The sequence below is a fragment of the Mauremys reevesii genome, linkage group 2, assembly GCF_016161935.1.
Source record: "Mauremys reevesii isolate NIE-2019 linkage group 2, ASM1616193v1, whole genome shotgun sequence".
Lineage (NCBI taxonomy): Eukaryota > Metazoa > Chordata > Testudines > Geoemydidae > Mauremys > Mauremys reevesii.
In genome coordinates this window covers 236,897,583-236,969,671 of record NC_052624.1, presented here as the reverse complement: position 1 = coordinate 236,969,671, position 72,089 = coordinate 236,897,583, and the positions used below count along the sequence as shown (strand labels likewise).

The 72,089-nt window shown below is 44.7% G+C and overlaps 1 protein-coding gene across 2 annotated transcripts; it reads right to left on the bottom strand.

Moving 5' to 3' along the window:
* Positions 1-27,665: 27,665 nt before the first annotated feature.
* On the bottom strand, positions 27,666-68,494 carry ZBTB10 (zinc finger and BTB domain containing 10). 2 transcript variants are annotated; one of them, XM_039524615.1, is made up of 6 exons: positions 68,395-68,494; positions 67,536-67,725; positions 46,036-46,933; positions 35,595-35,732; positions 32,078-32,253; positions 27,666-29,778 (listed from the first exon to the last, which is right to left on the bottom strand). In XM_039524615.1, exons 2-6 carry the CDS (start codon positions 67,572-67,574, stop codon positions 29,473-29,475), a joined length of 1,557 nt encoding a protein of 518 aa, XP_039380549.1. In that variant the 5' UTR covers positions 67,575-67,725; positions 68,395-68,494; the 3' UTR covers positions 27,666-29,472. The 2 variants fall into 2 exon arrangements, with proteins under 2 accessions (XP_039380549.1, XP_039380548.1); XM_039524614.1 differs by lacking the exons at positions 67,536-67,725; positions 68,395-68,494 and adding an exon at positions 58,905-60,266.
* Between the last annotated feature and the right edge of the window lie 3,595 nt (positions 68,495-72,089).

Below are 72,089 nucleotides of genomic sequence, written 5' to 3'. Positions count from 1 at the left end.
TCAGGAATCCATATAATGGATTAGAGAAACAAGCTGGTCTTTTTACAAACATTACCAAAGCATCAAACCAACCCACGACGCACAAGTTAAGTCTTACAAAATTGTAGTTCTACACACACAGAAGAAAAAAGTCTATGAACTGCAAACTGCCTATCCTTTCCCACAGAAAATGGGATCACTGCAATTTAGATCAAACTTTAAAGTCAGTAAAAATACTACAGTAAAATTGCTTCTTATAAAAGGTCATCAGCAATATTGGATTTGGGGCTAAAGTTGGAACTATTTTTATTTAGTGAGGAAGCTGAAAAACTAAGACAGCAGCTCAAAGAAAAAGAACTTTCTGCTGATGAGGATAAATATTTACGCAACAAAATGGCAGAAGATTGTGGATATCTGACAAAAGAAAATGGCTTCTTACAGTCTCAGGTTCTGGAAGCCACCAGGCAACTAGATAGAGTAAGTTGGGGCTTGTGTTTTTTTTTTTAATGGTTTGTTTTAAATAAGGCCATGGGGGGGCATGGATCAGCATTCATGTTGCACTCCCTATCAGTACCCGGGCCAAACCGGGGAAAAGACGGTTACTCACCGTTGTAACTGTTGTTCTTCGAGATGTGTTGCTCATATCCATTCCAGTTAGGTGTGCGCGCGCCGCGTGCACGTTCGTCGGAAGACTTTTACCCTAGCAACACTCAGTGGGTCAGCTGGGCGCCCCCTGGAGTGGCACCACCATGGCCCCGGATATATACCCCAGCTGACCCACCCACTCCTCAGTTCCTTCTTGCCGGCTACTCCGACAGTGGGGTTGGGGGGGGAGGGATAGCTCAGTGGTTTGAGCATTGGCCTGCTAAACCCAGGGTTGTGAGTTCAATTCTTGAGGCCACTTAGGGATCTGGGGAAAAAATTGGTCCTGCTAGTGAAGGCAGGGGGCTGGACTCAATGACCTTTCAAGGTCCCTTCCAGTTCTAGGAGATGGGTATATCTCCAATTATTACCTTTTTTTTATTACCTATTCCCTTAATGGATATGAGCAACACATCTCGAAGAACAGTTACAACGGTGAGTAACTGTCTTTTCTTCTTCGAGTGATTGCTCATATCTATTCCAGTTAGGTGATTCCCAAGCCTTACCTAGGCAGTGGGGTCGGAGAGAGATGTGGCGGAATGCAAAACCGCCGAGCCGAAGGCCGCGTTGTCTCTAGATTGCTGGACTAGAGCATAGTGCGCAGCAAACGTGTGGACCGAAGACCAGGTCGCCGCACGGCATATCTCCTGGATCGGAACATGTGCCAGAAACGCGGCAGAGGAAGCCTGAGCCCTGGTAGAATGGGCAGTAAGGTGGCCCGCTGGGACATGGGCCAAGTCATAGCATGTGCGTACGCACGCTGTTAGCCAAGAGGAGATCCTCTGTGCTGAGACAGGGAGGCCTTTCATACGGTCCGCCACTGCCACGAAAAGCTGGGGGGATTTACGGAAGGGCCTTGTGCAGTCAATGTAAAATGCAAGCGCCCTGCGGACATCTAAGGAGTGTAACCGCTGATCCCGTGGGGAGGAATGAGGTTTAGGGAAGAAAACTGGGAGGAAGATGTCCTGATTAGTATGGAAGGCCGAAACCACCTTAGGGAGAAAGGCGGGATGTGGCCGCAACTGAACCTTGTCCTTATGAAAGACAGTGTAAGGGGGGTCTACAGTGAGAGCTCGAAGTTCGGAGACCTGCCTGGCCGAAGTGATGGCCACCAGAAAAAACTGTCTTCCATGATAGGTATAGTAGAGAGCAGGTTGCCAGCGGCTCGAAGGGGGGAACCCATAAGCTTGTTTAATACCAGGTTGAGGTCCCAGGTGGGGGCAGGATGACGAACTTGAGGGTAGAGGCGTTCCAGTCCCTTTCTAAACCTCGCGACCACCGGGTGAGAGAACACAGAGTGACCAGCCTCTCCAGGATGGAAAGCAGATATGGCCACCAAGTGAACTTTCAGGGAGGATATGGCAAGGCCCTGCTGCTTAAGCTGCCAGATGTAGTCCAGAATGACTGGAATGGGAGTCCCCGAAGGAGTAAGAGCCTGTGACGCACACCAGGCTGAGAAACGCTTCCATTTGGCCGAATATGTGGACCGAGTGGAAGGTTTCCTACTACTGAGCAGAACGTGCTGCACAGGGGCGGAACAGCGCAACTCCGAGGTGTCTAGCCACGCAGAAGCCACGCAGTGAGGTGGAGGGCTGGAAGGGCCGGGTGACGGAGACTGCCGTGCTCCTGGGTTATAAAGGTCTGGGCAGAGGGGGAGGGTGATCGGTGTGGCTACGGAAAGGTTGAGGAGCGTGGTATACCAGGGCTGCCTGGGCCACGCTGGGGCAATCAGTATTAGATGTGCCCTGTCCTGCTGTAGTTTTAACAGAACCTTGTGCACCAGCGGAAATGGAGGGAATGCATAAAACAGCTGGTGCTTCCACAGAATGAGGAATGCGTCCGAGATCGAGCCTGGTGAGTGACCCTGCAACAAGCAGAACACTTGGCACTTCCTGCTCGCGTGAGAGGCGAATAGGCCCACCTGGGGAAAGCCCTACTTGCGGAAGATTGCATGGATAATGTCCGGTCTTATGGACCACTCATGACACAGGAAGGATCTGCTCAGCCGATCCGCAAGAGTGTTCCGAACTCCCGGGAGAAAAGGATGCCACCAGGTCTATCGCATAAGCTATGCAAAATTCCCATAAATTGATGGCTTCGAGGCAAAGAGGGGAAGACCGGGTCCCTCCCTGCTTGTTTATGTAATACATGGCTGTTGTGTTGTCCGTAAACACGGAGACACAACGGCCGTACAGAAGCTTGCTGAATGCGTGGCATGCCAGGCGAACTGCTCTGAGCTCTCGGACATTTATGTGGAGGGAGAGCTCCTCTGATGACCACAGGCCTTGGGTGCGCAGGCGACTGAGGTGGGCTCCCCAGCCGAGGGACGACACATCTGTCGTCAGAGACAGGGTGGGCTGCGGTGGGTGGAACGGTAACCCCGCACACACCATGGAGGGGTTCATCCACCAGTTGAGGGAGCGCAGTGTACTCGGCGGGATGGTGACTAACGTGTCCATCACGTCCCTGCCCGGACGGTACACCGAATGGAGCCATGTTTGAAGCGGGCGGAGGCAGAGCCTGGCGAATTTGGTGACGTATGTACATGCCGCCATGTGGCCTAGGAGACCAAGCCAAGTGCGGACCGAGGTCGTGGGAAAGGCCTGCAGACTGTGGATGATCGCGGACATTGCCAGGAACCTTGGCTGAGGCAGACAGGCTTTGCCCAGAGTGGAATCCAAGGTAGCTCCTATAAAGTCCAGCCTCTGAGTGGGGACCAGGGTGGATTTGTCCACGCTGAGCATTAGGCCGAGACGTGTAAACAGGTCCTTTGCCACTCGTATATGTACCCTCACTTGCTCCTAGGAGGCTCCCTTGATGAGCCAGTCGTCCAGGTATGGGTACACGTGGAGCCCTTGACGACAGAGGTGGGCGGCAACCACCGCCATGCATTTTGTGAACACTCGAGGCGCTGTGGAGAGGCCGAAGGGAAGGACCGCAAATTGGAAATGCCGATGGTCCGCTACAAAGCGGAGGTATCTCCTGTGCGGAGAAAAAATGGCTGTGTGAAAGTAAGCGTCCTTCATATCGAGGGCAGCATACCAGTCTCCGGGATCCAAGGATGGGATAATGGTCCCCAGGGAGACCATCCGGAATTTCGACTTTATCAGGAATTTGTTGAGGCCCCGTAGGTCTAGGATAGGCCTGAGACCCCCTTTTGACTTGGGGATCAGGAAGTAACGGGAGTAAAACCCTTTGCCCCATTCCTCCTTTGGCACCTCCTCTATCGCTCCGATGGTGAGGAGCATCTGGACCTCTTGTAAGAGGAATTGCTCGTGAGAGGGGTCCCTGAAGAGGGACTGGGAGGGGGAGTGGTAAGGTGGGGTTGAAGCAAATTGGAGGTGGTATCCTTGCTTCACGGTGTGCAGGACCCAGATGTCCGAAGTCAGGTGGGACCACGCAGGGAAAAAAATAGGAAAGGCAATTGGAGAAGGGAGGGAAAGGATCCCGAACGGGGAGTGGTATGCTCAGGCGCATCTTCAAAAGGACGACTTCGGACCCGCCTGTGGCTTGGAGGGGCCGCGGCCTTGACCCGTTTGAGGACCAGAATATTGTCTGCTGCCACCACGCCCTCGGCGCCTACCAGAATCCTGCCTCTGCCGAGGCACAGAGTACGGACGGAAGGTCTGGGGGCGGAAAGTGCGACGCTGGGTCATGGGGGTATGCATGCCCAGGTTCCGCATAGTGACCCGGTTGTCCTTTAAGCTCTGGAGTCTAGGGTCAGTTTTCTCCAAAAATAAGCCCTTACCCTTTGAGGGTAAGTCCTGGATGGTACATTGGAGTTCCGGCGGAAAAGTAGAGGCCTGCAGCCAGGAAATACGCCTCATGGTGATACCGGACGCTAAGGTTCTGGCTGCGGAGTCCGCCGCATCTAGGGAGGCCTGCAGGGAGGTTCTGGCCACCTTTTTCCCTTCCTCCAGGAAGACCATGAATTCCTGGCGGGAGTCTTGGGGAAGCAACTCCCGGAACTTGCTCATCTCCGCCCAGGTATTATAGTCGTAGCGACTCAGCAAAGCTTGCTGATTCGCTACTCGGAGTTGCAAGGCACCTGCCGAATACACCTTCCGGCCTAGAAGGTCCATCCTTCTGGCTTCTTTGGATTTTGGGGCCGGGGCTTGTTGTCCATGACGCTCCCTTTCATTGACGGACTGGACCACTAGGGAGGAAGGAGGAGGATGTATATACAGGTACTCGTACCCCCGGGATGGTACCATATACTTACGTTCGACCCCCTTCGCCGTTGGCGGAATGGAGGCCGGCGACTGCCACAAGGTGTCTGCCTTGGCTTGTATAGTCTTAAAGGGCAGAGCCACCCTAGTGGGCGCGTCAGCTGTAAGGATGCTGATGACGGGATCCTCGACCTCTGGGACCACCTCCACCGGCAGATTTATATTGAGGGCAACTCTCCTGAGGAGGTCCTGGTGCGCCGTGAGGTCTATTGGAGGCAGGCTCGAGGCCGACATTCCTGCCACTGCCTCGTCTGGCGAGGACGACGACGAGACGCCGGGGACAAGGGGGTCCTGTACCTCCCCTTGGTCCTGTGGTGGTTCCTGCTCAAGCTGCGCCGGCGAGGTGGACGCTTGAGTCAACTGGTCGTCTGTGCCAGCTGGTGGGGGACGACTAGCCATGGCCTCTGGGGCCTGGTGCTCCGATGAGGCAGCACGTGAGGGAACCAAAGGAGCACCTTGGGTCTGATGGTACGCCCATGGTGTCCAGAAGGGCCACTGCTGAGCACCCTGCACTTGAGAATGGGCTTCTTGAGACAGGCCCTCAGGCACATCTGCATCGCGGTCTTGGGAGTAGTAACTGCCCGCTTGGGACGATACCGACTGATGCCTGGATGGCCATGGAGGAGCAGAGAAGCCTTGGGCGGATGTCCCCACAGACCTGGTGTTCTTACGGAAGGGGGACCAGTGCCGTGAAGAATCTCGGTGCCGAGATCGAGACCGGGACCTGCGACCGGCCCGGTGCTGGGAGGTCGACCGGGACCTGGAATAGCGGCGCCGTGAGCGGCTCCTAGGTGAGCGGTGTCGGGAGCGGTGCCTAGACCGTGAGAGGTGCCATGAGTAGTAGGACGGCGACCGGGATGTAGAATGGTGCCGCGAGTCAGACCGGTGCCATGTGGTGGAGCAGTGCCGGGACTGCGAGCAGCGCGGAGATCGAGAGCGGTGCCGGGATCTGGATCGCCTGCGGGACCACGATCGAGAGCGGTGCCGGTCAGGTGCGCTGATAGAAGCTGGACGAATCAGGGCCGGCTTCCCAATTGATTGAATCACCTGCACCGGCGGTGCCAGGTCCGTCAGCGCAATCAGGTCCTTAGCCACTTCACATACCTCTGGCATGGATGGTATGACAAGCTCAACCACAGCGGGTGCCGGGGAGACGGGTGCCGGACTCGACGGCCCTTGCCAGACCGGAGTTGACGGTGCCGGCTTAGCAGGTGCCGCGGAGGGAGCGGGCGCCGGGCGGTGCAGCTGAGCCGTGCCCTCGTGCCGCACACCGGGCAGTGCCGGAGCAGCAGGGGTCTTAGTCTTTTTTGCTCTCGGCGAGAGCGAGCACCTCAGGCCTGGTTTTGGCGACAGCGATGTCCGGTGCCGAGAGGGCTTAGGCGTACCGGTGCGACCTGGTGCCGACGAGGCGCTCCTCGAGTCCGATGGAGCCGCACTCGGTGCCGAGGACGGAGGGGTGAGAACCGCCTCCATAAGGAGCTGTTTAAGCCTAATGTCCCGCTCCTTTTTAGTGCGTGGCTTAAAGGACTTGCAAATTGGGCACTTAGCTGTTAAGTGTGATTCGCCGAGGCACTTCAGACAGGAGTCGTGTGGATCCCCTGTGGGCATCAGCCTGTGGCAAGCCGAGCACGGCTTGAACCCCGGGGAGCCGGGCATGTGCTCCGGTCCCGGTGCAGGGAGGGGCTAAGCCCCGAACCCGACTAAACTTACTAATTACTAACTTAACAATTAACTACACTTATCTAAATTTCAACTATATCTACAACTATATATACACAAACAGAACGAGAACTACGAGAATGCTAGGGAGGTGGAGGTCAGCTAAGCCACACTCCACTGTTCCAACGACCAACACAGGCGGTAAGAAGGAACTGAGGAGTGGGTGGGTTGGCTGGGGTATATATCCGGGGCCATGGTGGCACCACTCCAGAGGGCGCCCAGCCAACCCACTGAGTGTTGCTAGGGTAAAAGTCTTCCGACGAACGTGCACGCAGCGCACGCACACCTAACTGGAATGGATATGAGCAATCACTCGAAGAAGAAGCTAAAGAGCCAACCAGTGCACCAAATTCATGAAGCATCCTCATCACATGCCACCTGAGGCACATTACACATACACTAGAAGGAGGAGGGCATTCAGCAGCAAGTAGAAGAAAATGATTAACCTTACAGTGGGTAAGAACTATTTTTAAAAAGTCTGGTTTTTTTAAATCTTTGTGCATCTTGTGGCTTTTAAGTCAGCTGGACCCAGTAAGTCTACCACTCCTTCCTGGAGTTGCTACACTGCATGTGTACTTTCCCACTACAACGACACATTGTGCTACGCTGTACTATTCACACTAGTACTAAAGTTGAGCATATAGGCCTCATTTGGGACTGGGGTGTTGGGATTCCCTGCAAGGCCTCTTTCCACAAGGCTTCCCAAAAACTCAGTTCAACTCCAGCTTTCTTTACTTAGGTATCTTTAGGTGGAATACAGCAAAACTACACAGAGTTGATCAAACTAAACCGTAGGGAGTGGATATAGTGCGTACCACACATCCAAAGTTACACATAAAACCTCTTCCTTTGTATACATTTACACATTACATTGCATCACACATTTTGGGATTGGCTTGGTTACTTTATAGGAACCAATCCCTTTACAGCAGTGGTTCTCAACCTGCGGCCCAATCAGCACAGAGCTGCAGCCTATGTGAAATCCTCAGGGCCATACAGGTAGTATTGGATGCGGCCCACATAACACATTATGGGCCACATAATACAAATGCGGCCCACAACAGTAAATAGGTTAAGAAGGGAAAGTTACTCACCTCGTTCAGTAACTGAGGTTCTATCCACATGGGGAATTACTAGTGAAATTGGAAAAGATGGGGATCAATATGAAAATCGAAAGGTCGATAAGGAATTGGTTAAAGGGGAGACTACAACGGGTCGTACTGAAAGGTGAACTGTCAGGTTGGAAGGAGGTTACTAGTGGAGTTCCTCAGGGATCAGTTTTGGGACCAATCTTACTTAATCTTTTTATTACTGACCTTGGCACAAAAAGTGGGAATGTTTACTTTATTAATGTGTAATAAAGTTTGCGGATGACACAAAGCTGGGAGGTATTGCTAACACAGAGAAGGACCGGGATATCCTACAGGAAGATCGGGATGACCTTGTAAACTGCAGTAATAGTAATAGGATGAAATTTAATAGTGAAAAGTGCAAGTCATGCATTTAGGGATTAACAACAAGAATTTTAGTTATAAATTGGGGACACATCAGCTGGAAGTAACAGAGGAGAAGAAGGACCTCGGCGTATTGGTTGATCACAGAATGACTATGAGCCGCCAATGTGATATGGCTGTTAAAAAAGCTAATGGAGTTTTAGGATGCATCGGGCGAGGTATTTCCAGCAAAGATAAGGAGGTGTCAGTACTGTTATACAAGGCACTGGTGAGACCTCATCTGGAATACTGTGTGCAGTTCTGGTCTCCCATGTTCAAGAAGGATGAATTCAAACTGGAACAGGTTCAGAGACGGGCTACTAGGATGATCTGAGGAATGGAAAACCTGTCTTATGAAAGGAGACTCAAAGAGCTTGGCTTGTTTAGTCTAACCAAAAGAAGGTTGAGGCGGGATATGATTGCTTTTTATAACTATATCAAAGGGATAAATATTAGGGAGGGAGAGGAATTACTTGCACCAGTGTAAATCAGGAGTAATTCAGTTGAAGTCAGTGCAGTTACATGCGTGTCAGTGAGATCAGACCAGTGTTTTCTGTTTTGAACAAAGGATATTTTTAATTATAATTGTTACCTATATTTTCATAGACTGAGTTAATAGTTTTCAAGCATTATCATCTACAAGCACATCTGTAAAAATGGGTTTTGTGAGAGTAAGTTCTAACTTCTGCACAAGTCATCCAAGATAAATTAGGTATAAAAGACTTATGCATGATTTGCTATAGGAGAGGCAGCTGAGAGAGGAGGAAAGCACCTGCCGTACAAGGATTTCTGAGCTAGCCTGTGAAAAGGAGAAAGAACGACAACTTGAGATGGAGCTCACTTACCTGAAGAGACTATTGCAGGATGAAAGACAGAAGGCTCTTACTGCACAAGAGAAGGTATTACATATTTGTTTTGAGTTTTTCAAATTAATTGCACTAAATATAATACTCATCCAATTGCATCTGAACACCTTTAAAGAGCTGAAGTTCAAGTAAAAGATTAATTTCCTCCCTTGCTAGATTTCTGATTAATATTTTCAATAAAAATTCTGAGCTCAAAAAGGAGCTTAAAAAATCAAAACCTAACCTATGCAATTGAGGATAGGTTGCCAGTTTAGGCTTACATTGCATTAAAATAGCTCTTGTATGTTAGAATGGGTGGTGGAGTTGTATAGCGCTCACGTTTGAAATATCTAGACTCAAGCACAAAAGTTCAAATTCCAACAAGGCTGACTCAATCCCTTAGCCTTCCAAAGTAGATAATCTACGTGCACATTCTGCAAATACTTTGGGATCCTTTGATATGAAAGAAAGTTGTACAAGTTAAAGAAATACAAAATTTCATTTGCAATTATAGCATATGAAATTAGTGCAACTGTATTACAAAAATATACGAATGTATGGAAAAATACTATAGTCCCACTGTTTGAGAGAGCTGTTCCAAAACAGAATTCAATCCAAAAATTCTATCAAGGTAGGTATTTTTTGGGTTGCCATTCTGAGCTCTGAATTAATTTGACACTCAAAAGTATTTGCGGAATAATTTGCAAAACAACCTGCAACTTGTTCCCTGAAAGTTTAGTCCAAAAACTGTCTCAAGCTATTCACTAGTATTTGCTATGAGTGATTGTAACAGTCTTGATACAAATGAGAAACCAAGACAAATATTTTCATGAATATCAGCAGCGTCAAGTTAAGAGGAAGTCAAATAAGAGCAATATATGCTCAAAAATATTTACAAGTCAGTCAAATAACTGAAGACAGACTCTAGATTAGTCTAATCATATTTGTATGCTCATTAGTATAAGTTTTGCCACTATCAGCTCAGTTTGAATATTATGGAGCTGATTTTCATAACTGCACCTGCACAAATGTGTATGCAGTTGTCTTCAGTTACTGCAATTGGATACAAATCAGAACTCACTGTGCATGCAAACATCTTTATTTGCACATGTAATCATACTAATGCATGAATTAGACATCTATGTACAATTATGAGAATGTCATTTTGAAAATCATTTGAATTGCAGGTAAAGTCAGGGAGAAAGACATTCAGAAACAGCACAGAAACACTAATACATCATACAAAACTGAATTTTTGTGGGGAAGTTATTAAATAAGGATTGCACTATGTCTAGCTTCTGACAATTCTGTTGTCTATCCTGCACCTTTAAATAGCTTATTTTATAAAATCTAAATTTAAAATCACCCTAGGTAATGCAAAGGTGACTGGACAGTACAAGATAGCACTCCGATCTCCCTAAAAAAGAAAGCTTATTTGTTGAGCACAGACCAGTGGTTCTCAACCAGAGGTCAGGACCACCCTGGGGCGGCCATGAGGTTTCAGGGGGCCACCAAAAAGGGACGGTGTTAGCCCAGGGCAAAAAGCTGAAGTCCCACCACATGGGGCTGGGCCCTGGGCCCTTCCACCTGTGATTGAAGCCAAAGCCTGAAAAACTTAGCCTCCTGGGGGCCCCTGTGGCATGAGGCCCCAGACAATTGCCCTGCTTGCTACCCTCTAATGCCAGCCCTGACTTTTATATGCAGAAAACTAGTTGATGTGGTACAGGTGGGCTGTGGAGTTTTTAATAGCACGTTGGGTTGGGGAGGGCCTCAGAAAGAAGATTCTTTCAGGGAATTTTTTTGGTATATGGCAATGTTCCCCCACTCCTCCCCCCCCCTCCCCCCGGCTGTTGACTTTCTACCCTATATGTTTTAAATTCTTGCATTGATTGTAGATGGTTATTACATTATTCCAAATGCAAAATATTAAGATTGCTTCTACCCTCCTACAGAAAGAAGGTGACAGCCACCATTAAGTTAAACTGCTGAGCAATCTGAAGCCACAGGAAATGAAATATCAGTTTGTTAGTGCTTCTATAGCTCATCTTAATTACTCTCATTACAGTTGGTATGGCAACACGCATTTTTTCATGTTCTCTGTGGATATATATCTTCCTACTGTATTTTCCACTGCATGCATCTGATGAAGTGGGTTTTAGCCCATGAAAGCTTATGCTCAAATAAATTTGTTAGTCTCTAAGGTGCCACAAGTACTCCTCCTTACAATGCTTTGGAAATTTAAATGCAAAGTAAGTCCATTCATTGCATCAATAGGTACTACGTCTCCAGCAAGAAAGGAAATCTGTAAATCTAAATGGACAGTCACTTCAGAGCCAGCTAAAAGATTTAGAAAGGAGATGGTCAAGAGCTCAACTGGAAAATTCAAAACTGCAAACAGAAAAAACGCATTTAGTAGAACATATTTCTCAGTTACATAAACAGGTAAATGAATTCACTGCTTCTTAAAAAAAGCAGTAGGAATATTACCCTACAAGTGAGTCACCCTCCTTATGATGATGAAATTATAGAAAAATATGAAGTGGCAATTTAAACCACACTTAGTTACAGACAGCCAAAATTCTTTTTCCCAGGCTTATGTCAAAGTAAAGTAACTCCAGCATTTCTTATTTACACTGGTGTAAATCTGGAGTATTGAGTCCCTGGCCTCTGATTGTAAGCAATGCAGGTAGCAACACCTGTAGTTACAAGATAGGGTATTATGGAAAACTCCAGGTTGTTTTCAGTTGCTTATAATTTCACCAAACTAACATTGTGGGTTTTCTGATGGCGTCTACTCAAGCTGAATTTTTTGGGGAAATTTTCAGCAAAACCAGCCCAAATGCTTTTCCAAACGAGGTTGGGAAACACCGCTGTAAAAATTTAACATGGGAAAAACAATTGTTTAGTTGAGAAGCTCTAGTGCCTCCATGCTTTGCAGTAGGGACATGCAACCTGGCAAGGGCCGTGTGTCACACTTACCAGGGATGTACCTGAGATGTTTTGAAGACTGTCTATAAAGTTTAAATAAGGTTAGTTGTTCCTTGTGATAATAGGACACCTGTTTTCGTTTGAACCAAGCCAGTAAACAAAGCCAAAAAAATCTGATTTATAAATGCAACTTATCCCTTATGGTTGTTGGGTTATCAGTCTGTCACAATATGTACACTATGCAGCGTCCCAACAGCAATTGCCAATACCAAATCAGACCAGTGGTTAGTCTAGTCCAGTATTTTTTCCTCTAGCTTTGAGATACTTAGAAAAGTACAAGAAATCCAAGGAAGAAAGTCTGCTTCTAACAGGATTTATGGTTCACAGACTTACTGTGAAGGAAGGCTCTAGTTTTCACATCCCATATACATTCCATGCCCTTTTATCTCATTCAAAATAAAGATCAAATTCAAGGAAGAAGCTGGGCAAAGTGATACCTTTTACTGTGTAGTTCTGTACATAACTCCTTTACTTGCCATTGGAGTGTTGTCTTACTCTATATCCTCTTTACATAAGCATGTAAACCAAAAGGCCAGTATACAAAATAAGGGATCCATTATAGATAAGTCCTTTTCAGCAACTTGAAAGGAAAAATTACTCAGTTTGACACAAGTAGGGTTAACTGTTATGGCTTAGTTGATGTAATTTTAGGAACCAGTAACATTTACAACAATACATAAACTGAACTAGTGTAAATCAAATTTCGCCCTAAAACTTTATTCTAGGATAAGGTGTCTTCCTAGGCCTTAAATTGTATTATATAGAATTAAACACTAATGTCTTTTTCCTTTACCTAGATTTCTGAGAAAGAAGATGAAATCCGTCGCATGCATGGACATGTTAATACTATGTCCTATGACCTGACTACTCTGAAATCTCAAGTGGAAACAGAACATAGCTTGCAGAGAGAAAGATGGAAAGAGTTCTCCAATATTCTAACAGCATACAAGTCACCTGCTAAATGAGCTCTATTTAGGGAAGTAGTTACTGAAAGTGAGCTAACCTAATCATTTGAAAAATGAAACTGATACTAACAATTAGTTCCTTAAATTCCCATTGTATAAAAAAAAAAGTAAAGTGTCCTGATGCACCTATATAAGGCATACTGCTCTTCAAGAATAGTATTCTGCATTTCTACATAGCAAATGAAACTAAATCCTATCAGAATCACTTGGAACCTGGGGAGATGGGCTAGAAACACTGAATGGAGGCAGCATGCTCAGCCCTTGTGAAGCTGGCTTCAAATTAATTAAATAGCAACCTATTTGGCCACTTCAAGAAGTGGTATTTTTGTAATTGCAAAGGTAGTCCCATGCAGTCATCACTCCTGTCCTAACCAAGGTGACAGGCTCTGTCACGAGCAGTAAAGGCTGATTCCCCACTCCGGCACTTCGAGTGCAGAAGGTGGGGGCCCGCAAGGAATCTAAAAATTAATACTGGCCACTCCAGGCTGGTATTAAACTCCCAAGGTTACAGCTTCTCCCTGACCTTGGATGGGTAGATGCTGCCACCACCCAAATGCAAAACCCCTTGGAACCCAGGAAGGCACACTTCAGAATTCCTTCCTGTGGGGTATATCCTCAATCCCTTTTCACCCTGCCTCCAGGGAAGAGCTGAGAAAGAAAAAGGAAATTAGCTGTTACCCCCTGCTAATTAAACAACATATGCACAAACCTCTTAGGATTCCAAAAACCCAATCTTGTTCTTTAAAAAGATAAATGTTATTAAAAACAACAAAGAATGAAAATACACCTGGAACTTAGGCTTTTGCTAGATTTAAAAAAAACCACAAAAATTAAACATCAAGAATAACCTTCTTGAGGTCCATCTTAAAGGTTACAAGCAAAACAAAAAGCATTTGGGGTTAGCACACAGGAGTCCCACAAGCCAGTAAGAAATAAACAGAAATAAACCTAATCATGTCTTTCTAAAACACTCCTGATCTATTTGCATGTTAAATAAGGAGTTGTAGATACGATCTGATGATTTTCACATCTGGCCTTCAGCTTCTCCTATCATAACTGTACCCTGTTCCCCTTTTTCCGGGAGAACAGCAGCAGCACACAAAGGGAAAGCTCCCCCCCCCCCCCATTTTAAAAAGTTCTAGCCTTCCCATCGGCTCTTTTGGTCAGGTGCCCACTCCCTTTCTTTTACCTGGACTTTAACCCTTTACAGGTAAAGCAAGTAGAGAACAGCTACCAAGAGGAACTTTATAGCTAACTGGCTGGCTGTCCAGAAAAAGGGAGCTACTCCCCTCCCCCTTCTTTTATCACATGAGCCCTTGAAGGGACAAACATGCTTCCTGAATTTAACATTAACAGTAATGGATTTTCCATTTAATTTTTAATTATATGAAGAGAGCTTTAAAAAGTAATTGTTTAAATGAATGTTCTTGGCACACAAACACTAACATCCTCTACCAAAAGCAAATGCATCAATACTTATTAAACTGTACTAAATTTCTGAAGTTCATTGTAGCAATCTTCTTGAAAGCCTGAGAATTAAAAGTTAGTGAGCTTTTGGCATTCAAGATCAACAGGAAAAATTCTTTGATCTAATACTAGATTAGTTTAACACCTATATCAACTCAGAAATTAAGAAAAATGTCAAGTCCATTCTTAGCTTTCTTAAAAAAATTTTTTGGCTCAAAGTAAATTAAACTATGTCTCAAAATGAAGGTGACCACTTTGGAAGTTTTGAACAAAATCCATTTAGCCCTTTTCAGATGAGTAAAAAGTTTCCGTAAGAAAAACAAAACATGTTTGCACTTAATTTGAAAACTGCTTCAGTTTAAAGCATCAGACTCTCAGCTCTACACAGTTATAGATCTGTCCTTTTGAAAAGGCAGGGAAATTCAAAAAAGTTAACGGTTTCTACAGCAGTATTAGTTAAGCCAAACTGCAGTTAAGAATGTACATCTCTGGCCTCAGATACAACCTTGCTCTGCATATATCCATTCAGAATGCTGCTGCAAATATTTTCCTAGTCCTTCACTTTGACCCTCCCACCCATCACCTCTGCATGGCTCCTCTGCCCCCCTTCTCTAACGCATCAACCACCACCTATTTATCTTAATTTTCAAGGCCCTTCAGAGCCTATCATCTCTCTTTCACTAGCAAGATGTCAGCTCCTGCTTCTGATGAGTCCATGCTGCCAGCCTCCATTGCCCACTTGTTAAATTCTCAAACTCAGATTATATGTTCTCTCCCATACTGCCCCACATGTTTGGAAGGAGCTCCAAGTAAACGTCTGCAAAACTCACTCACTACCCTTCTTCAAATCCCTCACTAAACAACTCCTTTTCCATACACCTCTACCCAGATATAATGCGACCCGATATAACACAAATTCGAATATAATGCAGTAAAGCAGTGCTCCGGGGAGTGGGGCTGTGCACTCCAGTGGATCAAAGCAAGTTCGATATAATGCAGTTTCACCTATAACACGGTAAGATTTTCTGGCTCCCAAGGACAGCGTTATATCGGGGTATAGGTGTACTTACAAAAAAAACTTGACAGCAGTTAGGCAACTGGTGTGCTGAGACCACTGTGCATCATGCCAACCTCTCGTCTCTCATTGTTTCCTCGTACTCCCCATCTGCAGGTATTTGTTGGCTCTTATCTTCTATATTCAGCCAATATTTGCTTGGCATTAGCTGGCAATCTTAAGACTGTAAGCTCTTTGGGGCAGGATCAGTCGGTTCTGTGTTTGTACAGCACCTAGCACAATGGGGTCCTGGTCCATGACTAGTGCTCCTAGGTATTAGAGCGATACAAATAATTAGCAGCAACAACATATAACAGCATGAATACTACATGGCACTTAACTCACATGTTTAAAGCACAGTGCAAACCTTAAAACTGTCTCAAAATCAACTGTACGATTATCTGTGCAGCTAAATTTCTAACCCAATGCTGCATTAATGTAGAGGTCTGCATTTAGAATTTTTTACTTACTAATGTTATGAACCATGAAGTTTTATATTTTTGTACTACAAGTGTGCTAGTGATTGTTTGCTGCTTGAATTTTGAGAGATATAAAACAAATTCATAACAGGAAAAATGTTTCACATAGCTGGAAATCTTAGTGAAAGCAAATGCCAAGCAAATATTGGGTTCAAATTGCTATAAAAACACAATGTACCTAAAATCAAGTAAATTTAGTTATTCACTACTGTACATTTTATTCTCCAACCTGCATGACAGTAAAAAGTATATTGGAAGATTTTGTTCTGCTACTACTTTCCCACATAAAAATTAAGTTTTTAATATTCTCTGCTGGGCCCTATCAAAGGATACATCTACACTACCCGCCAGATCGGCGGGTAGTGATCGATCTATTGGGGATCGATTTATCACATCTAGTGTAGACGCAGATAAATCGATCCCCGATCGCTCTGCTGTCAACTCCGGATCTCCACCATGGCGAGAGGCGGAAATGGAGTTGACGGGAGCGGTGGCTGTCGATCCTGCGCCGTGAAGATGCAAAGTAAGTGATTCTAAGTCGGTCTAAGATATGTCGACTTCAGCTATGCTATTCTCGCAGCTGAAGTTGTGCATCTTTGATCAATTCCCCCCCACAGTATAGACCAGGCCAAAGAGTGCTACTGTGGTCTTCAAAAGTACTCCTCTCTTCATATGAGTGCCAAGTTTTTTTTTCTACCTTGGACTTATCAGGACCCCAGACTTCTGTCAAACTCCTATTGCCTTTATTACAAAAGACACAGGTTTGTAAATAAAATTCTGTATGCTACAGCCAAACTCCTTAACTATTTTTATTTAGTACATTGATATCTAATCTTGATCAAGTTTTCTGTAGCACCAAACGTACAGAAGACCGTCTCAGTCCCAAACAGTATATAATCTTGTTAAAAAGGAGGCAATAAAAATAAATTATGATGTAGTAAAGGAAAAAGTGCTGGATTTTTTAAACGAGCTAATAGGGTACCATGAGAGACTACAATACATAGTAACTAACAAAACATAATTGGCACTGCACCTCAACAAAATTTGAGCCCACCTCCCAGGGATTGAAAAAATGTAGTAGATTTCTTGGGTTTTCCAGAGTGGTAGCACCAAGTTGTTAGTCTTAAACCCAGTAAACTGGCCAATATATTCAAGAGGAGAGCATCCAACACAAAAAGGTCTTCATCACAAGAGGTATTCAACTATTCCACAAATCCAGCTGCTTTTTCACCATACCATTACTGCCTCCATTGGTTGATCTATCAGGTTCTCTTCTCTTCATTTCCTCTTAGCACAAGAAAGCTCTCAAAGGAGATAACCAGTTTATCCCATATTTATTTCTCATCAGATTTCCAATGTCAAACTTCCCAAGCCTTTTAAAAATAATAAAATGATTAACCAAAACCTGACTATTCTTACAAAATGAGAAATGCTACTTGTTTGCACAGTGCTCAATACCATGAGGCCCTAACTCCCTGTCTGAGGTCCCTAGGCACCACACTAGAACATATTTAGGTAAGATGGGAGACCTGTTTTGCTGACCAATGTGCCCCTTACGCTAACAAGGTAGGACAAACCCATAAGCTTAACTACTTTAGAAGTTTTAAGATTTTGGTTAAAAGGTTTCTTAAAACCTCAATTATGGGATGTCTTTACTATAAGTCACTGTCAGGGGTAATACAGAGGCCATATCTACTCAAACCATGGTCAATGCAAATGTCATTAGCATACAGAGGTCAAAGTTTGTAGATCACTTGGGCATGTACAGACCTGGCTGCTTGCATTGGTGCTGGACACACTCAACAGGAGCAGTTGTGTCTACGTAGAAGTGCTGTGCACCGGGGTAGATGCACCAGCCAATGGTTTGTGGCAAACTGGGTAATTCTTTTTTGGGAAGTTCTTGAATGTGTTGGATAAAAAAATGAGTTGTCCAGTGATCTCTGGGAGCTAGGCATCAAGTTCCTAGCATGCAACTTTCTCCATCCCATAAGTCCATCCATATCCCATAATTTTCATGCCTTTTAAAAAAAATTCCACAAACCCATGCAGCCCTTTTCCATCTCCACCATCTCTGACAGAAGCATGGAGCCTGCACAGCTCTGCACTATTCTTATGAACGTTGCAAATACAGGACACATGATCCTCCTGCATTTACAGACCTGCAGGAAATACTGCAACCATGGAGGACATGACAATTTCTTCAAGGACAGTCTGCCAAGGAATATAGCCAAAAAAATAAAAATAAAAAATTTAAGGCTGTTGGGGGCATTTCCAGGGCAGCTGCAGATGGTGCATTGCTGCTTCTGAGACCAAGAAAGTAGCATGGATTGGTGGACTTGCATTGTAATGCAGGATTAGGACGAGTAGTGGCTGCAGAACTTTTGGATGCAAAAAGCACATTCCTCCATCTGTGCGCCGAGGTTTCCCTAGCCCTCCAGCATAGGGACAGCAGAATGAGAGCTCTGTTGACAGTGGAGAAGTGAGTGGGCAATTGCACTGTGGAAGCTTGCAACATCAAATTGCTACCGGCCAGCAGGAAATAATTTTGGAGCTGAAAAATCTTCAGTGGGGGCAGTTGTCATGCAAGTGTGTAGGGCTACGCAGGACTGTGACTCTCAGCAATGTGCAAGAATAGCGGATGGATTTGCAATAATGGGGTTCCTGAACTGCAGCGGGGCAATAGATAAGCATGCACATCCGTCTTTTGGAACCAATTCATCTTGCCACAGAGTACATCAACAGAAAGGGATACTTTTCCATGCTTATGCAAAGCATTGGACCATGCAACCTTTTACCCGTCCTCTTTTCCTTATGCATGCATTCTGCAATATTTGTTCTGAATAAAGATAATTTGATTCTCCAAAAATAGAATTTTGACTAGCAAAAACAGTGCAGAAAAACAATATGCAAAGTAACCTTAGGCAATATTATTCCAGTTTTAAAGTTTACTCCCTTTCTGGTTTAATAAATTAACAGGGTGAAATATTTATGTTGATTTGAGTGCACAAAAGTAGTCTGTTGTGGCTACACGTACACCAACTGTGATACACAAAGGTCAGTGTATGTGAAACTGGTTTTCCTTCCCTTCTCCCAGCATGGAGTGCTCAAGGTAAGAATACAGCCCACAATGCCACTAGGAATGTTGCAGGGAGTGTAGTAAGCAGCAACCATGCAGCTCTCCAAGGACTGCAAAGGGTCAAGGGTTTGGGGGGTTTGGACCCAATCAAGGTTTGCAGCATTTGGGTTTGCTGTCTGAGAAAGTGTTGCATTTACCTCTCCTAGGCCTTTTGGGCCTTTTTCCTGTCCTCTTTCCTTATCCATGCTGTTGGGCATATTAGCCCCTCAAGCCTTTTGTTCATGGTCCAATGCAGCACTGGCATGCAGGATCTCACAGAACGTGTCCTGCCTAGTCCTCTCTCTCATCCTCATCAGGGTCAGATGTTCTGTGGATATCAAGGGGGCACAAGACAGCCACCCCAGGGGCTGCTGATAAAAACAAAGACGTGCCATTGGATTTATAGTCACAATGGAAAAGGTAAGATACATTTCAAGACTCCATTCCCTTATTCCCATAGGCAATTTTAATAAGAAAAGCTTATTGACACTTCAGCTTTGGTGTGCCTTGGTTCAGCACCGCCCTCCAGCTCCAACCATGGTGAGTGTGGCCCACCAGTGGTGAGGTCAGAAGGATTTTTGGTTGCACAAAGCTATACGATTTCAGTTGCCATTCCATGGGAAAGAACATAGGGCAATGACACTGAATACTGCCACTATTTTCACAGAGCATGGTGACTTTATGATCCTCCTGGAAAAGAGAGATCAGCTAAAGGAACAGAGAATACAGCTGCTACCAGCAACCTAAAGCTGCCTGGGCCTGTATATCACTAATCTGTTTACAGGAATGGTGCAAGCCAAACTCACCATAGAATGATATGGGAAAGTGTCCTATTGTGGAGGAAGAAATAAGGCAGTCATCCCTAGAAACCCTTGTGAGAGGATTTATGCCTGGGGGAATTGTGCACTACTGAGCACATGCTGAATTTATGTGTCCTGCAGTGGCAGATGTGGGGGTGGGTTGCAGATGAGTTGGGATGCAGGGACACATGGGCACAGTAGATGTTCCTGACTAACTGGGAGTCTAGGGGTCAGCATGGGGGAGGCTCCCTAACAATCCCTCCCCTCCACTTGTCTTCTCCCCTTCCTCCCCCCAAACCTCTGTTCCATATTTTTCCCACCCACACCCAACCTTCCAGGTTCACTCCCATGCTCCTTCCCAGCAATTACTTCCCTCTCACTCTGCTCCTCCTTTACCCTAACTCCCCCAAGCCTTCGCACTGCTTCTGAGAGGTGCGGGAAATACAGTTCTGTACTGTAGCTTGAGTAATCATTCATTTAAAGTTCTGTATTAATATGCCTAGTAAGGAGTCTGTCAAAAAAAGATTTCCTGAATCTTTTGTTGTCTGAATTGTTACAGACATACTGACAGGTACTTTGAACTAAGGCCTGGTCTACACTGGGAGGGGCGGGGGGTTGAACTAAGGTACGCAACTTTAGCTACACGAATAGCGTAGCTGAAGTCGAACTACCTTAGTTCAAACTACTTACCCATCTTCACGGCGCGGGATCGAAGTCCGCGGCTCCCCCGTCGACTCCGCCACCACCGTTCGCGGTGGAGGAGTTCCGGAGTCGACGGGAGCGCGTTCGGAGTTCGATATATCGCGTCTCATCTAGACGCGATATATCGAACTCCGAGAAGTCGATTGCTACCTGCCGATCCGGTGGGTAGTATGGACGTACCCTAAGTTACCAAAATAATTGAAACTGGCATGATTATATTGTTATTTTAACAAATAAAATAGGCAAATTTTTCAAATATTGTGCACAGAATTTAATTATTGGCGCAAAATTCCCCTAGGAGTAAGGATTGCAGAGTCTCTCTCAGGATAAGAGGGACATCCCAATGTACATTAAAGTGCTCCACATGCCTTCGTCCCCACAACCCAACAAGAGAATGAAAAGCAAATGCTAATCTACCTCTTTTATACCTCTACCTCTTCTCATATGAGTAAAATCATGAAAAGTTTACACCTGTGTCTTGTTAATTTGGGGACGGGATGGGCATCATCTTTAAATTTAAATATTGTAAGAAAAAAATGCATGCACACACTTACCCAAGTTCCCTTCCCCTTCATTGGGCTTATCTGCACTTGTCGGGGGGTGGGGGGGGGGGGGGAAGAGAGGGAGAAAGACAGGCTAGACTGTGGCAAAAAGTCTCAAAGATCTTGACTGGCAGCATGGAATCCCCTGCTACATCCCCCTCCTGTCCCCATTCACAGGACGGGTGTCTTGGGCTCATCAGTTGTCTGTGGGGGCACTGATGGGGTCTCCATCACATATGGCATGAAGTTAGTTGCAAAAAGAGATCTGCAGGGTAGCAATAGATCTATTGTTGGCCTTCCTGACCTTGTGGTATCCCCGGCTAAGTTCCTTTGCTTTCAGGCAGCACTGCTGCTGATCCCACCATATCCCCTTTTCCTTCTTCCCCACTGCAAACTGCTTGTGGATGTCCACATTTCTACAGCTAGTCCATACTGTGCTTGCACAGCCTTTTTGCCCACATGCCCAGGAGATCCAATACCTCCCATCTTCTCCAGGCAGTACATGGAGCTGGCATTGTTGAGCACTTGCCCCAACAAGGATAAGCTGCTAGGTGTGCTAGCCAACGTGGACAATTAAGAAAAGGCATTTCAAAAACACAAGTGTGTGTGTGTGGGGGGGGGGGGTGGTTTCTGCTCTCTGTGATCTCTGCACAATGTGACTTTACAATTGTGACAGTCACAATCACAGGGAATGGGACAGCTACTGGATGACTGTTTGGGCTGACACAGGTCGTGCAGTGTCTACACTCACTTCGTTGACTTCAGTAGGTCGACCATGGTTCTACACTGTTCAGGTGGTGGTAGGGATGTTGCCTCATAAGAGGGCGCTTACGTCAGCCTGAGACAAATCTGAGGGCAGACCATGCACAATAGGTTGACTTAAGGTGATTTATGTCAACTTAACTCTATAGTGTAGACAAGACCCTAGACTGGCCCAATTAGACACTTGATGAATATACTTTCTAACTGCCAGTTTTCCTCCTATCACTCCTAGTCAGTCTGAAGAGAAGTTCCAAAATACCATCGGGTGCTATGATTAATCTTATTGCTATCAAATCACCACACAAATTCCACCTCCTAAAGATAAGCTAAATGTACAGACAAATGTTTTGTTGTAGCAGCAAGAATGTATGAAGGGATGTCTACGTTGCAGATCTGCAAGTCCTGGTAGATGTATGAGCTCTTCCCAGGACGTAGTCAGGTCTCTAGCGGAATACACTTGAGCGTTGTGGGAAAGAGGGAAATTGCCTCGCTGTCATATAGACAACAACCTTCTTCCATCTGTAAACAGACTTCTGATTACAGGGTAAGCAGGTTGGTCACAAGTTGTTCTCTAGATTATTTACATAGAGTAAGCACAGATGCAGAAGCTTCTCTTTATGTTTCAAGGAATTTTAAGAACCTTAGATGACAGGCATTTTAGAAGTGCCAAGTTTTCTGTTCATTCTTTTGGAGGCAGTTCTTCCATCAAAATGTCCCCTGAGCCGAGTTGTTGAGGAAGGAATCTTAGGCCTTGGCTACACTTGCGAGTTGGAGCGCATTAAATCAGCCCCTAACTCATGACGCGTCCACACTGGCAAGGCACGTAGAGTGCCCGGACTCCGCGGCTGGAGAGCTCCTGGTAATCCACCTCTACGAGAGGCACAACGTTTGCTGCGCCCCGGCTGGAGCACCATGGTGCCAGTGTGGACGCCTTGGTCTATTAATGCGCTCTGATCAGCTGCCATGCAGTGTCCCACAATGCCTGTTCTAGCCACTCTAGTCATCACTTTGAACTCTACTGCCCTGCCCTCAGGTGACTATCAGACCTTCCCTTTAAATTCTCTGGGAATTTTGAAATTCTCCTTCCTGTTTGCTCAGCAAGGCGTGTAGTGCTCTCAGCGCATCTTTCAAGGTGACCGTTCCTCCATGTGCCAGGCAATCCCCAGTATGGAGCAATGGCGAGAGTGCTGTACCTCATTGTTTGGGGGGAGGAAGCTGTCCAGTCTCAGCTGCACTCCAGCCGTAGGAATTACGATACCTATGGGAAGATATCAAGGGCCATGACCAGGATGCAGTACAGTGCAGGGTTAAAGTGAAGGAGTTGCAGAATGCCTACCACAAAAGCGCAGGAGGTGAACTGCCACTTCGGTGCTGCGCCAATGACCTGCCGTTTCTACAAAGAGCTGGATGAGATGCTTGGGGGCAACCCCACCTCCACTCTGAAGTGCACCATGGACATTTCAGAGGCAGTGGCAGCCCAGAGTTCAATAAGGCAGGAGGAGGAAAGTGGGAGCAAGGGTGCTGAGGAGAGGGGCCCAGAGCCAGAGGACAGCCTGGCATCCCTAGATGCATGCAGCCAGGAGCTGTTTTTGATCCAGGAGAAAGGTAGCCAGTCGCAGTGGACAGTGCTTGTGGAAGAACAAACAGCAGAGGAGGTGCCTGGTAAGCGGCTTTTATTTTGGGAAGGAAGTTGTTTGGTGCGGGCTCTTGGTGCGAGGAGGTTTGCAGAAAGAAGGGTTAGGGCTGCATGCATGCCTAGATGCAGAATAGGGCACTAATGTGCCCTCTCACTTTGCAGTAATCTGCCTCAGTGATCTCATCGAAGGTCTCATGCAGAAACTGGGCCATCTGCTTGTGCAGGTTCCTTGGCAAAGCTACTGTGCTCCTTGTCCCAGTAAGGCTAACATGTCCATGCCACTGTGCAGTGATTGGCAAGGGGACCATTGCTGCACACAGGCACGCTGCATATGAGCCAGGACAGAAGACACATTGTAGTAGAGGACCCTCCCTTGCTTCCCAGGTCATCCTCACCAGCGAGATATCTTCCAGGATGAACTCATCCTGTGGAAAATGTGGGGACAGTGTTCAGTCTAGGGGCCCCTGCAGCTGTTGGCTCTCCCCAAGACAGAACCCCAGGAGGACAGTACAGCCCTGAAACAATCAGTCCCCCTTGCCCCTGTGATTACTCCCCATTTTGGGGCTCTTGTGGGTTATGTGCACTTGCTATGGGATGGGCACTTTCTCCTATTGTGTGCACTGTGCTTGTCTAAATTCGGCTGAATCACTGCTCTGTCTAGCGTGAACAATGATGTCTCTTAAATGTTGCATTTTGGCTTTACAGATACAACCTGGAGATCCCAGCTGTCCTGGTTATCAATGGCTGAAAGGCTGCAAAGAATCAGGAAGCATCCACAAAGAAGCAAGGAGGACCTTCTGCATGAGGTCATGCAGCAGCCCCTTACTGAAAAATCAAAAAGTACAGGAGTAGTGGGAGACCAAAAGGAGGCTCGGCCAGGAGAATGCAACAAACCACAGAGCAGCTCCTAAGCATCATGGAACACCAAATGGACTTGATGCAGGTACTTACAGCACTGCAGATGGAGCAGGTCCATGCCTGCTCCCCACAACAATCCTTGTCCCAAAGCTCTTTCCCATGTCATCACCAACCCACTTTCCCCAACATCTGGTTTCTTATTGGCACCAGCTGCCTCCAACACCTGCAGCTTCACCACCCAGCCCTGCAAACTACGACCCTTACCTACTGCACTCAACTCCCATCACCATGCATCTTAGCCAGCCTGAAGTGCAGCACTCATTGCATGGCACTCCAGACAGGAAGGCTGAATATAACAGGACATATTCAAATGTGAATGGATTGTCCCGTTCCCCACCCCACCAAGCCTGTGTTCCGAAAGCTGCGTGTGTCAGCCTTCATGTTCATGAAATGCCCACAGTGATCCACAAGCATCTGGAGAAACATCGAGAAATACCCCTTCCGGTTTATGTACTCTGAGGCTAGGTGGTCTGGTGCCAGAATTGGAATGTGTGTCCCATCTATTGCCCCTCCGCAGTTAGGGAAACCCATTTGTGCAAAGCCAGCCATAATGTCACGCACATTGCCCAGAGTCACTGTTCTTCTGAGTAGGATGCAATTAACGACCCTGCACACTTGCAGCAACACGATTCCAATCGTTGATTTTCCCACTCCGAACTGGTTAGCGACCGATCAGTAGCTGTCTGGAGTTGCAAGCTTCCAGACTGCAATAGCCACACACTTCTCCACCAGCACAGCAGCTCTCAATCTCGTGTCCTTGTGCCGCAGGATTGGGATGAGTTCAGCACACTCAGTCCCATGAAAGTGGCTTTCCTCATCCGAAAGTTCCGCAGCCACCGCTAGTCATCCAAGACTTGCATGACAATGTGATCCCACCACTCGGTGCTAGTTTCCCGAGCCCAAAAGCAGCATTCCACTGTTGTGAGCATGTGTGTGAATGCCACAAGCAATCTCATGTCATATGTGTGTCGTCATCATCATTGTTGGACTCCTCACTGTCACTTCGTAGCTTAAGGAGTAACTTGATTGCAATTCGTGATGTGCTGGCAAGACTCATCAGCATATTCCTCACAAGTTCAAGATCCATTCCCACAGACCAAAAGGTAAGACAGAATGTGCAGTACAAAAACTGTTGAAAGATTGCACCAAGTGTGGACAGCAGCACAGGGATTGCTGGGATGCGAAGCGATGCATCATGGGGCATTAGGACCAGACCCAGGATGCACCACGCTCCCCCTCCCCTCTAAGCCACAGTGCCAGAATGGGAAGAGGAGCTCTGTGGGATAGCTGCCCATAACGTACTGCTCCCAACGCTGTTGCAAGTGCCGCAAATGTGGCTACGCTACTGCGCTTGCAGCTGACAGTGTGTACACACAGCAGCGCTTTCCCTGGGGCTGTCTGAGGGCTGGTTTAACTCCCGGAGCTCTACATCTGCAAGTGTAGCCATGCCTTTAGAGAAGCAAGAAGTTTCAACACCAGTACTTTGAAGGCATATTCAGTAGTAAAGCACCTCCCTCAACTCTGGCTGAACAGAATTAAGAATCTGAAAGACAAGTGAAAAAAACAAGCCATCTCTATTCTATTAAGGAGAGCTCTACTTACCAATTTAAAGCCAATGTCAAACAACAAACAAAGCTTTTCTCAGGTGGACAGAGTTAAGCCAGCTGTTGGGAGACAAGTTCATTGGAGGCTGGAGTCCAGGACTTAAAGGAAGTTATCGGCTTGTAACCATTCCCCTCAAAATGGAAATAAAAGGTTCAGGTAGTATCAAGCTATAAAAACAGAGCTGTGATGTATGGTATTCATTTAGAGAGGCAAAAAAGTGTTTTACTATTGTGACTGGTAGCAAACTCTGCTGCCTGTGCTATATCTATTGAAGATCATGTGTATTGGTCTCCAGAACTCAGATAAAGACTAAGTTCACTTAGGGGAAAAAATAATGGATTAACTCCTACAACAGATTAACTGTGAATTTCTTGTGTGATGGAAAAAAGTCCATCTTTGTGTTTCAGACCTTTATTACAATGAGAAGATGCTCCTGGGGCACCGTATGCTATTAATGTGTGTGTACATAGATGTTTGAGCAATTTATGACAAGTTTTAATCTATTTTAGCTGTAGCTAAAAGTTTGATAAGGAGAATGAAATTACTAATCAAAATTATGTGTCTGCATCCTATGTTATCACCCTGCCTCACGAACAAGGGGTTAAAAAGAAATGCCCTACATGAGTTTCTAAAGAGCAGTCATCACAGCTTTGCTAAATAAAAAAAATCCATTCTGCACTGTAGGAAGCCTGCAAAAGGAAAGGTATGTGTCTTTTTTGCTTCTTTAGAATATATAAAGGTGGCTAAACAAACCCACTGTGTCGCTTTTCTACTCACTGTTCTACTAAATCACAGCCCCCAATTACTTTATCATTTATTTAAAATGAAAAATATTGAGCGACAACCAACTCAGAGTATTCAGGTTTTAAAGCATGTTCTGAAAAAGCGCATCTCCAGTACTTACCTATTTCACACCAGATGACTAAAGAGCGTCTCATGTTACATTAAGAAAACAGAATTTCTGACAAACAGTTAAATGTTACTAAGCATATAAAGATTGTCACAATACAACAGAAGAGTCTAAGGCCAATCAATTATAAGAATGTTTGAATATTTATAAGTTACACTCAATCTATATTAAACCCTGTTTTTCAAAATATAACCAGAACAAAAGCACAACAATTCTGTAGTGTACCAAGTGTATATTTCAATTTACTGTATGCAATCTAACAACAAATTTGGTCATAATTTACCAGATATACATAAATGATTTAAGTAGTAAAAGAAGATTCAGTTTCAAGAGAATAAGTTCATACCTTGAGAAAAAAGTAAAATACATTAAGAATGTAAAGCCAGGTCCAGTTTCTAAGCATTAAGTGAGCTGTATTCTACTAAAGCAGATTTAGGTGAATTTCATATTTTTATATATATATATATATATATATATAAAAATATATATATATATATATATATATAAAAATATATATCTCGACAGATCTACCAATTGTAAACTATGGTTTTAAAGGGGATAAATGGGATGAAAAAATCTTTATGCTATACTTACATATTCACAAAGCAGAACATTACTTTTAACGTTTAAAATACTTTTTCATAGGATCTTTGCCCAACTAATTTCTACTTTGGACCCCACCAGAATTATACATTTCAGTCTAGAATGAGAATAAGATGAATTCTTCAGTTAAAAAAAACCAAAAACCAAAAAAAAAAAACCTAGTCATCTGTAAGGTTTATAGTGCTGTGGAAACTACCCATGAAACAACTGGATGATAAAAAAAGATGCATTTTAATATCCATATAACTGTAGTTCACCTTATCTCAGTTTCATCCAGCAGAAACAATGTCTAACATTAAATCACTGTTCTACTGAAATAAAAGGACAACAGTAAAGCTTGCCTCTTTAAATACATACCAACTTTGATCAGATGGAGCACCATTAAATTCTGTCCATCAAAGCATAGTTCAAAGTTTTCCACACAACTAGCATAATTTAGTTACCTGATATAAAATAGGAAAATATACTCATTTTAAAATAAAAACAAAAGCTGAAAGTATGGGGACCCTCAATTTTTTTAATACAGTACAGTCACACTGGCCTAGCTATGTGTTATGATAAATGCTGTGCATATTTATTCATTGTGACATAGTATTACATCAAATGCAGTGTCCAATGATCAGCTAATTCATTAGGCTAGATGAAGCGAAGGAGTTTAACCTAAAGGTGCAATACCCTCCCCTCCCTCAGAAAGAGGCCTGAAATCATTGGTACAGTATCACAAGTTTAGAAAAAAAGTCCATGGCTACAAAAATTCAAGTTTCAATGCCTCCTCAAAAACTGAAGTAAAGAGTGTTGGGAGCGGAGCATTCTAAATGGTGAACTCAAATGAATATCACTTTGCTTTTGGTTTTGTTTTGTTAAAAATGTTCCATCAAATTAAGCCGCCAAGTTAAACATAATTTAACATTAAACACTAGAAACACCCCAGAAAAATACAAAAGAATTAAAAAAAAATTAGATCATTTGTGTTCATTTTAATGAATAACAATGGGCATAACAGCCTAGTGTCCAATTCATACTGCATAACAAAACTAGCCAAAAGCAGGCATTTATTGTAAATTAACAAAGTCAGATGTCATATACTATTTCTATGACACTCTTTCTCCATTTTGGGGATTCTTTAAGCTTTGTGTTGGACTGAGGTATACGCTGGAGGAAAAAAAGATGGTCAACAGGGAATGCTGCCAACAAAGATACACCTAAAACAGGCAGCAATGCCAGAAAGAATTTAATACATTAAAATTTGCTAAGTGGCAAGGAAAAAAAGTTACTCATATTTGAATCACAATCCACCCAGTATTAATCAATCATTTTTTCCTCGTGTGATTATTCTGCATTTGTTGAAAGAGAAATAGCTTTCTCGCAAATTCAAAATTGTCAAGAAATCAAGTCAGTAAATTAATGCCAATATCTTCTCCAGTGCTTGTCACCTACACCACAGGCTGGCTTAAGCCAACTGATATAAGTCGATTTCATTAGCATGTTGGTATTACCTATACTGCATATATTTAAGTTACTGAGGAGTTTAGACCATTAAGGGTAATGGGGAGGCAAGAGTGGTGTGGAAAAGCCCTATTCTTGGAAATAAGAGCCACTTCTATAGCTGAAACTATGATTGGATTTGGGGAACCTGTCATGTATTTCCATAACAAGATTGTAATTTTCTTCATTCATGTTGAAGGATACATGAATGTGTAACATAATAAGTACAGTTACCATGTCTGAATAGGACCCAAGTAGCTATATCCTATAAATAATAAAAAATACATTTTCTTTTGATAACTGACTAGATGTGAGGACTCTGTATAATTCAACCAAATGGTTGTATGCTGTACAGTCCTGTGCAAATATCATAAAAAATTTAATAATCCTTTTTTGCTATAAGGCTTTGACCCTACAGTTTTCACAGCAACATAACTACCATCCAGCCTGTACCATATTTTGCAAGCCTTCAGTCCATGAACTCAAATTGTCAATCCACAGTATCCAACTGCAGCATCCTTAAACAGTACACCCTCAGTCATCTAAAGGCATACAGACTTCCCCAGATTCATCCCATCGAGACTGGTCATTTTGTTCTTCTACATCATCAACTAACTCTTCATCCGCTTCTCCGACTTCATTTTCCTCATACTCTTCATCCCTAGGGAAGTCTGTGTCCTGCACCTGGTCTACTCCCTCTTGCCCTCCTGGTTGAGATTTATCTGCACAGTCTACACAAACTCCATAGCGTCGAGATCCATGTCTTATTCCAACACTGGCTGCCAGCATGAAGATCTTCTTACACACCATACACTTGTACTTTTTATCCTTTTTATGCACCTGAACAGGAAGAGAAATGTTATTTAGAAGAAACTCACATTTGCAACATTTGGAAAAACTTGCTGAATTTGCATGAATTGTTTGAGGTCAGTTCATGTTTTGAGGTCCTCAAAAGAGTTTTTGATGCAAACTTTGCTAGCCAAAAGCTGAGAAATGAGACGAAAGGGCCTCTGAAGGTTGAGAGGCAATATTTTCACTGTCTTAGCTGTTGCCTGCCTAGAAATTTAGCAGCAGGTTGGGATACGACTGGCTTGATTATTGTCCATTTCACTGCTGTACAGTTTTGTATAGACACTTGAAAACAAAGACACTATAAAGTTATACTGAGTCCTCTTTTCGAAGACTGTCTTTGTTATTCTAAGGGCTATAAACTAAAAATAAATTAGCTTAAATCCTGCATAAATTAATGGCTTGGCCCCTTCATTCCTTAGGAAAGCTTCCCACTTCTCTATGGAGAGTATTTTCAAGACTGAACTCCTTATGCATACAACTGAATTAATATGCGCTGTAACTATTCCATTATTGTTTAAGGATACAATATGAAAATATAGTTTTTCAACAAACAAGTCACTGAAACACAATTTAAAACCAGATGGAAATTAGTCGGAAGGGAGGTATTTCACCATATAACATTTAGGCCTTGATTATAGGGGAATATGTTAACAGTTACAGTGCTGTAATTACACCAGCATAACCACTGTGCGATATTTATAAGAAGAATGTTTTGTTTAGCTTAAATGCCTTCCCATGCAACACAATGTAAACAAAAAAGCCAATCTTATATTGGAATACAAGCGTGCCCACAAGAGGTTATACTGCTATAACTATCTGTTTAAATTCTTAGATTATACTGAAAACGTTTCCTCTGTAGACAAAAATGAAACTGGTACTCAGTCTAAGACAGAGGATAATGAAAAATAAAAATCCATGCAGTTGATACAGTTTCAACCCATGCATAGAATCAGTATAGTTATAAGAAGCACTAGATTTTGTTGTTTTCATAGTTCAGACTCACTAGGCTCTTCTCCCATACCTAGGGCAACAAAACCCATTCCTCAAATGAAATTTTCTTACTGACTAATAGAAACAGCTGCTCACTGCAGTTCAAGTCTTGAGTGGTACTGAAACTACACCACGCCAAAGTCAAGAAGCCCAACAGCGCTTATGGGCTTGAGCTCCCCCTCAATGAGGCCCAAACAACCTAGTGGGGCTTATGGATCTATTCCGATCACACAGAGGGAACCAAGCCCAAATCACCCAGAGAAGTTGCAGACGTTCAAAATGCAATCACACAATCGTCCACCAGTGGTGTCTCATGAGGGTAGTACTTCGAAAAATACCACTATCTTTTTTGCTACCAGTTTGACCCCTGCTTTTGTTGCTTCCCTAAAGCTGAAGTGTTAGTGCACCTAGAGTTTATACATCCTAAGAATTAAAATGAAACTTCATCGGTCTCATTCCTTGTAAACTACATAGAAAATACCAATCAAAATGCCTAGAATATAAACATCTCTGGCTTCTCACATAAAAGCTCATCTTGAAGCGCTGGGATTATCGCCATTTAGATACTCACTAACTTGCCATGTGGGTGTAACTGTTCAATGGCATTTTACATGGAATCAGTGTCAAAGGCAAGTTTTCATTTTCAGCATCAGGTTGAAAACACTGGTTGCCCCACCTTGGATTTTTAAAGTGCATAATACATCATCCCATCAGGTATCAGAGGGGTAGCCGTGTTAGTCTGGACCAGTAAAAGCAGCAAAGAGTCCTGTGGCACCTTATAGACTAACAGACGTTTTGGAGCATGAGCTTCCGTGGGTGAATACCCACTTCGTCGGATGGCCTTTGGATGAACATACCTTCAACTTCAATGAGACACTTGGGAGAAATTGACTAGTGGATGGTCAGTTTGGGCAGAAAATGGTGAAGTAGTAGTACAGAATGAAAGGATGTCATATTCAACTGCTGCCCCATCAAGGGAAGGCTTCTTGTCTACTAAGCCTGTAAAAGGATGCATTTCTGCTCTTATTATTTTCTGTCACTTCCTCAATCCTCCTAAAACATCTGCCCCAAAATACTCATGCCATCAACATGGAAGACCTTGGAAACAAATTTCACGGACAATAGTGCGATTTCCAGATGGGAATTTAAAGAGAAAGATAGTTGTCCTGGAACCAAGTAGACTCAAACTTGGTAAAACAGACACTATTCAAATGTCAAATCTCTTATGAAACTGTTTCTACCAAAGATTAAAGCTCTCAGATGTTTCTTAAAGATGTATACAGAAAATGTTACTTACCAAGGAATGTCTTTTTACATGCTCTCTTCGAGTAAACAGCTTCCCACAGATGTCACAGCTAAAAGATCTCACCCCTGTATGAATGAGCAAGTGTCTCTTTAGTGTTCTTCTGTACTTGGCTACATAATTACAGTGTGGACACTTCAGTTTGTTCATGATTAGAGCAGATGAATCACCTAAAAAAAAAGTCCCAGTGTTCAGTAATGGAACAAAATAAAACATTATCATCCTCGGACACATTCTAGTACAGCTGAAACCGCAAAAGGCTTTTGCGCCATACAGATGTCAAAGTTATCCAGGTCAAAAACAATGTTGCCCAAGGGTCCACTGACATGGTAGGCCCAGTAAGCAGGATTTGACTGTAGGTGCCTATCTAGTAAATATGGACACCCCATGAAGTCTCATTCTCCTACAAAAAGATTCCAGAACCCAAGGACAGACCAAGTCCTTGAAGCTGAGGGAAAAAACCCTGTTTTTATTGGATTTCCTTAAGTATTGTCTCCATAGAACCTCATTTACCCTCCCCTTCTTTCCCTCTAATTCAGAGCTCAGATACAGCTTCTAGAGGTAGAGACAGCAAAGAGTCCTGTGGCACCTTATAGACTAACAGACATTTTTGAGCATGAGGTAGAGAAGAACTGAGGTATCATCAGGAAGTAAGAGAGCTAGTTATACCCATGGGCCAGGGATGGTAGAGCTCAATGGCCATGCACAAATCCAAATTACAAGAAATGTTAAGATACTACACTACTATATCTCTACCCTGATATAAGTCTGTCCTCAGAAGCCAAAAAAAAAAATCTTACCGCATTATAGGTGAAACTGCGTTATATCGACCTTGCTTTGATCCACTGGAGTGCGCAGCCCCGCCTCCCCGGAGTGCTGCTTTACCGCGTTATAGCCAAATTCGTGTTATATCGGGGAAGAGGTGTATGTGACAAAAGGAAAGGAATGGGTCCAATGACTATGGTACAGCTGGACAGAGTAGAACTCAGGAACCATTAAGGGGGATGGCTATTCACCCAAGGAAGATAGGAACACAAGATAAATGCACATGGATTTAACTGCCACCAAAACTTTTAAAACAGGTTTTCTAAGGGCATGTGGCTATGCACAAGATGGATTCTGTGGCGTCAATGTCAGGAAGGAGAAAGCAAAGACTTGTATATGTCTGAACAGAAGGTACTACTGCTCCCTGGGGCAAAGCCTTAATTCATTTGCACCATGGATTTTAAGTATTTGTAGTCTTCAAAAATTTGGCTTTCAATAGCGGAGCACTCACATTTGCTGCATCTAACAGACTCGTAACGTTAACTAACTTATTTCAATTCTAGTCAGCTTTAAGAAATCTTATTCCAGAACTGACTGAACCTGTACTCTTATGCATCCCGGCAGAGGTAGTCAGTAGGCAGACTGCAGACCAAATTCAGACCTTCAGACAGACACTTTTAAATGGACTGCAAAATCTTTTTATTTACTTATTACCATTATTATTGTTGTAGTGTGAAATTTTTTTTGGTTAAGGTCCTGACTCCAGAGAAACAACTGACTACCCCTGCATCGAGGTATTACGTGTTTAAAAGGCAAAAAGACAGCCTCTTAGAAAAGAGTCCCATGATAATTTTTGTTGGGGGTATTTTTAATTTAAAAATCTAATACTAATGTATAAGGCTATGATTTAGTCACGTAGGACCTCTGCAACAACTTCTGCTTCAGCTGTCAGCAGCTGAAGCAGGGTCTGGAGGCAGGATTGTGCACCCCTGCCTGGCTGCAACAGCTCGTAACTGCAAGCTGGATATTTGGAATCAGGACCCTGCAGCCCCTGCCCTGTAGTTTGCAGGGGGTGGAGGGACTGCAGTCGGGGCTGTGCACCCCTGTCCCGCAACCAGCTCTGGAGCAGGTGCTGTGCACCCCCTGCTGTGCCCCACAGCTTCCACTGGGGTTGCTCATACCCAGCCCCATGGCAGGAGCTGCAGCGGGGGCTGTGCGCCCCTGCCCCGCAGCATCCCAGGGCCCTGCCCACTGCGCCCCCCTCTACGGCCAGCTCCAGAACTGGGGCTGTGCTTCTGCCAGGGGCTGCAGCTGGGAGCATGCATGCCCTTGTCCCGCAGCGTCCCAGGACCGTACACCACCCCTAGCTGTGGCAGCTCCAGGGCTGGGGCTGCGCATCCCTTGCTGCCCTCCAGCCCCATGGCTTCCGCCAGGGTTGCATGCCCCAGCCCCATGGCGGGAGCTGCGCACTCCTGTCCCACAGTGCCCCTGGGCCATGCACCCCCCTCCTGAATGCGGCCGAGGCTTGGGGGGGCGCCTGCAGCTGGGACCATGCACACATCCCCACAGCTGTATCTATCTCTGGAGCAGGAGCTGTACACACACCCCTGAGGCTGTGCCCCCCGCTGCAGCAGCTTTGGCATGTCATTCTTCCCCCCCACCCCCCAACGGGACTCCATTTCTCCTCCCTATTTAGCCCTGCCCCTGGCTATTTTTAGTAAAGTCACAAGTTCCATGAATTATTGTTTATTGCCTGTGACCTGCCCATGACTTTTACAAAAAATAACCGTGACACAATCTTAGCCTTACTTATGTATGCCCACAAGGGTCGGAGGGGGGGAGGCTGATACAAAACTGAAGCGTAACATTAAGACCCTGTATGAACTATTATGTTGAGGAAGTTTCTCCTAGTAGATAAAATATTGGACTGGGACTTAAGGGACCTGTGTTCTTTTTCCAGCTCTGCCACTGGCATGCTGGCAAGTGACCGTGGGCATGTCATTTCACCTTCTTTTGCCTCAGTTCCCCACCTATGAGTGTCAGGATATTATTATCCTTCCTTCATAAAGCACTGAGTTCTGATAAGGGATACAGGGCTAGATATTACTACCCACTCCTGTATGTTCCTAAAATAGCTTCTTTATTGAGAAATGGTGTGTTTTATCATTGTTTGTTACATGACAGTGCTTTGTATATTCTCAAAATCTTCAGAGAATGTCTACAACTAACCCCCTAGCTAGATCTTATACAGTGGGAGCGATTGGGGGAGGGGGGAAAAGAGAAGAGAGGTTACTCCCAGAAGGGCAAGACCACCCAACATGGGTCTCAAGAGAAGATGCTTTTAGCCATGCTGAAAGGAAATATGAATTGCGCTAACCAAAACTTAGTATGTTGAGTGATAATTTTCAGCGTTAAGCATTACATATTTGAAGATCAAATTTATTTTATCTGTATGCTAATCCATCTATCCTAAATTGATAGTAAGAGCCTAATCTCAAAACACCCACACACACCGAACTGGCTATAGTTTGCTTTGGGAAAAGCTACTGTGACATTGTCAATGAGAAAGTTTGCTATAACCCAGGATTTTTTAAAATGTTTCATACAACAAGAATAAACTCAAGGAAGTCAGACTAGATTACCACAGCAGTCCCTTCGGCCATATAATCTATACGATCATTAAACAGTACAAGAAACTGGACCCCCCCAAAAAAGAGGGCTATGAAGGGGAAAAAAATTTACTTGCCATTTTCCCAAGCTTCTTTTGGCCAAGATTCCGGCAACAGTCCATACTTGAAGTCATTTGAAGTACCCGGCAACAGTCCATACTTGAAATCATTTGAAGTACCCGGCAACAGTCCATACTTGAAATCATTTGAAGTACCTGTTACAAGAAATGTTCTTTTAACTTGATTCAGACAAAATTCTACAGAAGAGAATTCTCTAAACAGTTATATTTTTAAACAAACTCTTCAAGAAGCCTTATGACTAACTTGTGATATTCGGCAAATTGCAGATTCTGCAATATTAGGCTTCCACTGCAATTTTGACTACAAGCACAAGCCACAATTTTTTTTTGACAATCTCGCAATTCAAGTAGGGCCTTATTTATGAATTGATTACTCTGATAGCCTCTTATAAGTAAGCATTAACTAATTTCACCAAAATGTGGGATTTTTAGACCATAGCCCTGGGCAATTTCATCCTCTCCATGTTGACAGATTCTCCCTCAATAACATTAGCTATGCTGATAAATACTGACAGCATAGTTGCATGTACACAAGCACTTTTGCCAACACCGATGTTGAGCAGAAAGCACAATTTTTTCCTCATTCCCAGCCAACATAGCAATGCTGGCAAGCCTGTGTAATGCACACCATGCCTTATACTAGTAGACAGGTGATTTAAACAGGTGTAACTTATTTCTGTAAGTCTACTGTGATAAGTGCCTTTATTTGCACTATAACTACATGCATAATGGGAGTTGTACAGCCTTAATTATACCCAGTTTCAAACAAACATACTTAAAGCAGTACAAAAAAAACCTGATCAGTCCTTTGTCCCATCCAGTCTCTAAAATTGTACATTTGTGAAAAGTTTTATTAAAAAAACTTCCTTATGCAAGTCAAATTTAAAGGAATATGGTCTACTTAACACACTTATTGAATTTCATCCTATTCTCATACTACTTTTTCTTATATCTATTATATAGCAACAGGAGTTTTTTTTTTTTTAATTTTAATTTTTTTTTAAAAAGCTGATTAAATCCACCCACCCAACAAGAGATCCAGGATTAAGTGTAGAAGCTGGAGATTGTAGTCATTAAGAATGGTTAAAAGTTTTAAAGTTGAATCTCCCTTTAAAAATGTTATAAATAAGGAGCAGTTCTGTTGAACCTCAATGAGGATTGCAATTCTATTTTTGGTTTCTAAATCTAAACCCTAGTCCATACATACACACAAAAAAAGCCATATACCTAGTATCTACAGAATGTGTAAGAGAAAGCCTTGAAATACAGGCTCCATCACAAAACAAAATTTTCTGCATTTTGTATCATTCTTCTCTTCCCCCACTCAACTCATGTTGTCGCTCCTTCCTCTCTCTCCTGGCTTGACTTTAGTTTGTTTTATTCTTCTTCTAGCTACCAATGATTGAAAAAACTACACACTTAGAAACCATCATGCCTAGAAGCCATATATTGTGGTGATCCTCTAGCAACTAACTGGGTATAGGCCCCTTATCTATATGTTTCTTTAGTCAGGCATAAAGGGAACAAATCTTTTACTAAGGGCACATCATGCTGGCATTGGCAGCACTGCACACCATTCTGATACACAAAAATAGATATATTTTAGACTGAATTCTGATGGGCAGCCACATCATTCCTACCCTTCTCCTGTGCCTGTTCTTCGCTGGTGATGGGTGTTTTAAATCTGGAGGCTTGTAATCCTGTCCTACCCTCTTTTGTCGGGTGTTAAGTCTTGAGCAGAATGGGAATAGCTATGTCTGCACTTTTGTAAATTCCAGCTAACAAATCCATTTGCAGGTAGGGGGTGCACACGATATAAGAAGTTCTGCCATGCTTTGCCAGTGCTACAGCAGCAGGAGTGACAGTATACTTTCTTCCTGCTGGGCAAGATAGGCGCAGAAGTATCCAACATACATCAATTTTTCCACTACTACTGTACAGTGAACATCTCCTCACCATCAGATCGTATGCATCAGTTTTACCCTGCTGCTTAAACAGCATTATGGCTGGCAGTGGTAATTGCATGGGAAGACAGCTCAAAGGGAGCCCAAATGAAGTTAACAGGTGTCTGGAAAAACTGTCATGCAGCTGGGTAGCCAGCTGCCAGCTATAGTCCATGTGGGATCATTCATGCAACTGACCCTCAGCAGCTCAGTCTCAGTGATCACAAAGCCTCAGATCCCAATGAGTAAGAACAGGAAATTATTCTCCCTCTGCCCACAGGATTTGTTCCAAGGTTGTTGAGGGTTTGTTTGGGGTTTGGTTTTCTTTTTTTTTTTTTTGGGGGGAGAGGGGGAAGAAGAGGATGGGAGGGGGAAAAAGAAGAAGAGGAGAATTCCAATATTTTAGCTCTCATGCCTGATTGTTGGAGGGGAAGTAGTGACAACCTAAACTTTCCTTTGATTCCTGGGAGCTGAGTGGAGAAAGAATGAGGGGGGAAAGTTACTGTAAGGAAGTTACTTAGCTCATACCAGATCATTCTTATGTCCATGCTCCCACACAAAAAAGCTAGTGAGAACTCCCTCAGCTTGAAGATTATATTGTTGATTCCAGTACAGGCATTTCACAATAGCTCATGTAATGAAACAAGAGACACACATAGGGTATCTAACTGCTTATTCCTTTTGAATAGGTCAAATTCCCATATATACACAAAGTCCTCCCTTTGTGGTGAAGAGTATGGATGAAGGATGATCTGTTATACCCCACTCTTGGGAATTAAAAATCTCCAGGTCTCTATTTAAAAAAATAATTTAAAAAAAAATCAAGGAACTGGAACGGATACTGAGGACAGGTAAGCACTTTAAACAGAAAGGATGAGATTATTATAATGCTCTTAGTCTTAAAGAAAAAACTAAAGAAAACCAACAGTGGCATCCAAAAAGGAGAAAAAGATTAAGCACTAAACAAAGCTTTGTGATCAAAAATTTTAGCAACCCTAAGCAAAAAAACCCCATATCTGCAATGTTGATAATCAAACCGTCTCTCGATGTAGTGTTTACACTACAACAACTGCCTTGCAAAGAGATGAGAACAGACTAAAGTTGTGTTGCAGCAGATTAAAGATTTATGATGGACATGATTATATCTCAAAAAAATGCGGCAGATAGGGTAACTTGAAATCAGACGTATCAGTTTTCATCTTCTATATAGACAGACATCCTCAGTTGTGTTAGAGAACCATTAAAACTTCTGATATCACCAGATATGGAGAGAGACTTTTGGAAGATATAGTGGGCAACCAGAACACTGAAAGGATAGAGAACTATATTTGCCTCAGCCAATAAGCAGCAATTAGGATTCTTACTGCTACTAACACAGTAGCGCCCAGACCCCTACACAACAAGGAACAGGGTCACTTGGTACAAGGTGTGCCACAAAGTATTTAGTAGGTGGTAACTGCCCAAAGATTTTACATCATGTTTAACACAAGAGGAAATAAGTGGGTAGCAGACAAGAAAGGCGAGACAGGCAACATTATGCACCCAGAGCAGTCACTATTCCAGTTAAAATGAACTATGCAAACAGCAAATGAGTTAAATGAAGAGGCAACTTACCTAGCAGCTATCAGTTACAGTTTACTGTAGATATCATGGAGGTGGTTTTTTGAAAGTGACTTAGAAGTAGTTTAATGAGAGAGTCAATAACAATATTATATGCATTAAAGCCATTTGGAGAGGGGAGACAGAGGCTAGCTTTGTTGATGGAACAACACAGTAAAGATACAAGAAAGGACAGAACAATGAGGAGTCCTTGTGGCACCTTAGAGACTAACAAATTTATTTGGGCATAAGCTTTCGTGGGCTTTAACTCACTTCATCAGATGCATGGAGTGGAGAACACAGTAAGCAGGTATAAATATACAGCACATGCAAAGATGGGAGTTGCCTTACCAAGTGTGTGTGTGTGTGGGGGGCTGGCTAGGGAGGGGGGGGCAGTGCTAATGAGGCCAATTCAATTAGGGTGGATTTGGCCCATTCCCAACAGTTGACAAGAAGGGGTGAATATTAACAGGGGGGAAATTATTTTGTGGTGCTAACGGAGGCCAATTCAATACTCCCATCTTTTCATGTGCTGTATATTTATACCTGCTACCCCTCTGAAAGAAAGGATAGGTAACAGCTAAACTGGAGGGCCTAAACAGCATAAAAGACCAGAAGTTTGATACAGTGGAGAAGGGGAGAGTCAGATACTGGGGGGGGGAGGGAAGGGGTGACATGGTCAAAAGCAAAAGGTCAGGAAAGCTACTTTTAATCAAACAGCTTTTTTTTTTTTTAATAGACCTAAGGAGGAGAGATGGATGTCAGGAAAGCCAGAGAGAAGGAGTTTGCTGCAGTTAAAATAAGAGAAATTCCTAGATGATGAATGCCAGAAAGGGTCAGAACTTTGGAGTGTTGTGAAGGAACAAAAGGCAAGCTACTGATGCAGACAGTGTCAAGCATAGAGTTGAAAACATCCCAGTTATGTGCTATAGTAGCAGATAAAATGGCATTGTCAGGGACAGAGATCTGGATGGAGGGTAGGGGGGAGAAGAGAAGAGGAAAGAATGGAGGTCACATTGGTGTTTGGCTGGAACATTAGTTCTGATCATGAAGCCTGTGTCTCAAAGGTTGGTAAGGATTTTTGTACTAGAGGTAGTGTAGCAAAGGAATGTATGTAACCCATCTCTAGTGGACAGAAGAAATCTTGCCAGTCCAATCTTTCTGGTGTCAGGTGTAGAGCAATTCTAGGTTGTTATAAACCAGCAGTAGGCAACCTGCAGCACGCAAGCTGATTTGCAGTGGCACCTCACACTGCCCAGTTCCTGGCCACCAGTCCAGGGGGCTCTGCATTTTAATTTAATTTTAAATGAAGCTTCTTAAACATTTTTAAAACCTTATATAGTAAACTATTGTATGTAAAGTAAATAACTAAAGACTTACAGAAAAAGACCTCCTAAAAACGTTAAAATGTATTGGCACATGAAACCTAAATAAATGAAGACTCGGCACACCACTTCTGAAAGGTTGCCGACCCATTATAAACAATTTATTTTTTTTTAGCGAATGGGGACACAGTAACCCCCCCTCCCCCCCACACACTACACTGATTCACTACCCCAAATAAGAGTTCATGTAGCTCTGTCACAAATTGGCTTCAGTCAGTGATCAAGTTTTGCTATCAAGCAAACTAGGAAAATCTATAGAATACTGCTTAGTCTCAAGATTTCCTGGCACAGTTAGTCTGTTTATTTAGAAGACTGTGACCTTACCATCCATCTAAATCAGGACCAGCTTGAGATTACCTGAAGCTCCTCAGTGCATTCAGGACCATCCAGAACATGCAGATGTTCCTGGCAAATCAAATGCCCTAGCCATCTTTTAGACCATAAAGTTTCCCTAGTCCAGAGTTATGGGTCAGTGTAGCTTTTGACAGAAAGGATTTATTTTAAAGCATGTAAACCCGGGAAGTGAAGAACTTCCCCGAGAAGGACTCTAAAGAGCCCTTTTGGAGGCAATTCAACAGAAGAATTTCTATGAAGCAAAGATTCCATATCCCAACAGCGCAGAGCCTTTTGATGTACAAGACTCTAAATATCCCTTTAAGAGAGGTCCTCTAAGGCAGACACCACAGACTTGCTAGTCTTTCTGAAACCTTTAGAAGACCAAGAAGCTTTTGCTGTTTGTATTTAGGAGGCTTGCGTCCCTTGACCCTTGTGTGAAGAGAAAGGCCAAACACCCAGATTCTGAATATATTAAGTACTATTTAACCTCTTTGGTCAAAGATAACTGGACAACAAACCCAAGGAAACAGTGGATGGCTTCCATTTTCTTAGTCTTTGAGGGAAGCCACCCTTTTTCTTTTGGGAGAAAAATGGTATCTCCCATAACATGGCAAATCGCCATGCTTTTATTGAGCCCCTAAGAAGGGCTTATGAACAGTGCAGTCACGAGTGTCTTCCAGCATCACAGCCGGAGAAGAGATGCTGTTGCTACCATTTACTAACAAACTAATACCAATGCCCAATATCTGGTAGCCTCAGTACCCTCATGTACTACCTCGTTGAATTAACCTTGGCTCCCTATGGAAACTATCATCCACACAAGTGTCCTTCTACAGTTGAATTGGTATTTATCCATGAATAGGAATGTGACAGATAAAGATTGGTATAACCTTTTGGCCAAAGAGTGGATTTATGTTGAAACAAACAGTGCATTGGACCTGGGCCCCCAATGACAAGGCCCCCCCACAAAATACAGGACAAACGTATGACAACCTGCCCCTGAATCTGGGCTGGCAGCGCAGCAGGGCTCAGGCAGGCAGGCTGAACTGGTGGCCCCATGCCACTCCCAGAGGCGTCCGACTGCTAGCATGGCTCTGCACGCCCCTGGAGGGAGGGAGGTGGCTCTGCACGCTGCTCCCCCCTGGGCAGCACACAGAGACCCGATGCCCCCCTCCCCTCAAGGGGCATGCAGAGATGTGCCAGCAGCAGGGCTAAGGTGGCTCCCTGCCCCCCACCCCGGCACCACTCTCAGAAGCAGCTTGCATGTCCATGTGGCCCCTGGGGGGGGCTGTGTCTCCAGGTGCTGCCCCTGCACCCAGCGCCAACTCTACAGCTCCCTTTGGCTGCAGCTCCTGGCCAATGAGAGCTGGGGGGGGGGGTTGCGCCTGCGGGCAGCAGTGCGTGGAGATCCTCTGCCCCTGAGCCGCTGCCATAGGGGTGTGCGCACTGGTTGCTTTGGGAGCCACATAACCTGAGGTAAGTACAACCCCCCTGCGCCCTCCCACACCCCAACCCCAAGGCTGCACCCTGCACTCAAACTTCCTCCCATAGCCTGAACCCCTCACCCCCTCCACCCAACCCCATCCCAGAGCCTGCATCCAAACTTCCTCCCAGAGCCTGCCCCCTGCACCCCAACCCCTTGCCCCAATCAAGGGGCCTCACTATTTTCATTTACATCCCATTACTTCTAATATAGAAGGAGGATGAAGAAAAAAAAGAATGAAAAACAGAGGGGAGGGGAAGAACGCTCTTTTTCTTGGCTGGGTCCTGAGGAGCCCCCCCAAAAAATGAAGCTGTGCACAGGGCCCCACTAACTCTAAAATCCGCCACTGCTTTTGGCTGACAATATATTAGCATATGAAGTCAGAAGTGTGGCTGGCCAATATTGCCTCTGGTCATGGCAACATTCACCACCAGGCTCTCTTACACAAGATACAGCTGATGGATTTCCTAAGCAGAAGATACTTTCATCTACTCCTTTGAACAATCAGATCAATGGATTGTGCATGAGGTTATGGGTCATCTGTGCTACCTTTCATCCCAAGACTGTCATGTACTATATCAGCTCTAGGGCCAGCGAGCATAAAGGCTGCCAGAGCACATTATTTCATACAAGTTTTTATACCAGGCTCATTAGCACAATATCTGAGTACCTTTCAGTAATGCACTAAGCAACATGACTATCATGTTTGTTCGCTAATTCTCCCCAGGGAGAAGTGTAAGCAGTGGAGTGTTTTGTTCACATGCACAAGCCATTTTCTCTGGTGCACATTCCCTATATGTACCCGTTTACAGAGCAAGATCAAATCAAACTTATTAAAGATTGCTCTCCCAACTTAGAACTCAGTTGCTGCACACTAGATCAGGTGGCTCTATTTGGTGAGCAGTGTCGGTTTAAATCAGAAGCGTGCACGCAAGTTAAAAACAGTCCAAGTCTATTCACCAGCCCTTTTTTCCTGAGAACTCTCTGGGCCGGGATCAAATGATCCCAAAATTTGCACCACTGAAGCCTACTTTGCACCCCAATGAGGCATACCACTTTTCAAGACAACTGAGTATGCATATGGAGTTTAGACCACTTTGAAATGTCAGCTCTTAATATGGGAGCTTGGCCACGAGCTGTATCCCATAACGCTTTGGACTGGACTGTCCCGTGCCACTCAAGCAGCATAAAGGGGACAGAAGCCACCCTAAAGTTCCCTGCTGGGTACATCCCCAGAGGAGATGTGGCAGTAGTGCCAGCATGTGGAAAGTTAAGAGCAAGGAAAAAGTATTTTAAGTGCATTACACTGCACTTATTTTCAGCTCAAATATGACATCCGGGACCACTGCAGCTAGCACAGGGAACATTTTCAACTCTCAACCAAGTACAAATACACCGACCCGCACTAGAACTCATGTCTATAAAGGGTGAATTTGCATATAATGTGGTCGCGACCATGGATCCCAAATTTCTTTAATTGCAATTCATTTTAATGTGGTCCCCACAAATTTCTCACAAAAAGCTATTACAGGAAGTTAAGCACTCATTGGGGTAAGGAGCAAAATGCTAAAGTGAACTGAAAACTAGCTGGGAGAACAATAGGATAAGTAGATGGTTTGTTTTCAACATGGCAAGAGGTTAATTGCAATATTCAACCTTGGAGCATCTTAAGACTGGTACTGTTTAAAATATTTATTGATTATCTAAAGGAGGAGTGAACAATGAGGTAGAAACATTTAAAGATGACCAAGTTATTTTGGTTAGTGCAGTTAAGACTAGCGACGGCTTTAGAGGGACTTAGAAGGGCTGAATAAGTAAGTAGTATAATGGCAGATCAAATTCAATGTTTTTCCAATGCACATTACCTCACATTTGTGGAATAATTTGAATTCTCAAACTAACTACTCAGGGCAGAGTTGGGGTGAAGAGAGGAAAAAAGGACAGACATCCTTGTGGGCAGCTGAAATAAAAAAAGTCTGCTCATTGTGCAGCAGCAGTTGATAAAGCAAACAAAATATGTATTCGTATATGCACATAAAAATGGGATGAAAGATACTGAAAACTTATGCCAGGAAATACTTTTAATAAAACCCACTCAAACTTCCTTCAGTAGCATGGGTTCTATTGCTCTTTCTGGAAAAAAGATTTCTAGCAAACTCTTTACTGGTTACTAGCTGGGAACTTTGACACAAGAGTCCATTCTCATTCTGAGCGAAGTCACTAAGCATGGTCTACCTGAAGGTGACACTACAAAGCAGACTCAGCAGGATCTGAGAATCGAGAATAAAAATGTGCTTGTTGAATTCCCTAATATCAAGCAAGCAATGTTGCTGTTCTCCCTCATTCCGGCAATACAAAGGGAATGGAAGTCGTCCACAGCTGGGCATTTGTGGGTATCCTAATATGTGGAAAGCCCGTAACAGCACAGATCCAGCATAACTGGCTCCTACACACCCCAGTGCAGTGCCCTGAACAGAGGATAGGTTGGAGCAAGGAGAGGAATAGTTTGAGCAGGCTGTGCTTCAGCTATTCCCATCTGGCATATGGTTGCTTAGGGACCATTACTAGCTGAAACTAATTGGAGCTGCTATGGGCTGGACAGACAATTTGAGACCTATAGCTCACTGATTCTCAGCTTCTTTACCCTTTTCTTAGGTTGCCCTATCTGGCTGGATGAGGAAGGAGAAGCTCTTTTTTTGCAAGGTCAATCCTTTAAATGTAGGCAGGGTCAGTCAAGTTCCTATTCTGTTCACCATGAAGCACCTGCAGCCCAACAAGGAAGCAGACAACAGGGCATCCAAAGCAACTCTCCTCCCTCATGTAATACAGCAGGCAGCCACCTGGGGAGCTACTAAGGAGCCGTTCAGAACACTACTAGCTCACATTACAACTACTCCTGAGAAATGGCATGCTGCTGGAGGTGATCCCATCCAACACTAGCCCATACCAATGCGACTGGCACACCACACCACCCACACACCACACTGCAAGTGTGGCTCAAGGAACACACTTTCAATTCATAATAAAAGTGAAACATCTCTTCAAGGGCCATAGGTTGAACACCACTGGTGTGAAGTCAAAATGCAACTTCTCTATACACTGAACAAAGGGATGATCATTCAAAAGGTAAGTCACTAGCAGACATCAACCTTCCCACTGCAGGAGAGCATCTGGCCAGGCAATTAAACTCAGTTATTTTCAAGTTAAAAGCCAACTGCTGATTTTAAAGCATCATACAGACTAAGTTACACACGGTGGATAGTTGAAATGTGCTAGCCAAGAGAATATACAATTAAACATTTATATAAGCAAAATAATTTTTTGAAAGTTTTCACCAGTTGATGTTACATTGTTTGGTTTATTTGATAACTGGCTCGAGGATTATAGAAAGTAGGTATTCACCAATGTGAACTGTAAGTTTTAATACAGCATCTACAAGTATTTTAGCAAGTGTACATCTGCACACAAAACAGATATTCAGCTTTTTTTTTTTACTAATCAAAACAGAGTAAGCATGTTTACATTAGATAAGACTCACTGCAACATTGTCAGATATTTGCAATTCATTTTGTCTACTGATTTACTACTTGTTGCAGGATCTTAGCTAATACACGTTTATACAAGTGAGGTTATCCTAGAATGGATACAACAGTAACACTTGGATAATCCAATATATTAGTGAAATAATTTACCTGGTTCTTCCTTAATAAACTGCAAATCTTCTGGATATGGGACTGATGGCTGCATCACAGAGCAATCTTCTAAATTCTCTTCATTATTAGGTGGTATATTATAAATAAATCTCTTTGTAGTTTGGTTTTTCCTTCTTGCTTTTCCTGGTTCTTGAACTGATTGTCCCTGTGAGGCCATGTCATTCCACACAAACACTTTTCCTTCACCTTGAGATTCATTTTCAGCCATTTCAGGTGAGCTGTCCTGGACCCAACTACAGTCATTCATTTGATAGTTTTCTATTTGGCCCTCATCAATACAGTAACCATCATTTTCAGTTTTTATACTGCTTGCCAAGTTAGTAAGATTCCGTGTTGCCCAGAAACTGGCAACTTTCTGATCCCTTGATGAAGGCAGACCATCCCGACTAACCGATCTTCTGTTATAATCCACTACTACAGCCTCTGGAGCTTCTGACTTAATGCTTATATTTAAGGCATCTTTAATGAAATTGCGACAGGACTGGACAACCTCAGTCATTTGAAGATAGCTGGCCACTGACATCACTTCAATGGCATTTTGGCTTGTAAGGACAAGGTTACCAGAATATAAGAAGTCCAATATGACAGAAAAACCTTGAACAGCAACAACATCTAAATAGGTAACAGTGGTTTGGTTACGGCTTTCTTTGTTTGTAAAGCAGTACAGAGTCTTAAAGAAACGGCTGCCGGCAACTAGGATGTTCTTATGAGCTCTGAAGACCCTCCCACTCACCACAATATTGACATCACAAAGAATGCCTTTCTTCCTCTGTTCATTTAGTTCTTGCAGCAGCTGATAGCAATAAGAGTTCTCATTTTGCCTACTGTTGTAGTCGCAGTACCCCTCATTAGTCAATTCCGACGGTATTTCTGACTCCTGCAATTAGAGGGAAAAAAGTTAACTGTCAGTTTCCTTCTTAGTTTTCCCACTGCTGCCAACAGGATATGAAAATAAACTTACTTTAAATATGTAATACAGAGGAAAATGGGGTTTATATCCTTTGTGCCTTTATGACATAAAGGCAACATAAAATACAAGTTTCCAGAAAGTTTCCTTGTGTATTAGAAACTCAGGCCAGTTCTACTATTTTTCCAGTTTCAGGAAAAAGGGGGTAGATGAGCTTTATGTACCACAGAAGTTAAATGTAAGCCACTGATGGTGTTTAAAGTGTTCATTTTTGTTAAAACAAATGCCTGAACTAGAAGATAGAAGAGATTTACATTAAAGATTCAACTACCAACCTGTTCAGGTAAGAGCTATGAAAACTCCTCACACCATTTCTCTGGTCTTCCATAGAGGCCTCAAGTAAAAATGGGGAGACAGGACTAACATTCCCAGTATATTCTTCCTCCCTCCTTATCAGCCTTCCACAAACAAATGGAAGCAAAATGAATACAAATGCCACCCTGCTTCCTTTGCAGATCACATTTAGTAATAAACTATATTCTAATGACAGTTTATAAAAGTTGGTGCACTACTAGGCATATTTTTTAACTCAAGATGTTTTAACAAGTACTTAATTTTCCAACTATGACAGTTGGCATTAGAGAGACTTGGTGGGGTAATACACGTGACTGGAATATTGGTATAGAAGGTTTTGGCTTGCTCTGGAAGGACAGGCAGGGAAAAAAGGGAGGAGGTGTTGCCTTGTATCTTAAAAATTAGGTTGAAATGGAAATAGGACACAGACTTGTTGAAAGTCTCTGGGTAAGGATAAAAGGGGTAAAAAGCAAGGGTGATGTCATGCTAGGGGTCTGCTACAGACCACCTAACCAGGAAGAGGAGATAGATGAGGCTTGTTTATAAAAAGAGCTAACAAAATCATCCAAAGCAAGACTTGATGGTGATGGGAAAGCAACACAGCAGGGCACAGATTATCCAACAAGTTCTTGGAATATATTGGAGACAACTTTTTATTTCGGAAAGTGGAGAAAGCTATCAGGGGAGAAGCTGTTCTAGACTAGATTTTGATAAATAGAACAAGCTACAAATTAGACAGGTTAGAGGTTTTCAAGTTACCAGGGCCTGGTGAAACATCCTAGAATACTCAAGGAGCTGACTGAAGAGATATGAGCCATTAGTGATTATCTTTAAAAAAAATCATGGAAGACGGGTGAGACTCCAGAGGACTGGAAAATGCCAAATACGGTGCCAATCTACTAAAAGGGGAATAAGGACAACCCAGGAAATTACAGACCAGTCACCTTAACCTCAGTACCTGGAAAGATAATAGAGCAATCAATTTGCAGACACCTAAAAGATAAGGTGATAAGTAACAGTCAGCATGGATTTGTCAACAACAAATCATGGCAAACCAACCTAATGCCTTTCTTTGACAGGGTAACTAGCTTTGTGGATGGGGAAAAGCAGTAGATGTGGCATATCTTGACTTTAGTTAGGTATCTGATAATGTCTTGCGTGACCTTCTCCTAAACAAACTATGGAAATACAACCTAGATAGAGGTACTATAGCATGGGTGCATAACTGGTTGGAAAAAAACTATTCCCAGACAAAAAGAACAGGAGTATTTGTGGCACCTTAAAGACTAACAAATTTATTTTAACATGAGCTTTCGTGAGCTACAGCTCACTTCTTCGGATGCATAGAATGGAACATACAGACAGGAGATATTTATACATACAGTAATCATCAGTGGATCACAGTCAAGCTGGAAGGACATATTCAAGTGGGGTCCCGCAGGGATCAGTTCTGGGACTGGTTCTATTCAATTTCTTCATCAATTATTTAGATAATGGCGCAGAGTATACATGGTAACAGGTGTTCAAGTACATAAACGGTTGTTACAAGGAAGAGGAAAGTAAATTATTCTCTTTAACACAGAGATGGGCAAACTTTTTAGCCCGAGGGCCACATCGGGAAATAGAAATTGTATGGCGGGCCATGGATGCTCACAAAATTGGGGTTGGGGTGCAGGCTCTGTGGTGGGGTGAAGGATGAGGAGTTTGGGGTGTAGGAGGGTGCTCTGGGCTGGGACTGAGGGTTCAGGGGGTGGGAGGGGGATCAGGGCTGGGGCAGGAGTGTGGGGAGAGGCTATGCGGTACAGGCTCCAAGCGGCACTTACCTCAAGCAGCGCCCATAAGCAGTGGCATGTCCCTTCTCCAACTCCTACACGGAGGTGCGGCCAGGTGGCTCTGCACACGGCCCCATCTGCAGGCACAACCGCTGTAGCTCCCATTGGAGCACCGGAGGGGGCCATTGGAGCATGTAGGAGCTGGAGCGGGGCCATGCCACAGCTTGCGGGAGCCACGTGGTGCGCCCCCCCCCCCCCCCGACCTGATGCCCTGTCCAGAGCATCAGACAGGGCCTAGCCGCGTGGCGCAGCCCCTGACCCAGTGCCCCGGCCGAAGGGGAGCCAAGCCACATGGTGCAGCTTGCGAGCCGGCTTAAAACGGCCCACAGGCCACAGTTTGCCCACCCCTGCTTTAACCTCTGAAGCTAGGACAAGCAGCAATGGGCTTAAATTGCAGCAAGGGTGGTTTAGTTTGGACATTAGGACAGACTTCCTGTCAGGGTGGTTAAGCACTGGAATAAACTGCCTAGGGAGGTTGTGGAATCTTCATCATTGGAGATTCTTAAGAGGTTAGACCAGGGGTGGGCAAACTTTTTGGCCCAAGGGCCACATTGGGGTTGCAAAACAGTATGGAGGGCCAGGTAGGGAAGACTGTGCCCCCTCCCAAACAGCCTGCCCCCCACCCCTTATCCACCCCCTCCCACTTCCTGCCCCCTAAGAACCTCCAAACCCATCCAACCCCTCTGCTCCTTGTCCCCAACCGACCTCCCGCCAACCACCCCACCCCTGACCACCCCTTCCAGGACCCCTGCCCCTGACCGCCCCCTTCCAGGACCCTACCCCGTATCCATCTTGCCCCCCCCCCAGCCCCGTTCGGAATGTGGCCCCGCAAACATGGGCGGAGGACTCAACAGGAGCAGGGGCAGCCGCACAGCCAGAGAGAAGCGGCAGTTTCCCCTTCAAAGGGCCACTTCTCTCTGGCTGGCTGCGTGGCCTTCCAGTGCTCCCCCTGAGTCCTCCGCCTGCGTTCCCGCCATCTGCACTGCCCGCCTGCATATGATTTCAGTGCAGCCAGTGTTGAGTTGCCCGAGTGCCCGGCCCTGGGTCCCCCTGTTGTTGGGGGGCCTTTGCCAGGGCACCCTGTGTTCACTTGTAAATCTGCCCCTGCACCGCGCCGCCCAGCCCCGGAGCCAGCCAGGATGCCGTGCTGCCAGCACAGCAAGCTGAGGCTGCGGGGGAGGAAGGACAGCCGGGGAGGGGCCGGGGCCAGCTGGGAGCTCAGGGGCTGGGCAGGATGGCCCCGCAGGCCAGATGTGGCTCGCGGTCCGTAATTTGCCCACCTCTGCCCTATCCACACCCCCGCCCTCTGACCACCACCCCGAACTCCTCTGCCCTCTATCCAACCCCCCCTGTCCCCTGCCCCCTTACCACACTGCCTGGAGCACCACTGGCTGGCGGCGCTACAGCCACGCAGCCGCCGCCACCGTGCAGCACAGAGACTGGGTCAGGCCAGGCTCCGCAGCTCGCTGCCCCAGGAGCTCGCAGCCCCGCTGCCCAGAGCATTGCGCCAGCGGCGGAGCGAGCGAGCTGAGGCTGTGGGGGATGGGGGATAGCAAGGGAGGGGCCAAGGGTGAGCCTCCTGGGTCAGGAGCTCGGGGGCCGGGCAGGACAGTCCCGCGGGCCGGATGTGGCCTGCGGGCCGTAGTTTGCCCACCCCTGGGTTAGACAAACACGTGTCAGGGATAGTCTAGATAATACTTGGTCCTGCCCTGAGTGCGGGAGATTGGATTAGAAGACCTCTCCAGGTTCCTTCCAGTCCTATGATTCTATGGTTCTACAGTGGCAGCTTTCACCATTAGACATTTGTTCAGAAAAACAAGTGGAGAGAGTACTGAAGGTTATTATTGCAAGTGTTAAAATACCACAAAAGCTTGAATTATTAAACCAGGAAACATCTTAAAAATGTTGCACAAGGATTTGCCATTATAGTAGTGTTTAAATGTGTAATAAGTGTTAACAAGGGAATTACTACATCCTTTGCATTTATATAGCATTTTTCATAAGGGTATCTCAAAGTGGCTTGTAACAATTCCTGAAGAATGACAGACAAAGAGGCACCAGGCAGTGAAGTATTACTACTATAGGTCAATGCAGATAGTGGAAACCTGTAAGTAGCAGACAGGAGAGTTTTGAGCTCAATTTTCAAAAAGGGATGGTGAAGTCAACAGATGATGTGGCAACAGCAACAAAGTATGCTCTGAACAAGGAGGAACTGGAGAGAAAAATTGGAAAAGGGAAGAGTTGGCAGACTGGGATATACAGGGTGGCCCTAATTTAGATGGAGTATTGCCATGAAGAATACTAAGGCGGCAGCAGAAATTTTGTAGCAAATCAGTCAGAGATGGTCTTTCAGGACATCATTAATGCAACTCTATTTCTATTTATCAGTTAGGAAAGGGCCACAGATGTTTCAGAACAGGCTGGACTCTGGCTAAGTGATTTAGGAGGCCACAGGCTAGAATTTCAGTAATCAAAGAGTGAAGAGAAAAACATGCTATAATTGCCAACTATAATTCACACTTTTTAATGCCAGAAGGAACAATTATATCATCTAGACTGACTTATGTGACATATCAAATTTCACCCAGTTACCCCTGTACTGAACCCAATAACTTGTGTTTGACTAAAACAGATCTTCAAATCAAAACTGAGGCCTTTCTGGAAGACATCAAGAGATATAGTTGGTTAGCACCGTAACTAAGAAATCATTTTCCACAACACTAAAATAACTTGTGTATTTTGTTAGTAGCTCTCAAAACTCAATCTAATGTGGATCATGAAGAGGATGGCAGCAAGACTGATCAAATCTTCTCAAATCAAGTTTTGGCTGCTTCTGTTTAGGTAGCAGCTATTACCCCAGTGGGGCAGAAATGGAAGAAAGATTTATCTACAGCAGTGGTCAGGACTCTATCTCCCTGGTGGGTGGAGCACTCAACCAACTCTATACTTTCCTACATCACCATCCTCCTCACAGCTGACCTCATGCAAGATGTGTAAAGAAAAGCAGAATAGTGAAATATAGATGTGTAACTGGAAACGGATGTGGTTTTCTCAGCCACACCTTACAATACCCTTGGTACATCCACTCAATATCCCAAAACCTTCTATCAGAACCCATGCCATACTCCCCACTCAGCGTACCCAACTTCTTGTAACTAGTCTCAAAATCCTTTGAGGACTTAGTTGCTGCAGCAAAGAAACGGTGGTCAAGAAACCATTTGTCACAATGTATACCCACACCATACTTGTGCCTAATGTGGTCTCTCCTAATGGAGCTCTAGTCATCTATTAGTTTATAAAAAAAAAAAAAGGCAGGAAGGAAGATGCAAAGGCATTTCAGATTAATTCAGAAGAAGATATGATGAACTAACATTTACCAATTCCTCCAAGCGCAGATGACTGCAATTCCAAAGAAACACGTTCTTAAAATGCAATAAGTTAGGCTATGGCTACACTGGAGATTTGCAGCACTGGAAAGCCTCCACCAGCGCTGCAATTAGTAAGTGGCCACACCTGCAGGGCACTTCCAGCGCTGCAACTCCCTGGCTGCAGCTCTGGCCGTACACCTCACTCAGCATGGGGAATAAGGATTCCAGCGCTGGTGCTGCAGCGCTGGTCCTCAAGTGTGGCCACACACCAGCGCTGTGACTGGCCTCCAGGGAATAAGGTGTATCCCAGAATGCTTTTATAAATTACTCTTTGTTTTGTTATGCAGCCTCTCTTTGTTTTGTTGTGAACTCAGTTCTGTACCTGGCTGTAAACAATCAAATGAGAGGCAGGCAGGCAGAGTGAATGAAACAGAACGGAGCCGATTGGAGCTCCGTTTGAACTGCTTATCTATAAAAACAAACACTGATCACAGCAAACAGGAGCTATCTGTACCTGGCTGTGAACGATCAAATGAGAGGCAGGGGAAACAGTGTTGGATGCAGGCTGTTAGGGTTCGCAAACATTTTGTGATTTTTCCAATCTCTCTCTTCCCCGCTCCCTGTCACAGTACACCACCCTCCACCCCCCTCTTTTGAAAAGCACGTTGGTGCACTTGAATGCTGGGATAGCTGCCCATAATGCAGCACTCCCAACAGCGCTGCAAATGCTCCAAATGTGGCCACATACCAGCGCTGGTAGCTGTGAGTGTGGCCACACACCAGCGCTGCTCCTACACAGCTGGATGACCAGCGCTGCAAACTACCAGCGCTGCAAACCGTGTAGCTATACCCTCTGTGAGAGATCTCGAACTAACACAGAGATCCTTGTTTGGCATCAGTCTCTGCTGTCTCCTGGGAGCAGGAAAGGACCAAAGACTCTTGCCTCTTGCATGTGTGTATGAAGAGTAATGGAGAAGTATTTATCCTTTCAGAATCCTTCATATGTTGTTTCATTTGCCTTGCAGCATCTTTCCTCTTCTATCCAATTAGGTAGTTCTTTCCCCATCAGCTAAACACTGCCCGCAAACAAGCCCTTTCAGGAGGGGGAGAGAGAGAGAGAGAGAGAAGTAATAATTCCTGGCCACCGTTTTCTAGAAAACATTTCAGAAGGTTTTGCTGTCAGCTGCCATAGAGGTGGAGCATCACCTACACACAGACCTTGCCTTATTATTTAACATTTATACTGCAGTAGCGCTGAACAGACATAATCAGATTGGGCTCCACAGTGGCAAACGCTACAGAAGATAAGAAAATCCCTACTTCAAAGAGCTTACTTTTAAATCAGCAAGTAAAGGTGGGGAAGTAATCCTTGAAACAGGGATACGCAAACATATTTATGAATGAAACACTGCCTCCTATTCGTGACATCCAAGGCAATTATGGTTCATGTGCAAGAGTGATACTACATCAATTGTTCTTCTGCTTTCAGAGAACTTCTGCCTTTAACCAAAAATGTATTTGAGACTGAAAGGGATCTTTTGTGGTGTTACTTGCAAAGTCCTAACTTTAAAAAGTATTAAGTGGAGGGGAAAGAAAACTGGCACCCCTACCACATGCATTTACCGACAGCAGCAAAAGGAACACAGACCACAGTAAAGCATTTCTGCAAAACTTATTAACTAAATACATCTGTCCTAGTGCAAGAGTCCAAATTTTAAAAACCTGAAGGCAGTCAGTCTACCCCAGGGCAGATAAAAATCAGTGATTTTTTTTAAATTTCATTTCAGACTTGTTTCATTATTTAAATTATAGTACATTTTTCTTTCTAAAAATTAATCTGTTTAAAATGAAATCTGAATTCAATACAAAATATTTTAAGGGCTAAACTTATAATTTCTTAAAACATTTAAATAAAAAATAATGCTGACTCCATCAGCTCCTATTAAAAACTCTATATAGAAAAGCAGTCTTTAACTCAAAGATAAAAAGTTAGAATTGGCGGAAATTTTCTTTATAAACATGGCACAATAGTGTCAAGTATCAGAGGGGTAGCCGTGTTAGTCTGGATCTGTAAAAGCAGCAGAGAGTCCTGTGGCACCTTATAGACTAACAAATGTATTGGAGCATGAGCTTTCGTGGGTGAATACCCACTTCATAGGATGCATGTCACATTAGGTCATGTACTTTATTAAGGGCTTGTTTTAAAGAATATAAATGTTATCTTCTGTTTGTGTATTTAATTAAATTTCAGTTTCCATCCTAATGTAGCTTGACACAGATCATGAGTAAAAACGTAATTATCTAGTAAACAAGCAATATATCATTCACTATTTTCTAACATACTTAAAGGTACAAGAATCTAAAAATATTAAGCTACATAATTGCTTAAATAAATGTATACAGTTACAGCCTACCCTTCTAAATAGCAAAAAAGATACCAAATCTAGTGTAAAAGCTCTATTTAGCTGTAAATCAACATATTTTAATGCTTATATGAGAATGCACTCTTCTGTAGAAAACTGAAATATAAAAGGAAAAGCTGATCAAAATCAATTATTTAATTCAAGGCTTTCCACTTAATGATTTAAATTGCTTTGATTTAGATCAATCCACCCAGGTCTACCACATACTGTAACTAATTTAAAGGCAGGCCATAATTTTGGCCTACAGTAATTGTCTATTTAAAACTAGTTTACAAAGGGGGGGGGACAAAACAAACAGAAACAAACAAAAAAAACCTTAGGATTGGTGCCTCAATAAAAGGCATGGAATCACAATACCCTTGAATTTATAGCTGCGGAAACCACTTGTGATGTGTTTTGGCATTCCAAGTGAACTGTATCTCTAAAAAAAATTGAAATCACTGCTCTCATTTGAGAGAGTCTATTGCCCAACAGGTCTATAGATGTTTCCACTGTATAGTGTCTAATACCCACAATTTCCTTTTCTCACTTGAACAATGGCATTATGCCATGTGTGTCTTATTAGCAGCTGTTAAACATGTCCTGCAGTTGAAGCTTGTCAAGTGAAGAATGTGTGTGTACTACCTCTAGGACAATGACTGAAAGGTCTCTCCTAGCTTTTAACTAAGGCCTTGGCTACACTGGCGCTTTACAGCGCTGCAACTGTCTCGCTCAAGGGTGTGAAAAAACATCCCCCTGAGCACAGCAAGTCACAGCACTGTAAAGCACCAGCGCTCCCAGCGCAGTAAGCTAATCCTCTCGCGGAGGTGGAGTACCTGCAGCGCTGGGAGAGCTCTCTCCCAGTGCTGGTGGCGCGACCACACTCAAAACTTCAAAGCGCTGCCGCGGGAGCGCTTTGAAGTTTCGAGTGCAGCCAAGCCCTAACTCTTAAAAGGCTTCCTCCCCCCCATGATGTTTCCTCAAAATTTTAGGAAAAACATGCTAAGGAACACAAATTACCTACTTAATATTCCAATATTCTAAAAATTTGATATCAGGGAATTTTTTAAAGGCCTATTATTTTGGTATTACCAGATTAAATTTAGAGGTGGAGAGAAATCGCATCCCTGTTGTGTTTGCATAACACATGGGAATGGAAACATAACAGAAAAACCTCCACAGTTTGTTAATTAAGTTTGGAATTAATGGCAAATGCGATTTAAGAGATTTGACTACCCAGTAAAACTGTATTTATTCTTTTGAACATTCATACAAAAGAAAAACTTGCAGCAGAAAAAAGGGAGAGAATCACACAACAATGGTTCAAGGATACAGAAATCAGTACCTTCCATTTGAAAATTCAACCCTCTAAAGCTACCCTGCAAGGGGGGTTCCCCACTTACTCAGCAATAGTACAAAAGAAAAATCTGATGTTACACCATAACGCAAGTGTTTTCATTTGAGTGAGCAGGTATGGAACGTGGAAGATTTCAAATGTATTAAGCAATCTACTTTTATTTTAGGTCTTGTTATATTTAGAAGTGTTTGAAAGATCAGTTTGCTCCCTCTATTTAGAATACTGAAGTGTTACTGTATCCACAAACTCTAAACACAGAGTAGATGGGACAAGCACTGACTGACAGTTTACAGAAGAAACAACAGATAAGGTTGATTCATGTTATGAAAATTCCCGGCACAATGAAGTGCAGGTCTCTGGCTGGTGTGAGCAGCTTGAAAGAACTTCAACAGAAGCTGTGACAGTCTACAGCAATTGAGGATCTCGCCTTAGTGTTTAAAGGTTTTTCTATAGAATACAAAAAAAAAAGTTCAAATCTGAAGGAAAGCAGTAAGAAGTCTTTAAGATAGATGACCACTTAAAATACACTTCACATGCACCTGGGTAAGATGATAGCAGATACATTTTCCTTCATATGAAAAATTTGAAAAGCCTAACATATTAAAGCAGCAAAATCCAGTGACGTATCAAGAATGAAGAGAGATACCACTTCCATAAATTACACCAGAATTACCATTACAAAATAATCATCCAAAAACAATTTTAAAATATAACAAGCAGGGATAGGAATGGTTGTAGGATGGCTAAAAAGGTTAACACAAGGAGTAAGGAAATAAAGCAAAGGAAACTGTCAGAAAGGAAATAGAAATTTTAGTCATTTAACACATATCAGGACAAGACAATGGAGACAGAGGAACAAGCCTCAAATTACAGGACAAGGAACAAAGTATGTTTGAGAATTACATGACAGATCACATTAGCATTCTCAGAAACTTGATGCTTTGAGAATGCTTTTACTAGGAAGATAAACTAAAGGTGAAGTTTATAGTATATAATTCAAAAATGCTCAGATAACTGAAGTCTCTTTACTCACTTCTGAAGTGAACTGCAACACAACAGCAAGGCATAGGAAGTTCATGTGAAGTGAAACTTGTATATCCTACTCAATTGAAACTGCAGGGGCATCTAGACTTGCTTACCATACCTGTCTTTAAACCCTGACATCCTGCTCAAATTTAGAACACCTGGTTTTGCCAGAAGTGCCACAGGCTCTTTAAAGAGCCTAAGTAGTTAGCTCAATTTTAATTATCAAACCAGTTCAGCTCTAACTCAGGTAGAAAAGTAGTACTGCAGAGAAGTCAGTGATTCAGCAGGATTAGGCATTCCTTTAGTGTCTCATTCACCTATGGACCAGAGTTAACCCTGCCTAGCTTTGAGAGCTCTAATCAAGATCAAAGGCAGAAACAATACAGCTGAAGGCTTTCCATTTTTTTCAGATGTGCCTTTAGAGAAGTCTATATAATAGAAACTATTTTCCTTATGCTTGACTTACATTTTGTGATCAATTTACTTCACTATCTTGTTAATTTAGCCACAGTGTAAGATACTGTCAGAAACCAACAGTGACAAAGGAAATTAAGTTCTCACTGTAGACAGTTAATTAAGTACTAGGTCCAATAAAAATACAGCTTTATGTCAAGCACATGTATTTGTTGACATTTCAAACACCCTTTAGACACTTGGTAGATATAGTAAAAGAGTAATGTTGTCAGTGGCCTTGCCAATAAGAGATATAACAGCTTTTGCTTTCAGGGTGGTTGGGGATCCACACAGCTCACTAGTTTCAAAGCATTAAAGGGGTTAGATGGCATATTAACTAGGCTTTCAGGAAACCACATGTTTATCTTGATGCAATTGCAAACTCTTTATGCAAAGTAGCAGATGAAATCTAAGTCACCTATGTTGGGAAAAAAGAATTACATCCAAAAGCAGATATGAGCACCCTACACACCCCCTAGATACTAAAAATAAATATTCCCTCAGATTTCGTGCTAGTGTCTAGAGGATTTTGCACATAGCTGGTTTTGGGACACTGTTATAGTTTTCCCCCAGAGAAGAACGCTGTAAGTAGTTTTAAATATCAGTGCATTAACACATTTAAGTGCATACAATTTTCTTCTCCTAAGGACATCAATTTATCATAACAAAATTAACAAATGAAAATAGTTGTGTTAACCAGGTATAACCACAACTAAAACTATTATGTATACCCCCCCAGCTAATGTGTCTGGACCATAGGTGCTGGAACAAGGGGCCTTGACTTGAAGTGGGTTCCATTATATACAGGGTTTCCAGTTTGATTCAATGGCTCTCTACACTCCCACTATAAAAACTGTTCCAGCACCCCCGGCCTGGAAAGGCCTATTAGATACTTCAGCCTGAAGCAGAACGCAGGGTAATCTGCATACTGGAGACAGAAGGTGTGGGAACTGGAGCAGAATGTGCCCCGCACCCCTACCGGACAGTGAGAGACCGAGGAAGCCATTTAAACTACACACGTGGAGACGCAGACATGTGAAACAGTCTCCACCAGGGAACTACGATACCCCCACCCAACACTACCCTGGCCGGGAGGATGCCATCACCCCCAATCCCGAATACACCCCCCCAACCCCTGTGGCACCGTACCTGCTCTGCAGTGACCGGTTCGTTGAGGCGGTGCTCGGCGGAGAGGTGGTGTCTGAGAAGCAGAGCTCGTTTGTAGTTGCGGGTGCCCTTGCAGAGCTCGTCGTGCCCCCCTACGCCGCCTCCCCCAGCCATGCTGATGTCGGTGGGGGCGGAGGCGGCGGCGGTGCACCAGGCGCAGGACATGAGGCCGGTCTCCTGGCAGTAGTGCAGCCATGGGAACTCCTTGAGCCAGGAGCCCTGGAAGGAGACGTGCAGCTTCTGCAGCAGGGACTTGGGCCTGGCCGCTAGCGGGAAATGCTTGATGCTCTCCCCCTCCCCCGCGCCCACGCTGCTGCCCTCCGCCTCGTCCCCCCCATCGCCTCCAGACCGCCTGCTGCTGCTACAGCTGCCGCCCTCGGCGCCGCTGCCATCGCCCAGGCTGCCCCCCTCGCCGTCCTCTTCGTCGTCACTGCTGTCGCTCAGGGAGCCCCCGTCCTGGACCAGTTCCTTGCCCTCCAGCAGGCCCTCGGGCTCCAGGCCTTCGGCACCCTCCAGCTCCAGCTCCTCGTCCGCCCCCCGCCCATTGAAGTGCCTCCGCGGCCAGGCAGGGGCCTCGCAGCCATTGTTAGCGGCGGAGGGGCCGGAGAGGAGCCCTCCGCCGCCCCCCCGAAAGGCCAGAGTCCTGCGGTTCCTCTCGGCGAACATGGGGCCGCTGGCGGCCGCAGGGGAGACTGCGTCCTGGGGCGGGGGCAACAACAGCAACTCCTTCCCCTCGGCGGCGGCCTCCAGCTCTTCGGCCTCCAGCCCCTCGAGCTCCACTTCCTCGTCCGCCCCCCGCCCATTCAGCTGCTCGGGGTCTTGCCGGGCCCAGGCCTCGGCCGGGTTACCCCCGGTGTTATTGTTCGAGGAGCCGCCCCCGGCGGCTCCCCCGCCCCCCGCTGCGGCCGCCGCGGTGACCAGGCCGCCAGCCCGGAACGCCAGCGTCCTGCGGTTCATCTCCGCGAACATGGCGCGCGCGCGCGCGCCCCCCGTCCGCCTCGCGCCCCCCGCCTCGCGCTCTGACTCGCGACCGCCGCTCCCCGATCGACCGACCGACTGTTCTGCCCGCTGACGGGGAAACTGGGACCCGGCCTGCCCAGGGAACAAAGAGAGACAAAGGGGCGAGTCCGACTCCGGGTCTGGCCTGTACCGCCGCAGGCTCCCCACAATAGATCCGGCTCCGCAGCGCTTCCGTCCCGACAGGCCCCGGCCCAGGTCGAATGGCAAATGAACAACGGACTCCTCCCACAATGCACCGGGGCAGCCACCGAAGGGGGAGGGGGTTGAGCGGGCGGGGGAGAGAGGGAAGGAGAGCGGGAGGCCGAACAGCTGGTGAGTGTCAGGTTCTAGTCAGCGCTCCCCGCGCGGCGCACCCCGCCCCCCAGAGCACAGCGCAAATCTCTGCCTCCCCCCCACCTCCGGCAGCGCCACCCTCTCTTTTTCCTTGTGCTGCCATTACTAGCCACGAGCTGCAGCCCACCTAGGGTGGCCTATGCACGCCGAGCCCCATGTTGTGTCTCAGAAAGGGTGCCTGCAGGGCCGACTTCTTATTGTGGGCGAGGGTGGCGACACACCGCCCGCCTCCGCGGCACAGTGTGCCAGGCGCGGGTAATTGCTCCGAAAAGCACTGCCCCGAGTGCCGAAGCTACTTGCGCTTGTTGTGAAATGGGAATTCAAAGAAAAGGTCACACACGTGCTGAACTGAGTAGGGATGATTGCCATGGGTCTTACATCATGCACCGCCAATTACAGAGCGCCCTGCGTGTTTATACCTGCGCAGCCATACACTCTAATGGCATAGATTATCTGGGTTCCATAATCCGGTTCAAGGGAAGGGAGGGGAGTGCAGGTCAATGGTCTCAGTGTGCACTACAGGCAGTAATCATTAACAAATCTGAAAACACAGGTTATATTGGGTGTAATAATGGTCTTGTAGCATTCATAGCAGTCCCTGCTGCATTTGTTTTCTAACCTCACCCAAAACTGAGCTAGCATTTCTTAATTCCTTTCCATTTGGGTTCTATATTTATGAATACAGACCTAAAGTTCATGCTGTAAAATAGTCAGGGCTCTATCCTGCAATACCATAGTCACCAAATTTGTAGCAGATTCTGTTTTTTGCTCAGAATTTAAACACTTTTGCGGGGAAAAATCTTTTCTAGATTACATATTTGGGGGAAAAAACCTTGAAAACAAACCAAAATAAGACGATATCGTGAAATGTGCTTGATACTGCATCTGACCTGAAAGTGTTGCCAACGCTCCTGGATTGTCCTGGAGTCTCCAGGAATTAAAGATTAATTTTATTATGTCAAGTGATGAAACATCCAGGAATAGGTCCCAACCAAAATTGGCATCTATACCTGAAACAATAGTTCTGAAAAGCCCAGTTCATTGCAGTAGGGTGTTAACTTTGCTTAATCATGGGCAAGTCTACACTTCAGACCTATATCAATATAACTACATCACTCAGGGTGATGTAGTTATACCAGCCTAACATCCCCATATGGACATAACTATCTCCTCTTGGGGAGGAGGATTAACTACGCTGATGGGTAGTGATCGATGGCTCCATGTCTAGTTGGCAGCCGGTATCAAGCGGAGTGCCCCAAGGGTCAGTCCTGGGGCCAGTTTTGTTCAACATCTTCATTAATGATCTGGATGATGGAATGGATTGCACCCTCAGCAAGTTTGCAGATGACACTAAACTGGGAGCAGTGGTAGATACGCTGGAGGGTAGGGATAGAATACAGAGGGACCTAGACAAATTGGAGGATTGGGACAAAAGAAATCTGATGAAGTTCAACAGGGAAAAGTGCAGAGTCCTGCACTTAGGACGGAAGAATCCCATGTGCTGCTACAGATTAGGGACCAAATGGCTAGGCAGCAGTTCTGCAGAAAAGACCTAAGGGTTACAGTGGACAAGAAGCTGGATATGAGTCGACAGTGTGCCCTTGTTGCCAAGAAGTCTAACAGCATTTTGGGCTGTATAAGTATGGGCTTTGCCAGCAGATCGAGGGACGTGATCATTCCCCTCTATCTGGCATTGCTCAGGCCTTATCTGGAGTACTGTGTCCAGTTTTGGGCCCCACACTACAAGAAGGATGTGAAAAATTGGAAAGAGTCCAGCGGAGGGCAATAAAAATGATTAGGGGGATGGAGCACATGATTTATGAGGAGAGGCTGAGAGACCTGGGATTGTTTAGTCTGCAGAAGAGAAGAATGAGGGGGGATTTGATAGCTGCTTTCAACTACCTGAAAGGGGATTCCAAGGAGGATGGATCTAGATTGTTCTCAGTGGTACCAGATGACAGAACAAGGAGTAATGATCTCAAGTTGCAGTGGGGGAGGTTTGGGTTGGATATTAGGAAAAACTTTTTCACTAGGAGGGTGGTGAAGCACTGGAATGGGTTATCTAGGGAGGTGGTGGAATCTCCTTCCTTAGAGGTTTTTAAGGTCAGGCTTGACAAAGCTCTCGCTGGGATGATTTAGTTGGGGAGTGATTCTGCTTTGAGCAGGGGGTTGGACTACATGACCTCCTGAGGTCCTTTCCAACCCTGATAGTCTATCAGGGCCGCCCAGAGGGGGGGGCAAGAGGGGCAATTTGCCCCAGGCCCCGAGCCCCACAGGGGCCCCCATGAGAGTTTTTCGGGGCCCCTGGAGCGGGGTCCCTCACTCGCTCCGGAGGGCCCGGAAAACTCTTGCGGGGCCGGGCGCAGGAGCTTCTTCGCCCCGGAGCGGAAGGACCCCCCGCCGGCGAATTACCGCCAAAGATGGAGCGGGACCCGCGCCGAAGTTCAGCTCGGTCTTCGGCGGTAATTCGGCGGCGGGGGGGCCTTCCGTTCCGGGACCCGCCGCCGAAGTGCCCCGAAGACCCGCGGCGGGGACTCCCCGCCGCCGAATTACCGCCGAAGACCGGGCTGCGCTTCGGCGGCAGGTCCCGCTCCGGCGGTAATTCGGCGGCGGGGGGTCCCCGCCGCGGGTCTTCGGGGCACTTCGGCGGCAAGTCCCGGAACGGAAGGGCCCCCCGCCGCCGAAGACCCCGGGCCCCCGGAATCCTCTGGGCGGCCCTGTAGTCTATGATTCTGTTCTATGACAGGAAAGCTCTCTCCCCTCGGCTTAGAGCATCTTTATTAAAGTGCTGTAGCGGCACAGCCACTGCAGTGTTTTAAGTGTAGATGTGCCCTTAAAATGCTGCATCAGTGCAGCTGCAGCGCTTTAAAAAAAGATGCTCTAAGCCAGGGGTCTCAAACACGCGGGCCGTGGGGTTATTTTCTGCGTCCCGCAAGCTCCTCACGGCCCCCCCACCCGCCCCCAGCGTTTACCTAGATGGCTCCGGCCTGACGCCCGGGGGCAGGGCATGCTCCCTGCCTGCCTGCCCTACCCCCTTGCTGCTCTAGGAAGCGGACAGAACCTGGGGGAGGAGAAGCGCAGAGGTGTGTGTTGCTGTTGCTTCAGGCACCGCCCCCAGCAGCTCCCATTGGCCGCGATTCCCCCTTCCCAGCCAATGGGAGATGCTGGGGGTGGTGCCTGAAGCAACAGCAACACACACACCCCTGTGCCCTTGCTCCGCCATGTTCCAGCCGCTTCCCGGAGCTGCGCAGGGGCAGGGCAGGGCAGGCAGGCAGGGAGCCTGCCCTGCCCCCGGAGTGCGCTGGGCCAGAGACCGCCCCCTGAACTCCTCCCGCAGCCGAACCCCTAGCCATGAGCCTCTTGCCGCACCCTGCACCCAGACCCCCTGCCACACCCCTCCTGTATTCCAACCCACTGCCTTGAGCCCCCTGCCACACCCCGACCTCCTGCCGTATCCTGCACCATGACCCCCTGCCCTGAGCCCCCTGCTGCACCCCGCAGCCCTCCTGCACCCCAACCTCCTTCCCTGAGCCGCCTGCCGCACCCTGCACCTGACCCCCTGCCCTGAACCCCCTGCTGCACCCCTCCTGCACCCCAACCCACTGCCCTGAGCCCGCTGCTGCTCCCCTCACCCTTCCAGCACCCCCACATCCCAACCCACTGCCCTGAGCCCCCTGCTGCACCCCTCCTGCACCCCGATCCCCTGCCCTGACCCCTGCCACACCCCTCACCCCTCCTGCACCCCACACTCCCACTCCCTGCCCTGAGTCCCCTGCCACACCCCGTAGCCCTCCTGCACCCCAACCTCCTTCCCTGAGCTGCCTGCCGCACCCTGCACCTGACCCCCTGCCCTGAACCCCTTGCTGCACCCCTCCTGCACCCTGATCCCCTGCCCTGACCCCCTGCCACACCCCTCACCCCTCCTGCACCCCACACCCCAACTCCCTGCCCTGAGCCCCCTGCCACACTCCTCCTGCACTCTGACCCCCTGCCACACCCCTCATCCCTCCTGCACCCCACACCCCAACTCTCTGCCCTGAGCCCCTGCCACACCCCACACCCTCCTGCACCCCCTGGGGGCAGGGAGGGGGCAGAGTTGGGGTGGGGATTTCGGGGAAGGGGTTGGAATGGGGGCAGGGAAGGGGTGGGAAGAGGCGGGGCCTCATGGAAGGGGTGGAGTGGGAGGCAGGGCCGAGGGCAGCGGTTGGGAGGTGTCAGTAATGCGGCACTTGGGCCAATGTACTAGTCCGACTCCTCATGTGGCCCTCGTGGTCATTTGAGTTTGAGACCCCTGCTCCAAGCTGATGGGAGAGAGTTTTCCTGTCAGTGTAGTTAATCTACATCCCCAAGAGATGGTAGCTATGTTGGCAGGAGAAGCTCTGCTGCTGACATAGCATCTACATGGTGTGGTTCGGTCAGTATAATGACATCATTCAGTGGTGTGGATTTTTCACCTCCATAGCAACATAATTACACTGATATAGGTCTGTAGTGTAGATAGCACCTATAACAATCCAAATATTACATTAAAGGTGATCATTTTAGCAGAAATATCCAACAAATGTGCTTGTTCCAAACTGACTTCCAGACCTTGGGTGCCAGAAACCCAATTGTCTTCTCCCCAGCTGCAAAGACCTCCCATTCCGCCCCACCACCACCACACACACACACACACTTTCTATAATGCAATTATGTTTTTAGCACAAAATTCTGCAACACATGGTACAGTGTTCTAGAACAGAGTTTTTGCTTCAAGTCTTTGCTTATAGGGCTCTATCACAAGACATTTTAGTATTAAACATTTTATACTAAAAGGTTAAATACTTAAATAGGCAATTAAAATTAAAGAGGAAAAATAATTAAAATTCAGTCCAAAAGAATCAATTTGGCTAAATTATGCAAACTCAAACAGCACCAAGGAATGTGGTATAAAAGACAATTCAGTGGCCCTCAAATCAGATCTCCCAGCCAACAAAATGGATCAGTTCACAAATGATAGGGTTGAAAAAGGGTAGCATTAAGTATGAAAACTAAGGAAGAGGTTCCAGCATAGGCAAATCAAAATAAATGGGAGTTGTATTTTAATTAGTTGATGAATGGGAAGTAGAGCACTGCCCAAATTCTAAATGTAATAGTTGCCTAAATAATATTCATATGCTAAGGTGAGATCATGAGAAAAATCAGTAATTGAAAATACTAACTCCCCATCCCAACTCTGAGAGGATTCAAGTAGAAAATTAGTTTAACACTGTCCTCAGAAATAGTAGTAGAATTGAGTTCAGAAAGGCACTGCATTGACTGTATTCTTAGTATTGAAGGTTAAAAGCTTAAGGGATCTCACTATAAGTCCATAGATTCTCTGGAGAAACAAACAAATCGTACAATGCATTGTCATACATCCATGAGAATTGTGGAGACTACTTGAATCTATAAGAGGAGATAGGAGAGTGGTGGAAAATATTGAACAGGTGACAAACAAACAGAGAGAGGCAAGGCAGGGCCACATATGGACCCCAGGATGAAGAAACGTAAGGGTTGTATTGTAAAGCAGATACATAGAAGACAATAACCTCCACGTATACTAACTAGAATGTTTTTCTGTCAGAAAATACTGTTTAATTGAATTCAAAACTTTCCATGGGAACATGTCAGTCTTGACAAAATTTTGTTTTGGAAAAAAACAATCAAAATGAAGCATTTTGATAATGAGAAAACATCCCATTTTGACATTTTCAGAATGGAATGTTCAGGTTTTAATTTTGAAACAAATTCCAAATTTATTTTATATTACTTTATAAATTATAATATATAATAAAAAGTCAACATTGACATTAAACATTTTGTTTGACCCCCCCAAAAAATTCAAAAATTTAATTTTGCAGGAAATTTCAGAATTCAATATTTCATTCTGATTCAAAACAAAAACAATGTTTGAAATTGTGCAATTTCCCATGAAATCGAAATTCTGGTTCCCACATAGCTCTAATTGTACCATATAGGCCAAGTCCCAACACAATTCAAAAAATGGTTCCAATATAAGTTACAATGTGGAAACAATTCTCAGTACCCCCAGGGCCAAGATGGAAGAGCTATCAAAAGGACACTGTGTGCTTCATGGCATAATGGGACCAAATTCCGCTGCAAGCACCCTATAATTCTGAAGGACGCCTAAATTCTGTGATAATGTTAAATGATTATTTCTCCATTAAATGTCTCCATGAAATACCCTTCAATTCCATCCTTCCCACGCGAGACATACACACAACTATGGTTCATAGTTGAAAACACTCGATGTAAAATCGGTCAATGATTATTTTCAGCAAAGATTATTTCTGATTATGTATTTTTTTCTATGTGTTCTCTAGACAGCCAAGCTAGTTGGGTTTCAAGAGTTAAACCACTGTCTGGGTGATACAGCTCAGAATCTCCTTCCTTCATCCCATACATACCAGAGAAGGCAGGAGGATGTAAGTTTCAGTGGTTCATCTTCTCAGCAACTCAGGCCTCAGATGCTACTTCTACTCTCTAGGCAACCTAGCTGCCAAGGGTTAACATCCATCTCCCCTTGCTCCCTGCAAAGTGGACTCTAGCTTCCTAATTCATCTTTGGCCAGGTTCTATACAACAGAACTCTAGAGACAGCATCCACTTTAAACCAATTAATCTCCATTTGTGGGAAAATTGTAGGCAGATCTCAGCAGAGCAGGGAGACAGAAAAAAAATGCTGGATGGCTGTCTGCTGCAAAATAATGAATTCTACAGCAAAAATGCTCAGTTTTGTGGTATCTTGGAAAAATGACAGATTCTAAGGCAGGGATTGGCAACCTTTTGCCCGCAGCCTGTCGGAAATCCGCCAGCGGGCCGGGACGGTTTGTTTACCTACAGCGTCCGCAGATTCGGCTGATCGCAACTCCCACTGGCCACGTGTTCGCCATTCCAGGCTAATGGGGACTGCGGGAAGCTATGCGGGCCGAGGGATGTGCTGGCCACTTTTTTCCTAATGGAAATGGAAATTAGGACCCTAAATACCTTTGTGGATCTGGGCCATTTTGTTCATTATTGAATCCAATAACACAGCTTAACTATAACTATCTCTGTTCTGCAGAAGCATTAACATTTCTTAAAATAACTGTATTTTAACAATATATTTTACTGTCACTCAGAAAATCAAAACAGGTTTAATAAATCCCTTGTTTGTTGGGTGAAGTATGTTACCAGAGAGGCAGATGCATGGCCAATAAGGAGCTATGTCAGTACTCACCCATGTATATGATAGATAGCACAATGATGTCCTTCTCATAGCTTCTTCTGCTGCTGCTGCTGCTGCCACCTCACGTGTGGCTCAGCCATGGCAGCTGTAGTTCTTTTCTCCTCTTTCATTCTCAAAATCCTCTGCAGGTGATGCCTTTTACCAAATCTCCCCTTCCTAGGGATATCTGGTCAAATCCATACTGTAGAAAAGACCCACGTTGTCAGATAGCACATTTCAAACCTGGCTTTCTCCTGCCCCAGTTTGGAAGCTGGTTTGGTTGTTAACATACATAAGGCCAAACTGGGTTCAAAACAGTTGTCAAAATCCATCTGTGGTGTTTGGAAACACGTCTTCTCTCCCCACAGCCCACTTACTCATATCTCATGTAGCCAGAGCTAATGATATTCCTTACTACTTCTGTGTCTGAAGCTGTCTTATTCCAAAGGCTCCTCTCATTTCCCTTTCCACTACCCTTGAGCAGGGAACCAAATTCTGTTTCCATGTTACAATAATTTTGTTGAATAGCTTTGTTTCTCTCTGGTCAAACTTGTCTTCCCCTAATCTCTCTACCCACTTCACGTTCTTTTCCTCTCCTCCTAATCCTCAAACAAGGCTCATTCATCCTGGAAGAGGAGCCAAAACAAAGCCTGGTTCCTTGGACCTTGGCCTGATCTACACCTAAAACGTAGGTAAACTTAGCTAAATCGCGCAGGGCTGTGAAAAGTTTCATGCCCTGTGCAATGCAGTTAGGTTGACCTAACCCCCACTATAGATGCAGGTAGGCTGATGGAAGAATTTTTCCATTGACCTAGCTACTGCCTCTCGGGGGCGTGGATTTACTACAATGATGGAAAAACCCCTTCTATACCTGTAGTAAGTGTCTATGCTACAGCGGCGTAGCTGCAGCTTTGTCAGTGGAGCACCTGTAGTGCAGACATACCCTGTTACAATCCCTCTCCCCAACTGCCATTTCCCAACTGTCATGGAACTCTCCAAGCTAGTTACTGTGTCCTTGCCCAACATGGAATGCCAACAGGGATTCCCAGCCCGGAGGCACAAGTTAAAGGGCTCCATACTTGCTGCATTAGAGTAATACTGTAATCATAATTAATTTATAAACAATCCATGATCCTATTCAGAAGAAAATATTTGTGGCCTTGGGAATTGCTGGCTGTGAAGTGGGCTGATGTACTCGGGGAAAAGGCTGACCAGCTGTGTGAAATGGCTAAATAAATAGGACTAGATTCACTCATACATTCTGACAAAGCCAGGTTTATGGCTGCTTTGCATCATTGGAGTGGCACAAAGCAACCAGAACATACCAGCGAACCTGGCCCATAAATTCCAACTTGAGTGCGAGGAAAGTTCATGTCTCCCATGCACAATAACTGTCTTTGCTGAATCTGTGCATGTGCCCCAACTGAGGCCACACTTTCCACAGTGGCTATCAGGTCTACAATAACTGACTGCATATACCCCTAGTGGGACAGATGAACAGGTCCCAGGCTTAGCTTCCATTTCATTAATTAAAAAAGAAAATAACAGCCTTCAATTGCAGTGGCATCCCTAGTCTCTGGAGAAGGGCAGTTGGGAAAGACTTCTGTGTCCGTTCTATGGAGGTTGTGGAGTGCCCTCATGCTATTATTGACTAACTTCTCAATCAGTGAAGTATGTGTGTATGTCTTAGCATGATTATATTTAAAATTTCTGCAAAGAAGAATCTAGACCTTGGTTTAGTCATTTTGAATAAGATTTTGGGGCAGGGGGGGGAATAAAAATTGAAATAAATAAATAGATAAATAAAAATGACCATTTTACTTGGGGAGAGTGGCAAATTCTTCCACTCAATAGATCTCTTTCTTCTCCGTAGCTGAGCTCAAACAGAGCTGTCAGGCAAGGCAACACCATCTTCAGGGTATGTAGTTCTTTTAAGTGTCTAAAATCTTCTATTGTTTGCTTTTCTTGCTACAATCTTGAACTTCCTCTCCCTCAGAATGTAGGTTACACCAACCTACATTCACTTGTGCAGATTTAGTTGGCCTGTTTCACCACTACATTGCTTCTTTTTTAAGCTGGTGCAACTATATTGAAATCAATTGATGTATACCAGCATAAAACTGGAATTTCAGAGTAGTGATTCTAGACCAACGGTATTTCACTTGCACCACCATTGATGTCACCACTGATTTTAGCCCTGGGAGTTCAAGAAGTTGCAGAAAAAGTATCAACGGGACTTTGAGTTCCATTTGCACTGATTCTCATTTAACAGCAATGAGAATTTAACAGTCTTACAATTTGTTCCTCGACGCAATTCAGCTTGTTGGCCTTGACCTAATAAATCCTTTCTTGCTTGAACATAGAAACCACTTCTCTTCTAATATGTTAATCTGATAGTTGAGGTCAGCTGAGAGTGTTCAGAGTGACAGTTCTTAGGTCATATTTACTCTAGGCAAATAGGTGTATTTTTACAAGATAGCTAACACTTTGTAAAATCCTAGACAGGGCAGTTGTAGTTTAACTTGGACATAGCTGGTCCAGGTGAACACTAGGATTTTACGTGTTAGCTATCTCATTAGAAAAACACACCTATTTGTCCTAATGTAGACATAGCCTTAGAGTTGTACTTCAGGGGCAATAGCAGGACATTCTTAATGGAAGGAACTGACTTTTGGGCACCACAAAGTTTCTCCACTTCAGTTTGAGGGAAGTAGAAATATAAATGAGAATCCCAACATACACAGAGGCACAATTTTTCTGTAAAACGAGTTACTTGAGTTTGGGGTGTATCCCAAAGAATAATGAGACTAATCCTTTCCAAAGCCTCCTATAGTGGTGTGATCATGAAAGACATGAATCAGTTATGTTTTGGGAAGGAGTAGCAAAAATTTGTTTCACAGACCTGGCCAAAAATGCTCAGGCTGGTCCTGTCAGAGGAGGGCCCTTGAATAAAATTTGTTTCCCGACTCAGTCCAACAGAGCCCAAACTTGTTGAGCCACACGGCATATTTCAAATCTGATCTATTTAATCAACTCTGAGGAGCTGGGTTACATGGAGGGGGTTCTTTTCCTTTGTTTGTATAAGCAGGGACAATACTTTTTAGTACTGTTGACATCAAATCAGTGTAGATACTTGACTTTTTTGTGAGTGTGCCTAGAAATTACGGTAGAGACCCAACATAAATCAAAATAAATAATTTAACAAACACATTTACAGCCAGTATTGATAGCTCTAAAATGGAATACAGAAAAAAATCAACAAAAAACTCTCATATATAGTCTTTTATTTTACAAAATGACATCTCTTGCCACAGCAACCTCTTTAGTTAATCTGTGGAGGCTGAATTTTTTCAAAATTAGGTGCCAAATGTAAAGGCAATTAAATCTGTAGTGAGCGGTCTAACTACATGTTTTAGGTACCTCAGGATACATCTACACTGCAAAAATAAAAAACCCATGACAGTGAATTGTGGAGCCCAGGTCAACTGACTCGGACTCATGCTACAAAGATAAAAATATAGGCATTCCGACTTGGGCTGGAGCTCAGGCTCTGAAACCCAGCGAGAGAAGAGAGTCTCAGAGCTTGAGCTCCAGTCTGAGCAGGAATGTCTACATAGCTATTTTTAGCCCCATCGCATGAGCCCTGCAAGCCCGAGTCAGTTGACCCAGGCTCTGAAACCTCACCGCCATGTTTTTTTCCTAGTGTAGATGTACCCTATGTGTTGACTTAGGCACTTAAACAAGGATTTAGGTGTCTAAAACTGATTCAGCAAAGCACTTAACATATGCTTGACTTTAAGCGTATGTCTCTGTTCAGCAAAGCACTTAAACGTGTTTAACTTTAACTTGAAGTGAATGAGATTTAAAAACAGGTGCTTTAAGTTAACTATGTGTTTAAGTGCTTTGCTGAATTGGAGCCTAATACAAATTTGAGTGCCTAACTTTAGCCACCCAAGTTTGAAAAATGGGCTTTGTAATGTGAAATGTATATGCAGTCTTAGTCAATATATTTATCAGTAAAAGAAGTTCTATCACTTTTCAGCCTTATTATAAATATATAGACCCCTGAGGAAAAAAGCTATATACATTAATGGTTTGGGAATGTCGATATAATAGTATGGACAAATATATGCCTCCAGAAGCTTGAAGTTAGGAGAAAAGTTTATAGACCTACAAATGGTCAGCAAAATTTTTTTTTAAAAAGCTTATGAAAATAATTTCTTATTAATGTAATGTCTGTTAGTTGCTGATGTTTTCAACAAGTTATTTCCCATTTTCAATCAAAGTGAAAGTATGTGTGTCATCTGAAGGATTTATTAGGCAATTTAACATGACTGTTATGGTAGATTATTCAACTATTCTCATATATTGGGGCTCTTTCGATTACTTTCCTTTGAATTTACAAGTACCATTTCCTACAAAATGGAAAGCTGCTCCAAGAAAAAAATTATAAAAAGTGGGTTGGCTGAAAACCTAATATTCTAGACTTTGCACAATCTAGATTCAGGCCAGGATATGGAACTGAAGCCACTTTAATAGCGTTAATTGATTATCTCCTCCTGTCAG

What these genes read in the sequence shown, in the direction of transcription:
- ZBTB10 (XM_039524614.1), bottom strand. Translation starts at nt 59,891, where the DNA reads ATGTTCGCGGAGATGAACCGCAGGACGCTGGCGTTCCGGGCTGGCGGC. An exon ending in GTTTATTAAGGAAGAACCAG is followed by an intron (nt 35,733 to 46,035) that starts GTAAATTATTTC and finishes TTCTTGTAACAG; the next exon opens with GTACTTCAAATGATTTCAAG. An exon ending in ATGTAAAAAGACATTCCTTG is followed by an intron (nt 29,779 to 32,077) that starts GTAAGTAACATT and finishes CTTCCTGTTCAG; the next exon opens with GTGCATAAAAAGGATAAAAA.